General features: G+C 40.6%; 1 protein-coding gene across 1 annotated transcript; it reads right to left on the bottom strand.

Moving 5' to 3' along the window:
- Positions 1–2,527: 2,527 nt before the first annotated feature.
- Positions 2,528–46,229, bottom strand: LOC113170263 (polypeptide N-acetylgalactosaminyltransferase 10-like). Its single transcript, XM_026372287.1, has 12 exons — positions 46,026–46,229; positions 33,855–33,957; positions 31,587–31,725; positions 28,529–28,695; positions 15,960–16,145; positions 14,868–15,051; positions 12,479–12,596; positions 8,252–8,359; positions 7,300–7,521; positions 5,244–5,360; positions 4,517–4,666; positions 2,528–2,692 (listed from the first exon to the last, which is right to left on the bottom strand). The coding sequence occupies exons 1-12, from the start codon at positions 46,182–46,184 to the stop codon at positions 2,528–2,530; spliced, it is 1,818 nt and encodes a 605-aa protein (XP_026228072.1). The 5' UTR covers positions 46,185–46,229.
- Between the last annotated feature and the right edge of the window lie 25,860 nt (positions 46,230–72,089).

The raw sequence follows: 72,089 nt of genomic DNA on the forward strand, positions 1-72,089 counted from the left end.
GGCTCACTGTTGTAGATTTCAGTGATCATTAAACATGTCGAGGCGTTCAAATTCATAACGCAAGACAAGACAAAGAACTGCAGAAAATCGTGGTCGTCCTAGATGTTTGCTTTTTAGAGTGTAACCAACACTATCTCTGATACATACCTTAACTTTCTAGCTAATTATTTCAGTGTGTAAGGATGGGGTTCAAATCTTAACATTAATATTTAGGACATGTGCCATCTTTTTCATTTTACAATGTGAATTGATAAATAGATGATCTGTAATCTGTAATTTTACACTGAGTTTTTAAATCAGACTAAACTTAATTTAATTAATGTTTAGTCATCAGTGTACACCTGTGTAAGCTGTTGTGGGGCGTTCGTCTACAGCAGCATAAACTGTTGGATCACAGCTTTGGATACAGATACGTTATTACTTTCTGTGTTATGTCTGTGTTCCAGAGAAAAAACAAGAAGACAATCTGGGTATTTTACCAACTTGGAGGAGCTGATATAGCTAAAATAATTTCCTACCTGAAGACAAAATATTAAATGCAACAAGAATCCATATGAATGTGAAAGGTCTGGCACATGGAATTGTGTTTTTATTATTCTCCAGTACTGTTGTGCCTTTTGTTGTGCAGAAAGTCCAAGGTTAGAGCTCAGTCTGCATTGATGCTGGTAGCATTAGATGGCCAGTAACATCCCCGGGCTCATACATGGGTATTGGATTTGCCACTCAGGTTGATGACTCATTCTGTCAATAAAAAAGTGGAAGTGGGAAATTAACTTTGGGCCTCAGCCGCTGCTGTCCTTTGTGGGAAGTGTTAGCTTGGTGTGCAGGATTCATCTCTAGACTCTGCAGAGATGATGAGTTTGTGTGGTCTCAGATTTTATCAGATTTCCAATAAGATGTCTGCTTCGTATGGTGCAGAACAAAGACCCGAGTGGTCAAACACCCAGAGCAGGCACAGCGTAGGTGAACCTCCTACCACAGTATATGATCATTTATACAGCATTATCAGTCTTTGTTTCATTATCATATAAATGGATTAGCTGTGGGTCAAATCCTTAGATGACCACTTCGATTCTGCCAGATTTTTTTTTTTGTCTTTTGCAGATGTCCGTCGTGCATCTTAGCCTTGAAGTTATCTTACTGAATGTTTTAATATGACAAATCAAATATTTCCTGTAGCACTGTGGCCCTTTCACATTTGTGGTTGACTGCCTTATACTGAAATATATTGAGGTGTGTGTGTGTGTGTGTGTGTGTGTGTGTATAAGGTAAATCACCTGTTCAGACACATTAACCAATCATCAAGGAGGTAGTAGAGTGCATGTATACTTACACTGTCCAAACTCCTGACCGAGATGAGTGATCACATGTTAAGTCTTAAATCATAATGTTGGAAAAATGTTGGTGCAGAAACAAAATGAGGAAACTGCCACCACAGGGAGGAGACTTCAGGCACCAGCAGCAAGTGATTCCCAGTGTTTTGCGGGTTGGTTCTCGTCCTTTTGCTGCATCCTGAGTGGAACATGAGAACGTTCACTCATAAATTCCACTTGGAGACATAAACTATGTGTCAACCACAAGGGTGGAAACTATTGACCTGCAACTTCAGCCTTCAGTCTGAGCAATGTGTCTGTCAGCACAAATTATTCTAAGCATTTAAGAAAATTAAAATGGACACCATGTCTTTAATTTTGTTGTTTTATTATGCAGTAAAAAATATTTGCTCTTTAAGATGCGTATGCACAAGATGTTCCGTCTTTGAAACAAGACATTAGCAGTTCTTCCCAGGTATGAAAACAAAACTTGGGCAAATCCTGTTGTTGGTATTTTTAAGGCACAAATAGGGAAAAAAGGGATAAAAACACAATCAAAAAGATCCATTAAATCCAGCAGAGGATGTGTTCGATGGACTTATACCAGTAGTGAAAGAAAGGAGCAAATTCCCGAGGTCCAAACAGCAGTTCGTGTGTTGTGGGTTTCCACTGCGGCTCTTCCTATCTGGGAAAGGACATAAAATAAAAAGTCAGTCAAAGTGTTTTTTTGTTTTGCTGTTGTGAATTTCAGGTGAATGTGTTGCACTGGTGTGAAGACGGGTAAGTGTCTTCCTTTTACCTCCTTCCTCAGCACAACCTCATGCAGTATGATTCGATTCTTGATGTCGTGTGAGTGTGGTCCAACTGTGGTCCATCCTGAGTTCTCAGCTAGTGCACAAGATCCCTGCTGTACCACGGGGAATGTTTCCGAAACAGGTTCTTTAGCTTCCGTTCAAATCTAGGAAAAATCAACATAGATAAATGCATAAACTAACACTGAATATGTTTTATTGTCACCTAACGACACATTACTGAGTCCCACTGAAGGCAACTATATTCTGCGGCATCAAGGAATAAGATATGTCAGCCTCTGGATATATGAATTTGCTTACAAGGGGGCAAGGGGACATTGGGTCTACTCACCTGATCAAAGATGATAATTGTTTAGTGATCTTTTTTCTTTGGAAGACGCCTCATCTCACTATCCAGTGCCCTCAGTTGGTGCCCTGGTTGAAGTGCTCCAGCACGGTGGCGTTGGTTCTCTCAAACAGCCACTGCTGGCTGGGAGAGGAGGGGTCGCATGTGTTCATGAAGACTCGCCGCTCACTCGGGCTGCTGTCGATGCAGCTGTTACTGACGGGGTGATACAGACTCTTATCCTGGAGGATAGAGAGATAATAAATGAACAGGATTATTCAGACCCACACACACGACCACAGGTCATTTAATTCATTCTTGATATGTCTTTGGAGGCGCTGACACACATTCTTACTAATAAATACCATTTGTATCATTGAGATTTGTTATGTTACAGGATTATGTACCACCCATCCTACAATTCTTTCTAAAACAGTTTTCTACCCTTTGTTCTGCACAGTAGTTGTTTATTTTTGCAGATTTTAAATGACTGGAAATTTTCATTTGACCACAGTAAATAGGTTCATGTGCAACTTTCTACATATGGACAAACATTTTTATGATGAGGACTTAATGACACTAAAGTACAGAGGCGACTGTGGCTTGTCTACATGTGTAATTCAAGATGTGGACGAATAATTCGGCTAATCGGTCAAAATCCAGAACAACCAGAGCCATTAAAATACAAAAAACAAGAGATGAATTCTCAGAAACTCCTTAGAGAATTTCTAGAATTTGGACTTTAGGATGAACACATCAACAGTGAAATTCCTCAGGAGGACTGCAGATAATTTTATAATGATTTTAGATTTATAAATGCATATATGTGCAATTTAACTGGCTGGCAGAGACATACAATGGTGAGGTGGCAATTCTAGTCTTGTTTGGAACAGTTAAATATTTGCTTCTTAAAAATGACTGTTGTTCAGTAAAATGTTGTTGCGTTATTCCTTAAAACTTCACTGTGCGCTGAGTGCCTTGTTTTATTTTACTGTTCTTTGAACAAACTGTGTGGGGCATCGAGACATAACATAAGAAAGGGACTTTTATTATTATATAGTTGTACAGTCTAAGGGCAGTGGGGAGAAACGACCTGCGGTAGCGCTCCTTCTTGCACTGCGAGTGCAACAGTGTTGTGGTAAAGAAGCTACTCAGAACCTCCACAGTGTGATGCAGGGGGCAGGATGGATGTCAGACATCCGCTGGAAACTAGTCAGTTTCTAAAGGCCGTCTGTGGTTGTAAATAGTTTTTATTGAAACCAAAAAAAAAAGGGGAAAAATCCATATTGGATTGTTTTTAATGAGTCAAACTCACTGCAGCACAAAAATACAAGACTTTGGAGAAAGTGACAGAGGGACACATGTTTTGATGAAGTGTCATTTATTATCATACTCTGTCCTTCATATTTAGTTTTAAAATATTCCTCCTGAAAAGGAAATTTAACAGGGTCTTAGCTGACAAATAAAGAACCTCACATATGAACTCGAGCTCATTCTCTACTGTAGTAGACTTCAAGGTTCCAGATGAGAGGGCGTTTTGAGCTTGAATGAACACGCTTTGGATGTTTCCTTTTATTTATTATGATGCCAAAGCTTCGCCATGCTTGGACATTATGACATCAAACGATTATCAGTTAAGTGGTTCTGTGTTTCAACATCGAACCATTTATACTGGTTGAGAACTTGCACTTTATGCACCATTGTGCAGTCTAAAGAGCTGTTTGTTTTTATTTAGGTGCTTTGATTCTAGTTTCTTGCATTTCATTCTTTCTGTCTTTAGCCCCCCACCCAGTAGTAACACACACACACACACACAAAATAACACTTCAGAAAATTACATGAAAATCTTGATGCCTCCTTCTTGTGCATCTCTTGACTTTCTTTCACATTTATTTAATTAGATGTGAACAAATGGCCGCAGATTTCTTTGGCTGGATTTCTTGGATTTCACTAGATGATGCTTAACAAACCAAAGAAATCACAACAGCAGTACAGCTGGAAAGCTGAAAGGAGGCTAGAGCAGGAAGCAGTGAACTCAGACTATTCTCCACATTCCTCTCCGGTACCTTTCTGTAGCGCCACAGCTGGTTCCCCTTCATGCCGTGACAGTCATACAGGGTGACAGGGCTGTTGTGGGAAACAGCGTCGAAGCAAACCTTCCTTGTGTGCATGGGGTCGCCCACCCGAATATCCTCCCTCCAACCAAATGTCAACACCTGCAGGGAACACATCTCAGCTTTAAGCAACATTGCACATTTGTTTTCCTGCTCTGCTTCCACCAGTTATTTAGGGAATATTTGTTTTTCTTAGTTCAGTGGAGGGTACATAGATAGTCCACTGTATTGTATGGTATGTGTAGAATGTGTTGTATCAAACATTTATCAGACCATTTTTTATTAGGTTTGTACATTATTGCTAATTTGTCTTCAGCACTTCAAATTGCTAAAGGGAAATAATGTTGAGGCATGGCACACAGGGCAATAATCACAGTTTCAATGAAACTTTAACCACTGCAAACCTAAATAAGGTTTTACTACTACTACTACTACTACTACTACTACTACTACTACTACTACTACTACTTTGTCAAGCATCTTTGCTGATCTTAAAGCAACGTCACTGGAAGGAAACTAATGGAACAAACTGCCCAATGATCAGTTCAGGTCCTTTCACCATTTGTAGTGTAGAATTGTGACCAAACAACATGAACCTAATGCTCTGTATACCCTCACAGCAGGAAATGGAAACACAATTAGACTATTTAATAGATATAATATGAGAAATGACCCTCACCTGGCCGTGACTCCAGCCTACCTCCCCCCGCCCTTTCACACAGTTCTCCATGCGGATAGGACTCCCTGACACAAAGTGTTTGATCTCCATACACATGTTGCTGCCTACGTTTCGTATCTAGAAAACAGATGCACAGTAGAAACAGAGTTAATGTTGTGTGGAGAGCTTTATACAAAATAATCCTTATATTATATATTGGTTATCAAAACCATACAGCTCTTTATTTCATTCACATACACACATTATTTAATGTTGTCCTGAACAAATGAACATACATACATATTTTTTGTTTGTTTCGTGTGGTGCACTTCACTTACAAGGGCCCAGATGGATGTTTGGGTAGAGAAGTCAAAAAGTATATTGTTGCAGACATATTTCATCACCATTTCTTGTCTGTTGTTACTGATGGGAGTGTTGCTGTTGCTATCTTAAGCTCACCTCACACCTCTCTGTGTTCAACTTTTTAAAAAGTCCTGTGAACATTATACAAGCCTCAGGATGGTCAGGATGGTGATTTGTATCCTGTGAGACCTATAGCACCATGTGCATAAACCCACGCTGCTAAGACAGTAAAGACCTCCAAAGTCCACTGAGTCACTGAGCTGCTTTCTGTTAACTGAACAGATTGTGACTATATCATAAATGGGAATTCTAACATTCACATTAGTAATCCCAAAGATGAAACTACAAAAGAATTGTGTGGTCTATTTAAACCACGAAAGGAACCACACACAATCTGTCAAGGCTGGTGATATTTCTAGTAACGTCACAAACGTAGGCTTTTCCAAACATCTGTTTTCTTTGATACATCCAGCTCCATTATATACTGTAAATTAACCTACTATTCTTCAGGAGCGCAGCAGAAGCACAAACAGAGACTCCCTACAAACTCTTTAAAGGAAGCTTTACATTAACAAATGTGAAATAAGTAAGACTAGACAGAGGCTTGTTCTCACCACTTACCACTGAAGCTAACTAGTCACCCAACACACGCAGCGTCCTAACTTGTAAGTGTAATGGATAAAGACTGGCCATAAATTCCTCTATGCTAAACTATAAATCCAAACCATTCCTCCTGCTGCACAGGGCCGATGTGGTTATAATGTCAACATCCAAAGCTAATTTGCTGATAAAATCTAGATGATGCAGTTAAGATTCTAGTTTCATTCACCTGCGGCTCTGACACTCTGTCAACCAGACCTTCTCAAATATGTTATTTGAAACTAGACGTGCTGAAAAGCATGGCATTATTAAATAAAATCACAGCACAGCACACATACAACATCACAGCACTGAAACTGCATTGACAAAGGTGCCACTTGACCATTTTAAACATCAAAAGCAGCAGCTACTGTTCGTTGTCCATTGGTGATGTTCAATTTGAGCAGATCACCAAAACCCCAAGAGTTTGATCCTTATGCTGCGATTATTCAACAGTACATGCTCTTACTAGGTCTGATTATACATGACAATAACCAGCGGTTAAAGCTGCTTTTAGCTACTAGGCTGCACACACGGTACACTGAACCAACTTCCTGATTATCTCAAACGTGCTGAAACCACTTTCAAAGCTCAAGGTTTCCCTGTTCCTGTTTGGTTTCTCTGCTGCACTTTTATTACCTTTGTTGGGTTACGGCTGCCAAGTATGTTATAATAGTATAATAATACATTTTAAAAACTTAGCTTTTAGCCAAGGGACAGACTTCATTTATTTTACACTCCAATTCCATTTTCCAGGTGATTTGCCTTTTACTATCGTATCTTCCATTTTATTTCTGAAATAATAATAAGTTAGAGGCTTTTTTTCAGACATCAATAAACTTTAAATAAACAGTAAGTGTAAAGTCATTATATCATAATCAGATGACTGTTCTCCCACGCACCTGTCAGTCATGTCTGAAATTATGAATTTGCTGTGCAAATACTTTTTTATTGACCAATGTTATGAAACCAGAAACATTTTAAATAAAAAATGAAGCACAGCTTTATACGTTTTGAACTCAGTTCATCCTCGTATACACAAGTACTTGTAATAAATGAACTGTTCTCACAGTACCTCTCCCCATGCAGCAGCAGGAGGCTCCACTGGTGGGTAGTGTTTGGGCAGATCCCAGGCCACCTCGCTCATGAACCACTTGAAGCTTTTGCAGTTGAGTCGGTTTCTGAGTTCCTTCTGTGCAGTCATGTCTCCTGCTGACAGGTGGCGGTACTCAGGCCGTCGCTGGTAGACATATTCAGCATACTCATCCATCCACACCTCTGCCACACGTTTTAGGTTCTGAAATAAATAAATAAATAGAGAGAGTGTATGTCTCATAGTCTCATAACCTCCTGGCCCTGTTGTGACGATGATCTTATGCAGCCACATTGGACCGTTTTGTGTGTGGGTTAGGGTGTGTGTGGATTCACGCTTCAAATCAACTCATGTCACACTTTGTGTATATGTTGGTCTCCATAATTCCAGTTTTACTTGGAGTAATGTAGCATTTCAGTAAAAAAGAAAAAGGATGACACAAGAAAAACGATTTTAACCCTGATAATGAAACAGCAACTTCAATTGTGTACAGATAAAAAGGCTGTTTCTTTTAGTATCTTCACATAAATGTGCTTTATCTGCAGAGTAAAACTGATTCACCATCCTGAAAATGATGTGATGATGCGAATGTACTTTGAATTCACTATAGCACCTGCAATAACTAAGTTGTGGATAGTGAATAAACTGCATTCTACTTCTTATCTGGACGTGGTTTGTTAGTGGATGTTGAGCTGGCTGTAAAGTGCTTCATGTGGAAAAGATAGAGGAGAGTCCTTAGTATTATTATAGTATTATTCAGCCCAGCAGTTGTGTAACGTCACCTATGGATCTGACTCTGATTGAAAAGGGCTGATGTGATAGGACACTAAACTCCTAAATCCTAAATTTGGTTGTTGGATTCACAAAATCTGTGACTGATCTGCTGTATTCTATTTTGTCACTAACCGTGGAGGCACACAGTGTGAAGAATTACCTTTGCCAAACTGATTCCACCAGGGACCTTGTAGGGGACATACTTCCTGTAGATGTGTCCTACCCTGGAGCAAGGGATGTCCTCCATCCGACCGCCACACATCCACACCTTAGAGATACACACAGAGTAAACACACAGCTGGATCTCTCTTTTCCATCTTAACATTCAAAGACAGAAAGTTGTGGAAAGGTAAAGGAAGGGCACTGTCAGGGAGATGGGCAGAAAACTGATAGCTCAGAAGACAAAGGCATGAAGTACAGTGGTTCTAACAGACCCTCAAATCCAGGGAGACAAAGAAGAGAAGGGAGAGAATTCAGTGGAAGATGCAATAAACATGAGATGGGATGATTGTTGAGGAAAACACAGAAACCAAATTGTGGTGAAAGAGAGAGAGAGAGAAAGAAAGACAGAGATATGAAGACGGTTAAGTAATCGAACGATCATGCTCCCCAGAGGATCATCCTGAATGTGGATAACCTTGTAAGCTTTTATGGATTCATTTTAAATGATTATTGGAACTATTTTATTGTATTAAAAACATGACACTGACAAACAAGTGGTCAAGAAAAAGTAAATATTTCACAGTTTGAATTGTAATTAGCATAAAATTGATAATATCCAGGAAGTCATTGTGGAGTTCAGGAGGGAGAACGGAGACACGCTTGATGCCATTCACATCAACGGGACAACTGCTAAACACGTCTCCAGCTTCAAGTTCCTGGGAACCCACACCTCAGAGGACCTATCCTGGACCACCAACACATCCAGCCTGGTCAAGAAGCTTTAACAGCTCCTCTTCTTGTTGAGGACATTGAAGAAGAACGACCTGTCTTCATCCATCCTGGTGAATATCTACTCCTGTGTGATATAAAACATCCTCACCAGCATTATCACAGTTGCTGAGAACAAAGGACTGCAGCGGATGGTAAAAACCTCCCAACGCATGACGGGGTCTCCACTTCCAACCACTGAGGACATCCAGGGGACACGTTGCCTACGCCGAGCTTGCAGCATTTTCAAGGAGCATTCTCTCACCCTGTTCACACTATTTAATCTCCTGCCACCCGGGGCAGAAACTTCTCGTGAGTACAAGTACTAGAAAGTACTTAGTACTAGTACAAGTAAACGTTAGCGTAAATCAGAGTATTACATAGGACTCGTACCTTCTTATGTTTATTAAACATCTGATCCATTTAACCACTTTCTACCACGACGACCAGCAAGAAAAGCTGTAATTCTACTATAATTAAATCCAAGCTATGAAACTCAACTCCAGACCTGGTCTGGAGAGCACTAGAAACTTTTTTTTTTAGCCAGTGTCCCTTTAGGAGCTCTGTATGTTCTCATGGAAACAAGCATCAGAAAGCTACTGCACTACCATGGTAGCGATATCATTATACTACTCACCACAGTGGAAGGCTCATGTCCGTATCCTGGCCGTGGTGTCATTTATTTATCAATGAAGGTTTTTATAAGGTTTTCATTCAAAGCCTTTTCATTCAACTTAATTATTTCTGCCTTCAGAGTTACTGTCTTCAAGAAATGTTTGCACAACCTGCATTATCATCTTGCTTTACTTGTGAGGTCATATTGTCTCTGTGCTCTGTGGAGCTGAATGTGCTGACATTATCTCACTGTATGAGCAGGAAATGCAGGGTGTACCGAGACCAGTGTCACCAGGATGGAGCTTTAGATTAAGTGTGCCAGCGAATAAAGTGATTCTGTTTCACATGCAAGTAGGGCCTGGCTGTCTGTGGGAGCAGCAGTTTGGTTGTAAGGATTAGTATGAGAGCCTGTTAATCTTCTCACCTCAGGAGACTGGCTGTCTGCACAGTATCAGCTAATGGGGATCTTAATAAAAAGGAAACCAAATTGAATATCTGAGAGCATAAAGTAGACTTAAGAGGCACAGCTAGGCATGCGCTGATAGCAAAAATTAATGGTATGATAATCTTGGCCAAAATAATAACCTTGGTATGGGATATTATCTCATTAATTACTTAAACAAGATGAAAAGCTTCAAAACAGTATTGAAACACAAGAGCTTTCGCACTCGGCTCAGCCCTGGGTTTTAGCCAAGGCAACTCTTTTCACTCTCAGCTTTAAATGGGACAGATCGTCACCTTTTAGGCCTAAACTCTCAAATGTTAGGTTATTATTTAGGTTGAAGTTGAGGTGGTGATTAGGTGATTATACTTCCAGCTGACAGTAGTGTACAATATTGCAGTCAAGATTTCCTTTTGTATAGGAACTCATTTATAATTAAGCATCTAATACAGCACTAGACAGATGTGTCATTATCAGCCAGTGTAGTGTTTCATTTATATACCCTAAAGACATTTTGTGGAAAACTGGGAATTTGAGGAGGCTGTGAGATCTCTACAACTGTTCAAAACATACCTACAGTATGCTGCATTTCAACATGAGCATGATCTGGTGATACTATAACCTGGCCATCACATGTCTTGTCAGTGTATTTAAATACCTCATAGTTCCATATCCTCCAAGCAGAACTCTCCGTTCTCAGACTGCAGGTTTACTTGTGGTTTCTAGAGTTTCCAAATGTACAACGGGAGGCAGAGCCTTTAGCTATCAAGCCCCTCTCCTGTGGAACCAGCTCCCAGTTCAGGTTCGGGAGGCAGACACCCTCTCTACATTTAAGACTAGACTTAAAACTTTCCTTTTTTACAAATCTTATAGTTAGAGATGGATCAGGTGACTCTGAACCATCTCTTAGTTCTGCTGCTATAGGTTAGTCTGCTGGGGGACCTCTACTGATACACTGAGCTCCTCTCCTCTCTCCTTTCTCCTCTATCCATTCTAATTCTACCATTTCATGTCATTAACTTTGTGTCTTCTCTCTCCTGTAGTTGTGTTTCCTCCTCTCTGTCTCTCTGTACTTTTCTGCACTTATCCTCAGCCTCGGAGCTGTAAATCTCCAAAGTGCAGTTACTGGCCCTCCCGGTCTTCCCAGTGTTTCATCTCCTTCTTTTTTTTTTTTTTGTTGTATTTTTGTTGCTGTTCTTTTCTCTCTCCTCTTTTCATTCACCCCAATGGGTCGAGGCAGTTTGCCGCCCACCCTGATCCTGGTTCTGCTGGAGGTTTCTTCCTCTAAAGGGAGTTTTTCCTCTCCACTGTCTTCTGGTGCTGCTCAAGTGGGTTTTCTATATAATTCTGTATACAGTTATATTTAAGGTAAAGGTATAAGGTTGAACACTGTAAAGTGCCCCTGAGATGACTTCTGTTGTTTTGGCACTATATAAATAAAATGTAATTAAATTAAACTACTATTAGGATACAGCATGAGTCATGTGGATGTCTTTCTACTGCTATTTAGACATAAATACCACTGAGAATCTTTGCTGACAAAAACTACTCAAGGTTACGGGAAAAAATGTGAATAAAAGAAAACAAGTCTGACTTTTGGAAATAGCAAACAAGATTCATCACCCTGTCATTGGAAGGAAAACATAAAACTAAAAATAAGAGAGCTAAGTAAGCTGTTTTGATTGACAATGGAAATCATATTTCTCTCATGCCAACAAAAACATTGAGGCCAGAGGTCAGCTACACAACAGACTCCAAGGAGCTGGTTTAAAGTTGTTGTGGGATGGGAACAATGCCAATCTCACAACACCATGGGAACATAAAATAGATATGTTCCATGTATTTCAAACAGTTTGTCTTGGGTGTGCATGTGTCTGTGTGTATGTATGCATATAAATGATAGTCCTCCACCTATGTGCTTGGTGTCAGCTGGTAAGAATGTGATCTCTGAAATGTTCTGTTGAATAACAAGCAAAACTGAATCCCATGATGCCATTTGTGACACAAATGTACAGTTAATAACCATACGTAGCCTGATGTCTTGGCTAGTTAAGATGTGAAGGAAGAGCAGCCAGAGGGAAATTCTGATAAATTTTAAGAACAGCATTAGAAATAAAGTAGGACTCACAATAAACACCCTTATTCTTTTACAATGAAGCCTTGATAAACAAGTTTTCAATGTGCCAAAAGGCACAAAATAAGAGGATTACCTCATTGTTTTGGGGACAACATTAATTTCCTGAAGAATATGTTTTGTTATAATCATGGTTTTGACCCTGACACATGGATTAAAGGATAACACACTGACTTTTCAAAGGAGGCAAATGATTATAAGAAAACACAAATAATCTTAATTGCCTCTAAACACTTAAATCACCCTTAAATAATGTATATTGTTACCTTAAACGAGATCTCGTATTGTTCTCCTCCCCAGATCTCTAGACCTCTGTCATATCCTCCCAGCTCCCAGAACCACTTCCTGTCCACAGCAAACAGCCCACCTGCCATCACAGGTGACCTGCAGGATCCACAAGATACACACACATACATAATGCACTGTATCTGCATGATTAAATATGAAAGGTTATCATGGAAGCATCCTTAGCTTCTATAATGTGAGATATTCTTTAATAAATATACAAGCAGATTATAGTTCAGAGGAAACGTTTAGGTAACTCGAGAGTGGGTGTGGTTTAATTCACATGGAGCAGTATGAGACACAGAGGACTCTCATCCTTCATACGTTGTAGGATGCCACCGTATACTATCAATTATAGAAACTGTTTAAAGTCATGATCAACACGTTCTTTGTATATACCTGCATCCTATGGGTCACACTTAATTTTCTTTTCTGATTATCAGTGGCACCATCTTCTAAGAACAATAAAAACAATAGAGGACGAGCAGGCAGTATGTATTTGTGGTGTTACTACTTTTCTCCAGAAAACAAAAAGGGTCTGAACAGTGCAGAACCAATTAACCCTTAACAAAGCACAGTCTGCTGCTGCTGGGTGCAGGGCTTGTTAGCTGTTGTACACGACTGTCAGTGACAACGCTAGGCAGAAAAGTTGAGGCAAAAGAAACAGCAGATAAAAATAAGTGTAAGATTCTATGAGGAACTTCATTCACTGTTCGATCCTTGACCCCAACTCTGTCCTTTAATTCAACCCAATAATAAAACACTGCTCTGTCAACAATCAGTCAAAACCTAAGTGGATCATTTTCACATTTTCCTCCCCAGAAGTCATGATCCTCACCAGCGCAGAAATATCACAACACACACACCGTGTTGTCATAGTTACAAGCTTTTCATCAGGTGGAAATCGGAGGCAGGCAGCCAGCAGGTATTCTGTTCTCGCCAAAGTCATCCCTGAGGAGGATCAATTAAAGGGAAACAGGGCAGCTCCTCCACTGTCAGTGGTGAGAAACACTCCGGGGCTTCCCATGCCTCATGAGCAGTGAGCAAAGACACGAGTCCCGTGGTGATATGTCGGCCAGGTTTCTGCTGTTTTACCTTCTCCAGGGGTGAAAAGGATGAAGTGAATATTAAAACTGTTACTGAACCTTGATGTTGATGTTTTAAACTATCTCTGAGTAAACTGTACTGTTCTTGTTCATTTCTAAGTCAAGCAGCTTTGTTATTGATTAATCCTTTTTTAAATTACAGTAAATAACATGATGCACATTAATCTGAGACGACGGCCTTCACTTCACTGCTCAAGAAAACATGGGTCTAAATCTACATTAATATAAAGATGAGCACAAAAAATCGACTTGAAACTGATGCAGGGGAATCGACTTAATTACCACAAAGACAAAGTGAATTAAGAGAGAACAAGGAGCTTTTTAGATTTCAGCTTTTGTGTGTTGGGTATATTACCAACACACACACACACTTTGCATTGACCTAACTGAAAACTGGATTATTGTCTTATGTGCTAATGTGCATTTTCCGGAATATCCATACACAAAACCTCCTTTCCTTCCCACACAGTTAAGCTCAACTGGTGAAAATGAGGTGGAGGCCACTCGGGACTTTTGCCTGCTGCTCCCAAGTCAAGTTCAGCACAAACAATGCACATAAAACAAAAAGAACCACAAGTGGGGGTTTGGCACCAGTTTCAGTTGTTCCATATAAAAGCACTGTCATACAACAGAATAGCAGCGAGAACCACTGAGCACAATGATTAGTTCATGTGTTGACGTGTCCTCTACAGTTACAGTGGAGCTCCGCTGTGAAGCAGTGAAGTGGCTGCTTCTCCTACAAGTGTCTGACCACAGAAGTCAAAAAGTAATGAATCACTGGCTTTCACTCTGTCCCCACCTCCTACACAATACTGAAACATCAACCTGAGTGTGTGTGAAGGGTTGTTCAGGGGTTGTTCTTTGCTCGACAAGTTCTGGAGCCTCCACCTGCTAAGTAGGGATTCATACCAAAAATACCTGGGTTCAAACAGCACAGGGGATCAGTGTTGGTGATGAACTAGGATTCAGGACGTTTGGTTTCAGTGAACAGATTAAAGGTGTGTCAGACACCAAAATACTGCACAAGTTGTCTGTACTCATCACACCAATAACCCACAAAGATATCATGACAAAGACTGTTTTATCTTTTTCAGTTGCATTTCAATGGGATGGCAGGGAGGTGTGCTTTTTAGCAATACAAGGAAAATAGAAACCTAAATAAGAAGCAGGAGCGCAGGTGATTTGGTGAGCATCATTGATGATCACCTTAATTACTATTTGTACACATTTGTACAACATCTACATCCGATAGGTTGTCACTCACTCAAAAGGTTCACTGGGGTCATCCCTCTGCAGCTCCGGAGGGATGGGGATTCGTTTGTAGTACATTTCCCAGTCAAATGCCCCTCGCATCGCGTCCCCTGCCTGGGTGTCATAGCCAAAGTTGTCGTGGTCAATGACATCGATCATTGGACACACAATGGTCTTTCTGTTGTGAGCAATTCGATCTGTAAGACACAGGGAGGCACATGGTCGATGCTTAGTTAAAAATAAGTCATTCAAACACAGAGTGTATTTCTGGTAGTAAATGAGGAAGTCTGGGTGTCCACAAAGAAATACCATACTGTCTGTCTGTGTGTTTATATTTTCCACTAAGTCCTTTTCACATGTCAGATGCACTTAGACCATCACAAAAAAAGGTTTCTAGTCCGTTTGGCGGGTCACTCCCTGAAAAAGGCTGATGAGTGACGAGTGACTGACATTATGACACAACACCTCTGGCTGCCGTCTCTACTGCTCATCATCAAAAATGCTTCCACTGAGGTTTTTCACCAGGGTTTGGGAATATTATTCAAAAGAAAGAGTCAAGATGTTTAGGACACACAGTAGTGGAAAGGGTCTATATGGGGTGACACCATGCTGGGAAACAGAGCTGAACATGAGTTCTTAATAGGAAAAGAGGTAATGGTGTGTGTGTGTGTGTGTGTGTGTGTGTGTGTGTGTGTGTGTGTGTGTGTGTGTGTGTGTGTGTGTGTGTGAGAACATTATTTCTCAGTTTGAGAGAGAAATTTAAAGTTCTGCTCTGTACTGGACATTTTGGAAATCGAGGGTGCTTTTTGGACGGAAATGAAAACAGCTTTAAGACTTTTCCTGAAAACTAAAGAGAAGTTTGAGAAAACAAGTTTGTAAGTTTTTGTTTTTTTTTCTTTGAAACTAAGATATTTCTGAAAATGTTTGGAAAATAAGGATCATTTTGAGAAACAAGGTGAAATTTAGAAAATGTACAAGTTGGTTAGTTTTTATCGTAGAAGGATTTAATCATCCTTAAAATCTCTCCTCTGTCATTATGTTATATGTTATATACGTTATGTTATGGACAGAGGCTACAGGAAACATGGTCGTGTGTGATCCTCACCCAGCAGTGGAGGGAGCCAGTTGACGTTGGCCTCACAGTGAGAGTCCAGGAAGGTGATGACCTCTCCTTTAGCAGCGGCGGCTCCCAGCAGCCGAGTCCTGATCAGCCCCTCTCTCTTCTTCGTCCTCAGGATGCGGACCTTCGGCATCCGCTTCATGTACTCCTCTAGCGCCACCTTTAGGTGCTCTGTACAAATGGGAGGAGCGGGGTTGGAACAAGAAGATGCAGGAATAGGATGAGCTCGTTGGTCACATCTACTTTAACAACAGAGAAAGAGCCACAAGGAACTAGAAGCTCATCGATCGCTAGGAGTCAGAATCAGAATGAGAATTTATAACTATTAAACTGATGTAAACAGTGTGAGTGAGAAAGTGTTGGTATTGTAGGCAGCTGGATAGTGCAGTGGTAGATCACTGGCCACTGTGTGGTACACTGGGGTTTTAATCCCAGCTGTGTTCTACCTCCAGTAGGGTTCCTCCTTACTCTTACCCTGCCTTTACCTTGTACCCTTGTTAAGATGCTTTGAATAAAAGCCAAGTGTCTGTCGAGTTACATTTATGGCAAAGTCTTTGCATGGCAGTGGTCACTGCAGTGCCCTGGAACAGACTGGCAAGCTGTCCAGAGTGTATCGTGCCTCTTTCCAAATGCATGCTGGGAAACAGGATAGGTCTCAGCTACCTAAAACATAAGCAGTTAAGAAAATGGATGGATGGTTCCTGCAGTAAAAATGATAGACAGATTCCAGATGAGGAACTTTTTTAACAATAGAAGTTGCACAAGTGCCTCAATGTCTCTCTGTCACAAATCTCTTTCATGCAAAGGTTGATGTTTTCTGCCTGTGGGATTTTTGTATTTTCAGCACAGACAGAACAGAACATTAATTCACACAGTGGATCAGACTGAGAAACTGTAAGAAAGTGTTTGTTTCACTGAAGAATGACAAATGAGACCATGTAGTGACCAGTGTAGAAGAAGAAAACACCCATAATATACATGACGCCCTGCAGAATAATTCTCTTAATATTCACAGTGAAGCTGCCAGGAACAACGAATGTTGCAGCCTTCTACTCAAACTGTAACTGTCACACAACAGAAGGTGTAACTCATTGTCAGGCAAAGGTCTGTTGAAATCTATCAGCAGCATCAGGTGGATACACTGGACGCCATATTACCAATCCCTATCCTTCTATTTGTGTAGGTGTAAACCTGCAGGAGCTGTGGCTGTTGGGTTATAAGAACAATTCTCCACAGAGATAGGCCTCCTTGTTTCCATGCTTCCCACTCCCTCACATCTGTTCTGCTTTTTTCTTTGTATCACAGTCCGTTAGGATTAAACTGTAATATTGCAGAGAAACAAAAAGGAAGAAAGAATAATCACATATTGAAGAGCAACAGGGAGGATGTGGCAGGACTCATTCACTCTGACCTCAATATTTCTATCTGTCATTCTATGGAAGTCCTTCTTTCGTTATTTATGCTTTTTCCTGTTCTCTGGTTGTTCTGCGTCTACAACCTTTTCATTTCTACAGTTTAGGGACCAGGATCAGAGAAGTAGCTTCACTTAGTTCTTCTGTACTATTGTACAAACACCCTGCACCACGTCCTGTTTGCTGTCCCAGTGAACTGTGCATGATGCATGAAGATGCATAATGATGCAGGTTTAGTGTCGGACGCTAAAACAAGGCCTTTATACAGCCATGAGTTCTGTAACTATCCACAGGCCCTCAGCCTAATCCCTCCAAAATGTTTGTGATGCATTTTCAGCCATCAGCCGACTTTTTATCTCTTACTGTCTCTCTACATCACTGCATCAACAACTAATCCCAAATCTAGATTCTCCATCACCTCAGCGCTGTGTTTCAGACATATGTGCTCGAGTCCAGATTATCTCTGATTGCAGTGAAGGTCAGCCATATTTATTGGCTGTTACTATGTTTATACATACTGTGTTTTGCACACACGACCTACACGTCGTAAAGTGTAACTTTGCATCAAGGTCGGAAGGTCTGTGTGAGGTCGGTATCAAACTGCGAGGAAAAGGCAAGTTGTCCTCTCTGTGTGCTCCTGTAATAAATCAGCCCATTAAAAACTGACCATTACGAGGCCGATCTGACTCTTTATGAACGCTCACCCTACACAAAGCAACTCTTACATCATCCCACTAATGTCAGGAAGCAAGACAAAATTAATCACTGAACATTTGCCCTGTGTGTGAAGACAGCTTGTATAGATAGAGGTGAGTGAGGGAAAGATCAGCGCATTTAATTTTGATTGGTTAATTTTCCCTGAGTAAATTGGAATACAGCTCATACTGTTTACCGACAGCAAGGAGGCAATTAATCATGCTAATGAGAGCAAGCTGATGTCGGCAAACACATTACTCTTTATTAGAATGTGAAGCAGAGGAGATTGGAGGTCCGAGGTGTCGCGGATGTCGGGGTCATTTCACAGCATGGAACAGAGGGATGAACCGCTCATCGCCCAGCGCGCTGCTAAGAGAAGTCCAGGCCATTTATTCCCAACAAACTAGACTCCACCTGAACTCCCACCATAGCGTCCATCTCTTCCTGTGTGTCTCCCTTCCTGCAGTCAGTCGCTCACTTATTTCTCCTGTGAGCAGTGCTGCCCAGCCTCCTTTCATCTGCTCACATGCAGCCGTACTCAAACATGAATTAGTGGTTCGCAGCTGAAAGACAGAGCAGTTGGCCTTGGGCTCTTGTCAAAGTGTCTGTGCGCATTTGAAATGTCACTGGTAAAACACAGTACATGTGTTTGTAGCTTCTGCTTGTCTCACTTTGACTCGTGTCCAATGAAGTGAAATCGTATCCGCTGACTTTAAAGGAGCAGTTCGTCAATCCATGTCGTTAACAGTTCCTCTAAGTACTATCTTTAGATATTTCTACTTGAGTATTTCTTTGACTTCACTACATTCCTGGGGAAAATACTGTACTTTTACTGCACTTACTATTTATTTGATAACTATGATTAAAGACATAGATTAATAATACAAAAAACAGAAAACTATAATCTTTCGACTTTATTGATCCTGGGTGAGAAATTCACAAGCTGCTCATGAGTAGATACAATAACTCAAAAGCATCAGAACAGTGCAAGTGTGAGCACACCAACACATTTCCACCAGAAATATCAACAGCAACATCCCCCAGTGCTTTTTTTATAATTCAATTAGGGTTCATCCACAGCAAATCCAACACAGCAAGCTGTTTCCAGGGCGGTGGATTAATCCCCCGACCACACCACAAACTGGAGCCGGAGCTGCTTATTTATTCCTTCAGCCTTTTTTTTATTTTAATTTATATTTTCCTGTGAATATTTGCTGCTTTTGTTTAAAACTGGTTCTTGAGGGAGTGACTGAGCGTGTTGTAGGTCAGTTCTTTGCTAAGGGAAGTCGGGGAGATGCATGACAAACCAAACTAACAGTCCGGTAACATTACTGCCAGTGCTACACACACATTTTACCCCGTGTCACAAACAAAACCCCAAGATACTTAAGGCGTTTTCACATCTATAGTTCAAAGAAACTTGTTTTTAGTTACCTAGAAAATTCCAAGCAAACCAAACTGCATCACCACATGTCACTTAAGAGTAATTCTGTTCGCTCACTGGTCCCTTTCTGCAACACTGAATATTCCTGTGAGAGAAAAGTAGAAAACATAGAACAGCTTCACAAGTGGATTTAGCTCATAATTATCTAGACAATACAGAAGGCAGCAGAATTCTGAATGCACTCCAAACATCTCGAAAACACAACGCTGCTTCACACTCTGTAAAGAAGTTGCTGTCAGCGCACAGTTTGTTTGGGACCTCATGTCTGCAGTGGTCTTGGTCTGCACCCGAGTGCGAACCACAGTTTGATTCAACTGGACTAAACATCGTAGCTGTGATGACACCATGAGACTCATGAGATTCAAGTAAGGCAGCAACGAATAAAAACAAAGTAGGAAATCCATGGTTTACCTTCACAGGTCTGTGAAAACCATTACCATTCTGTATCCCATTAAAAGGACAGATGTCACACTGCCTTACACTCCTTGAGTCAAGTAGAAGTCTCGCTTCATTCTTAGCTACAGAATCCCTCCGTGTCCGAAACACATCACCTACTAGAGCCGAGATTAATTCTGAGCCAACTGAATTGGATGCCCTTCCCTCCCTGGCTGCTATTATAGATTCTGTTCATGAAAATCAAAAACAGAATGGGTGACAAACAAATCCTTGGCATAGTCCAGGGTGGGCGGAAAATGTATTCTATATTCTATGGTAGAATTTACTCAATAAAATGTGATGTTGTTCTCCAATAAATAAATTGAGCTGAAATGTCAGTGTACTCGGTGAGAAGTATCATCTATTGTCAGGGCTAGAAGACATTAAATCAGGAAAGAATCTGAAAAATCTGTGCACGCACAGACAGCAATCTGGTATCTTACTTGCAAAAAGTGAGCTAATATTCATCTGACACTGTGAGATAATACAATACTAATGTTTTAAATTCGGACCCCAGAGAGCTAGTGATACAAGGTCTTTGGCTGAGTGTTACCTGTGCTCAGGACAGAGTGGACTCAGAGACACCTGTACAGTAAAGGTAATACAGGGAAAACAGAGCTGGAAAAGGAGAGACAGAATCAGGGTTTAATGAGACTAGAAGATATTTTAAAATCATAGTTCATGTGAGGTTATTTGTTTTTATCAAATAAACCGAGAGTGTCGAAGGAACCGAAGCCTTAATGAGAAAAGAGATTCCTTAATTAAGAATGATTGTGAGACTGTTAAGAAGAAGAACAAGGTGAGGAAATGAAATAAATCCTGGAAACATTAATGGATCCTGGACGTAAACAATGTGAAGAACTAAACTGAGCAACTCGTACTGAAGGTGAGAATAAAAAAAAGAAAGAGGATAAAATGTCTCATCTCAAATGTCTACATCTGAAGTGATCCCCTAACCTTTCATTTACCACTGCCATCAGTTTAAAAATTTACATCTGGTTTTATGCTGGAGGTTTCAGCTGTTGCTGCAAGAGTCCTACATATTATATCAGACTGAAGAAGCTACTTGGATGAGTAGCGAAACGTTTCAACTAACTAAAGGAAGTCCAGTTTCCATGATTCCTACATATTCTACTTCTGCACTATAAAAATATCCACATCACAAAGGCGAGCTGTGACGTCAACAATATGCAACTTAAACTAGAGTTAATATATACATACGTGTATGTATGTATATATATATATATATATATATATATATATATATATATATATACATGTCCTTAAGCTAGGGGGCTCTACAAATAAAGAAAGAAAACAACAATAAAATACAAGACTGAATATAATCTGTACAGACGAAAACACTGACGACAGTCACACTGAATAACATGATTGTGATGTATATATATATATATATATATATGCGTCTTCAGAGCTACAGTAGAGGCCATTTACATTGTCCTCACACTTCTTATTTGAATCGATCTGCTAACACTGATGGCTCTACATCTCTAAACCACAACACTCAATTAGCTTCTTTTGTCCTCTGTCCTCTGCCTCTCCCTCAACCTCCCTCTTCACATCACTCTCTCCCCTGTGTCTCTGTCACACTTCACTGAGCACCATTACCCCATTATCTCCCCACGCCTTCATACCCAAACACACAGAGACTGATGCAAATGAATAAACATGTCTCGCCTCCATCCCTGCCTGTCCCACAAACTGTCTCTCTATCACCCTTCCTTCCTCTCCCCACCTCTCCATCATGCAGATGGTGAAGCTGCTGGTGTTGATAAGACTGTTCAAAGCAGCTCTACACTGCTGGCAGCCAAAACAATGAAATCATTAATAAAAGTGTCCTGAAATGTAATCACTTCATTAAGTACTGTGTATTCAGTAAGGTGTGCAGGTTTATTTCCATGCAGGCCTTTAGCAGACACAGGTTTGTGTACTGTTGGATTTGGTCAAAGGCCAAAGACACTGATGTACATCAGTCATAAATGCTTTACTCCAGAGCCAGATTCTCTAAGTTGGCAACTACAGAAACAATTCCTTTGCAGCTGACTGCATAACTTTCATGGTCCACAGATGATGATTCCACATGAAGTGAACCCCCTAACCTTTCATTTATCACCGTCATCAGTTTAAAATGTAATCATCATAGCAAAAATAAAATCTACCGCACAGATGGCCATCAAATAAACTAAGCATGTTTGTGCTCCCCAGAGGATCGACTATTTGATCGTAATGAAGCCAGGATCTCTCCTCACCACTCTTAAAATGCGAGTAAGTGATCTCCTCTAATGTGAGGCTGCTCCAGCCATCATCGAGTTGCTGATAGTGCAGTGTGCCACTCTGGTCTCACTGAGTAAATACAATCTGTGATTTCAAGACACAACTGGTTTAAAATCTGAATAAGAATCAATATTAATGACAAATGGTAGGGAAATATTTTCATGGCACAGAAAACCCATTTTGAAGCCTCTCATATCTTAAAAGACAGATAAATACAGATGCTCACAGGACAAGTGGTGTGGGGCATGGCAGGAATCTGACAAACACAGCTCAGCACTCAGGCTCCATTTGTGTCATTCTGCTCTTATGTTGGATCCACAGAGTGGTGTGAAAAACAGCACAGCAGTAAACAGCAACAGCCTCTGTCTTCTTGAAGTCATGGTCATTCTGACAAAATGTATTTTCAATATTTCATGCTGAAAGTGCCTGTTTACTATTTTATCCTCACCTTAAAAGCAAATAGCAGCAGGTGCAACAGAGTCTGTGGCTTTATTCTCCAAGCAGCTGTGGTTTGCAGCACTGTGCACCCACACAGGCAAAGGGCACCTTTTTGTTTTGTTTTTGTCTTGCTGAACACAATGAAAATCACTTTGTCACAAACATGTGAGACATATTTCTGCACAATTAGCAGCAGAGCTCTTGCTGTCAGATCTGTGGAGGCTCCAGGATGGAGACCGTGCTGACGCCTGCTGGGAGCTGTGCTCTCTGCCAAACTCCCTTTACATCCAACTGTAAATACATCAAAAGACACTCCGCACAGGAGCAGCACACAGGCTGCTCCTTATTTCAAATGAAGTATTGCAGCCATTTGCTCAACTGATCCCATCAGAGAGAAGAAAAGGGGGGGAATAATTGGATGATCAATCTGCCAATGGCAGGTTTCCATCATCGAGTTGCTGATAGTGCAGTGTGCCACTTTGGTCCCACTGAGTAAATACAGGCTGTGATTTCAAGACACGACTGTGTTTAATTCTGAATAAGAATCAATGTTATTGACATATGTTAGAGAAGTATTTTCATGGCCCTGAATAAAACACAAGTGGAGGAGCTGTGTTTACAGGCAGCAGTGGACAAACATAAAGACAGTATTACTGTGATTAATATTTATTCTGACTCAGTTAGTGTTCTTATTCTGGTATTTTACTGTTATTCTGAGAAAAACAGTTATAAAGACACAAACACACAACAACATGAGGTTACATAAGGTTTAGGTTAAGGAGAGAAAAGTTAGAGATTTCCACAGGCCATGAACACACCACAGACCACATCCAACTGTCAGCTATGCAAACACACACATCTGCAGTAGATTGTATAAATATAAATTATAGAAATATATGTATGACTGTAATGTGTAATTCTGACGAGGAATATTGTTTTATTGTTGTCATGAATAGATTTAACACAGTTAATGATTGAACTTGCCGAGATAAGTAAGTTAATACAACCTTTCCCTGCACAAATTCATAATGCTGGATATCAGTCATGTAAATATCATAACCAGACAAGTCAGAGGCGCTTAGCAGGTGCCATGGACTGGTCTTAACCACTGTCAGACTCCTGAACAAAGCTCTCAAACCCAAACTACTGGTTCTGCCTGTGCATTGACAGAACCAGTGCATTGAAGCTGTGGTCGTATTTGTTGGTTAGCAGCTGAGAAAGTATGAATGTTGACAACTCCCTTACACAGTCATTATTAAATTACTGTTATTCTTTCAACGTGCTTTCATTAATTGAAAATCTCAACATGAGTGTTGATGTGGTACCAAAATCCTAAGTGTGGTGGTGGTGGTGGTGAGATTTCTGAAATAAAGTATAACTCATAGTGTAGAAATGCAGATCTCATTTATCTCCTAGAACATTGATTTATTGCCTTTTTCTTCTTTCTTTATTGGTTTAGGTGGTAAAACATTAATAATGCTTTAATTGTGTTGAAAGGAAAACTACAGCGTTGCTTCGTTGGGTTCACAGGCACCTGCTGTACATTTTAATAGCCAGAGTTACAGCCAGCTGCGTTCAATTAAAACTAATTGGTGAGACCAGTGAAAAGTGAGCTGCACATCTTCCCTTTATTGTTCAAATTCTTTGTGTATGAGGCTAAGTTGTACTGAGATATAACTACAAGTTCTCTTTGTTACTTTACTTTAAGGTCATAAGGATGTTGAGGTGTGATTCAGAATGATGTAGTTTCTGTTAAATATGAAACTAAGAGACTAGAAAATCTAAATGTTAACAGTGGAATCTTTGCAGATCGGAAAACATTAAAGCAAACACATAAAAAACACAAAGGCAGCCGTTAACAACCACACACAAGAGTGTAACATTTTGGAAAATGTGCTTCAAATCCAGAAAACCGGGTTTCTAATGTAATACATGTAGCGTCTCATTCATTCAAAATGTGCTGCATCAAAACACAATTTATCCAGTGAAAACAGTTCCCACAAAATGTATTTCTAGTTGTTATGAATTCAACTTTACTTTCACACAAACTGGCAGCAGCAAATATTTTAATTCTGAGAGCAAATGTTATCTTATAAGAAGAACTGAAGATATTTCAAAATGGATAACAGAGCCTGAAACAGTTCTGTCGGTACAGGAGTCAATGTAAACAGCAGGAAACATAGAAGGATATGAACACAAGGAGCAAACACACAATTATGAAATCAGTGGCAAACGTGCATCATTAAACCATATGTAAACCAAACAGCACGTGAGGTCAGATCTCTCTCCCACTTTGAACGTCAGTTTACCTTTTGCAAAGCGATACTTTATCTGAGAACAGTGTATTCAGTGTATTTCATAAAAGGCTCAACACACTGCATGCAGCAATAAATTCACATATGTCACAGTCTCTAGGGTCCATACAAGAAACTGGGGAACAGTCAAATGAGGGGATACAACAGATCCTTTGTCAGCTGTGATAGCAACACTGGTTCAATCTGTAGCTAAGTGTCACACTTCACTGCTGGCCGTAAATCAGAACCGCCTGCTGGTCACGTGTGAGAGATAAACAGAGAGGCAGAGGCCCAGTGGTGGGAATCTGGACCCCCACGACACGATGAGCTGCTCTCAACTGAAAGTTACAATTAAATTAAAGGAAATAAGTGAAAACATAAAAACATGGTGAAGAAAGTAGTGAATAAAGATTTTCTTTGACAGCGGGGAGTAAAAATGGTCCAATTTCTGGAAAACATTTCAGTTTTTGTAATTTAAAATCAGCATTTCAGTCTTAACTGCACTGGTCAAGTACTGAAAGAAAGAAACAAACAAAGTCACACTCTGAAATGTCCGTGGACAAGACACTGAATCTGAAGTAGTGTAAGAAGACAAACCTCCTTTAGCATGATCCCAGTTAGAGGTTGTAAAATACCAAAGGTACGCCTTGGTAACACCAGTGTTAATCTAAGAACATCAATAGATGCCTTGAGCAATGACGCAGTATATTAAACCATAAGTCCTCTTAGGGAGGACGATGGATGGGACACATCAACACAAAGGTTTTTCTACTCCAGTGAGACACATTTATTATTGTAAGGAATTAGTTTTAACTTTATATATTTGACACACAGCCTGCGTCATTCCCATGGGGTCAAACGCTGATAGTGTCTGTATGAGCCATAGGACTCACACAGCAAGAGTGTGTTGACATCAGAGCTAATTAACACTTTCATATTATAGTATGTTGAACAAGCAGTACCGCTACATCGGACATTAACGATTACAAATTAAATTAGTGAGGTAATCATGTGGTAACTAAATTGATTACGATGACATATGGAACAACGAGGTGGCAACAGAGACAGATGCCCTGTCACTCTTTATCTCTTATATGGACTCAACCCAATGTGATATACTGAGAATAAACCAAAGTGAACTTCCACTGTTGTCAGACCATCGGAGCCACAGGTGTGAACAGACAGATGGATGGTTCAATGGCTGAAAGGACAAGAGGTTACTCCCACCGTACTCTGGGGCTCTTGTTGCCATGGTTCCTCTCCAACATCACTGGTGCCTGACAAATAGCATTTGTCATCTGCAGCTTGCTGTGAAACAGACGGCAGCTAAACCTGGAGTTAGGACATGTCTCCTGAGAGCTGCTTGGACATTTGAATTTATTCAGCATACAGAGATCCGACCACAGGCTGCATTATGTTAAAAATGTGATAACAGTAAAATCCGCTTGCAAGAGAACCTGGAACAACAACGTTAGCACACCAGACAAATCTGGGCTGTGAGCTAAATCGGAGGCTTCGATATGAAGTCGTCATGAGAAGCAGCTCTTTTAATTGTAACTACTGGATATTCAAACACCAGCTGACATGAATAGAAATGAGTCTAACGTTCACCAGAACCGGAGTTCCTGTGTAATCTTACTCACATAACAGGAAAACTTCACAATATTAGGAAAAATAATAATTAATTTGCCTCAAGAAAAGTGTTACAAGCAGTTCTGGTGCATAATGAAGTGTTAAAAATAGAACAGGGCATTAATGTGACCGTAGGCTGTAGAGCTGCCGTTAAGCACAGCGAGGTTAGGCAGCGTCAGCAGAACTGACTGGGCGGGCTTCTTAACACTGGTTGGTGTGTGTGTGATGAAACGAGTTGGACCTTTGTTGGGGCAGGCTGAGTCAGTAATGACCCACACAGACTGATTCTGTTTCTTGAATGAGAATCAGATAATGAGCTGCTTTTAGAGGAATCATCTGTCTGTGCAGGACTCCGTGTCATGCTTGTGGTTAGGCTTTAACAATTAGCCCAAATTTTCCTTGTTAGTCTTAATAAATTAGATAAAAGTGCTTGGACAAATTCATCAGAGCTGTTAGTTTGTTGTAGGTTTAAGGTTAGATGCATGTTTCTGTTAATATGTTATTCAGGTTTCTTGTTGACCCGATATCTCAAGAATGATTTGAAGAAACTTGGTACAAATGTCCAGGATGAGCTGATCACATTCTGTTGGTCAAAGGTCAAGGTCACTGCGACCTCATGAATGTCCTGTTCTCATCAACACTATGTCTGAGGGACAACTGGAGGGATTTTCATTACATCTGGCACAAATACTTCCACTTGCACTCCATTCAGTCCATTGCTGTGTCCCACTCAGTAAATAATAAGTACATTTAATGGACAAATACTTAAAATATCTGTTGCCGTTATAAAACCGACATGATTACATCGCTATTTTTGTTATTTTTTTGTTTCCATGCTCATGAAGTAAGAGGGTTTTGCCTCTGAGTTCTAGTGGCTAACCTCTAAATGAGTGTCAGGCAGCAGAACATCTCATTAGACGAGACGAGAGGTAAACACATCTCTCAACGAGGGACCGCAACAAAGACCAATAATTAACAAGGAATTAAACACTTTCTTAAGACAGCTGGTGAAGCGAGAAAGAAGATATTCACACACACAAACCTATGAAATAATGGAAAAGAGATTATCTACTGCCGAAGAGCCAAAGATACAAAATCAAAGCCAAACCAGCCTATGTTGGACAAAGCGGACCAGATCGGTACATGTACCAGTCGAAAAGACTTTTGTGGAAACTGCATCATTAAAAAAACAATGACTTCTAATAAGAGACCTGCCTACATAAAAGAAATGTAATGATCTACTACAGCAACATTAGGATTGTGGCTAAGGTGGCGTTGCAGTAAAGCACCCACAGGATTTTCAGAAGGATAAGTAGCTCCTATATATATATATATATATATATAATATTCGTGTAAAACCCTTCTGGACAACGAGTGTTTACTTCCAAAGTGTTCTGTAACCATATTCTCAGCTCCCGCCCCAGTTGCCACCATGTCTTTGGTGATGGTGACTTTATTTTAATAGTATTTGAAGGTTTAAATCTTCCAACAGTCAGCAACGTCTGGAATTCATTTCAGTTCCTCTGTTCCAGATAATAACTAGAAAAAGAACTAATAATAGCTTGTTGGGAGCTTGTCTACTCACTTTAGAATAAGGATTCAAACAGTTTTTTCCTGTCTCAGCGTTCTAAGGTTTTATAATACACAGCACTGTGAACAGGAGTCCTGGAGGGAAAGCTGCTTTTTGGATGTTTGTCAGTAATTGTAATTGGTCTGACTTAGAACACTACATTTGATTTTAAAAAGGCATAAAAAGTAAAAACATACAAACTTGATCTCAGACAACCAGTGAAGTGTAGATAAACACTTCAAAGCTCCATTGTACTGAAATATAATGAAGTCACACAAACGAAACAATGGTTTGATCGTTGAGGATGTGTAGGATCTGTATCGGGTGTGTGTCTGTACCTTTGTCGCTGAAGTCGTCGACCAGGATGACCTCTGCGATGAGCTGCGGAGGAGAGCGGTTGAGCACGCTGTGAACCGTCCTCAGCAGTGACGACCAGCCTTCGTTGTGGAACGGGATGATGATGCTGGTGTTGGGCAGCTTCTCTGCATACAGCCTCTGTTTACAGCTGCACACAAACCAAAAACAGAAATACAGAAGTAATTTCTGCACAGACAGACTCTCATTCACATCCCTTCACAACACGCTCGCCTCCTCATGTCAATGAGGTGACACATGGATTCAGTGGATGTGTTTGAGCCGCCTGAGGACATCTGTTCATGTGTGCAGTTGTTCTTATCAGCTTGCTGAAATGCAGATGGAGTCTTTCTTGAAACCATTGCTGCAGTTTCAGTTGCAGCAGAGTACTCTCCATTTCATTCATACGTGTACACAAACAATCTGGTGCACATTGTTTCCTCTGTGATTTTATTCACATGATTGAATAAGCAGACACAACAACATTATATCTCTGTTGTCCAATGGTTAGAAGACTTCCGGTGGTAAACGTTAATCATCCAACAGCTTCACTGTTGACATGATTGTTATATGTCCATACAGTAGAAGGTTATATTGTATTGTCACTTCCTTTAAATTAATCTTATTAGTTAATAAATTAAGTGTAATTAGATTGTCTGGTAGATGATGTGATATTCAGGTATTGTCAGGTTCTCCCAGCTGTACTGAGGACTTCTAAAGCTCTTAGAATGACTAACGCCATGTCCAAAACCGCTTCTTGTTGCTTTCAGACTCCTTCATTCTTAGTTAAACAATGTCCAATCAATTTATATGATTGGACATTGTTTGATCAACATGATCAATTTATATTATACTGTGTATATATATATATATATATATATATATATATATATATATATATATATATATATATATATATATATATATATATATATATATATATATATAATACATAATACATATATAATATAATATATATATAATACATAAGTATAATTTGGAGCTGAACTGAATTCTTTCATATTTATTAATCTTAAAAAATCCATTCTCAGAATTTTCTAAATGTCTTTTTGGATTTTTTTCTCTCTATCATTATAACACACTCATGGTCATTTTTGATGGTAGTAAGTCATCAGAAAAAAGATCAAATGTCTGAAATGATTTAATTGGCGCTGTAACAACAGTTTGACCTTTTTAAATGCAATGACCTTCAGCCGGGAAGCTTCTCAGTAGCTCTGAAGACAGCTCAGCACGGCAGGTTCTACAGTGATGCCGCTGACGGGCTCCTTGTGTATCGGAGACAGCTCTAAGTTTATTATTTGCAGCACATAAAGCTGTTATCAGTCACCAACATGTGTTCTGATGAAGGGTTATGGCGATGACCTCGTACATGATCATCACAGCAAGTGGCAGCCCCCCTGCAGAGAAACTAATCATGGTAAAAGAGTTATGTCCCTTCACTGATGGAGAGGGAGGGAAAGTGTGTAGGGAACTGTGTCAGTCGATCAATGTCTGTGTTGAACATCAGCCTGCGTGTTATTCATTCAAATATGAGCGCAGGGAGACAGGCGGGCGGAGTGATCGACAGGCGGCCAACCGGTGAATCTTAACAAACCCTGTCCAATTCCACAGAGGACGGGGTTGTGTATATGTGTGTGCAAGTGAGTGTGTGCTTCAATTAAATCTTGTCAGCGTGCAGAAATCGAATGTGTCAGTCGCAGGTCTGGACTGGCTGCCGGAGGCACCAACAACACGCTAGTCACCAAATGGCAGGCGCTGCCTACAGGGCAGACGGGGGGCAGAAGGGGTAGTAACTACTTGATGTGGAGAGCAGGTGCGTCTGTCGGACTGGTCACAGGAAAGTGATGAGTGTCTGGAAGCCAGCAGGCACCATCAGTCCTCAACGGCATATTCACTTAACACATTCACATGCTAATAATTCAATTACAGCCACATTAAAGCTGAAGTCTGATCACAGCAGCTGTGAACGCCTGATGTTTACCAGCAGCGGCTTCTCTGCTGTTCTAAACCTCACCAACCCTTCAACACAGCAGCACATAGTCAAACAATGATTGAATCATCATACACATTTCAGAAGTCCTTGACTGAAAATGTTAACAACAGCAGCACCATGAGAACATGTGCTAATACTCTGAAAATGGATTTTGTCAATAAGTTTGGTTTAGTTTGGAGGACCTGTTGCAACGCACAGCAGCACCCTCTCATACTAGGCATCTGACACAGAGGAGCTGAGATGACGGGGCTGGAAACACAAGCTTACTATTTAAATAACTGTGGGGGGGCCACTCCGTTTAGGTACAGCTGTACAATCATCACTGTGTTTATGTCCAGTCCAAATCCTATGTTTGAAGTTGAGCTGCAGTTAGACTGAGTGTCTGAGTGTTTTAAATGATTAGGAGTGGATGCCACCACTCCTACCATGACTATCCAGAAACTAGAATTCACTTTTCCCATGCATCTACACCGATGAAATTAAGAACTACTTTCCAGTTCTGTATTTAGTTCATCTGTGGTTAAATGCTCGGAGAAGTTGCATTCACCTGTACCTGCACCTGTCAGCACAGAGGGCTCATGGCAGGAGATGTGTAAGGTCAAGGAAGGCCTTCTTTTTATAAACACAGATAAAAAGAGCCAGTCCTTCTGGGGAAAGCGGGGTAGGAAAGTGTTCAAAGCTGCTTTCCACATGAAAGGGGAAGAAAGGTCAAGTGTCAGGCACAAAGTCTTGTCAGGCAAAAGAAAAGCTGTGATTAAAGGCCTTTCACAATGCCATTCTGGGATTGAAAGGGAGTACACAGTTCAGAGGAGTGTGGTCAGGGGCTGGTTTCTACCACAATTCTACAACTTTTAAGGAGTCCCCCCACCCCCCCCCCCACCACACTATTTCTTGAAGCAGTCATCTTTGACCGACACTGCACCAAACACATTTCAGGACTCGCTGTTCCCATGGGGATGCAGGTGGATCTGCAAAAGAACTTGCAGTGTTTACATATGATTACAGCTTGAGGCACAAACAGGACTCACTTCGGGTGCCGGATATCAGGGAGAGAGCGGTTGAGGGAGATTCGGTCGCTGACATAAATGTTGAAGCCGTTCTCCCTGTAGGCCTGGTCGACCCGGTCGGTTTCTGTCAGGGGGAACGGCTTCCCCTGTTCACCATTCCCTACATCAGACACAGATACACACATACATGTATGTCAGAATTACATTATTCATCAATACCCACTCAGTGAAATGACGACATGCAGTAAACAGTAATGTCTCCAGATGTAGCAGAACAGTGCCACTAGAATTATAAATGTTCCAGGTGGAGGTTTAAAAATAGAAAATGATGAGATGTGATTCTCCCGTCCATCTGAGAATTTTTGATGTATTCGATTTTTCACTCCGAGACCTGATTCTCCTACAGTCAGAAAACAACCACCTGAGTGATGAGTGTGTCTGTGTCTTTGAATCACCTGAGAGTTCATTTGCTCTTTGAACAACAGTTGAATCTACTGAATGAAAATGCAAAGAAATTTTAAAAAGCTGGAACCAGTTAGATAAACGATTTAACAGCTAATTGTTTAACTTCTACATGAAAAAGATATTCATCCTGGAATCGTATAGCTCACTAGATATATTTAGCACTTAGCAGAGATGTATGTGCACACAAATAGCTATTAACTCTAACAATATTTTTCCACAAACAAATTTCAGGAGTGCACCACATTACACTGTGCCGCATGTCTCATTAGCCACTCATCAGTGCACTGCACACAAGCACACACACAGACACATGCGTTGAGGCTGATCTATAGTCAGGGGGAGCATCAAATTAAAGTGAGCCTCCTTGTTCCATTAGGCAGAAATGATCTGTCTATATTCCTGAAGGTAATAACTGTGGAAAATAACTCCACACTCTAATGGCTCATTTCAGAGATAAACTGTTCTACTTAACATTGTATTTTTTCTGCACACACCAGTTAAATAAAATGATGGTTTCCAGCTGTCCACAGGCCAATGTGAAATATTTCTAAAAAAGAACTTTAGGATTATTTCTACTGATTTTATTCTGTGATTTTCACCAATGATTTTCATGTTGTGTCACATTCAGTGTTATTCATCTGTCTTCCAGCACACGAATAATTCCACAGCTTTGCACCATATTTTCATACAGTATTTAACACATTTAACACATTATTCGGATTCAGTGCAGACGTGTTCAACTCTGCTCCTCTCTGTGTTAACTTGTATTATAAATGACATTTTTTAGTTAAATGTTAAACTTACTCTAGATTTTCAGGCATGAGAAGTGACTTTTGACCTTCCATTTTGTTTATGTATGACATCTAAAATTTAAAAAGAGTGAGTCTCATAATTTAGCATCATAATGTGTCATACATTTTAATAAGCACCTACATGCAGCTCTGACGCCCACTGAAAAATAGTGAGGATACACGTACTGGCTCCTTTTTCAGACATGGATACACTTGCTTGTTTGATGGTGGTATAGGAAAATACAGATTTATTCTGTGTGCATTCACACAAGATGTGGCAGAAATGCACTCTAAAGTCGAACTAACCATGTTTGTTTTGTACCTGAATCAACCCAAACTGCTGGTTGCATGGTTGTAACTCAGAGTTTTGGACTTTGGCAAAAGGTTGCAATTCATAGGCACAGTTGTCGTGGGGGCTTTCAACAAATGGGTCATATGAGAGGATGGAGGCAAATGAAACACAATCATTTAGGTTGGAGGACTAGCAGTAGGAGAAGTAGAAGTAGAACGGCACGACGAGAGATGATGTTGATTCCCACTTTAAATTCTCTTCTCTGCTTTCTTTTAATATTTTCAGTATCACACAACATGAGCATCATTACTTAAACTTCATTTCCAAAAAAAAAACACGTTGTTCAGTCTTCATGGTCTGATCTACCATAAGATAAATGGGTGTCTTAAACTATTTACTACAATCTCACAAATCCAGCACATTTGGCGCATGAGTATTTCCTAATACTACATAAAAGCCGGTTAAGTCTCTTACATTTGTAATGAAAAGTCAAAGGTATGTTTTCCACTCAAGGCCCGAGGCTGAATCAATGCTTATTGTAGAAGATTAACTGTGTTTAATTATGTACTCAGAACTGTACTCGCAGCATTGATTCGCACTGCTTCAGAGAGACGAAGAGGGAATTAAGAAAAGGAAAAAAGAGAGTTCAACTCTAGAGCTGAAATGAAGTGTGTGTGTGTGTGTGTGTGGTCTCGTGCCTCCACAAACCAGAAACAGCAGCGTCTGACAGTTTGAACATACCAATGCGAGCAGCATCTCTCCTCATCACTTCGTAGTCATGCCAGTCTGTGCGCCACACACCATCAGGTCCCACCTGAGCAACCTTCTTTATCTCGTTCAACCTCTGCAGGAACACAGAAAAAAACAGAAGCTGTTAATTCCACCATCACGTCTTTTTGGCTGCAACCCCTTTATCTTGTTACCTGGAAATTAATTGAGTTCATTCCATGAAGCGTTTTATTACTGACATTAGAATAAAAAGTGAATTCATTTAAAAAGGGTTTTAACTGTATTTTGGAGTTTTAAGATGGTTCCTTGAAATCCTTGAATCTGTGTCACATGTATTGATTTCAGGTGGTGGTAAAAGGGGAAAAAAAGTATTGTCTGACAAAGAGAAACACACACACCCTCATCACCATAAGCTATTACTCTCTACTCTACATTAAAACGCACAAGCAGCCATTTATGAAATTCTCTCTGCTTCAGAAATGACTTTCAGTGACTCAAGATGTTATAGGATTACAGCACAATGGTAAATTAATTACTTCCATGGAAGGATGCAATTAGTGAAATGTTGTTAATACAAATGACATTAACCAGGCTATTAACTGATACCACAGCACAGTCAAACAAACCACCACAGTGAGCGATGGGAGCGTGTCTTCATGGGCAGCAGCTGTTCGACTCTTTCTCTTTGTTTCCAGTCTGCTTGACATTTCAGAGACAGCCAAGCTAATCAGCCAGTGTGGGAGGTGACAACTGGAAAACTTTTTAAAACTAAAAAATACAACAGGATCCACACACGGTTCACAGCCTCCTCCTATTTTATACTAAGATGTAATTTGCAGACAACACATTTATGCATTTGTTCACTTCTGAATGATTTTATCTTAGTGTGGTCTTTCTGAAATTGTGTTTTCATTCTGTATGTATAGGTAATAAGATTCTGTCACTTTTCCAGTGTAAACAGTTTAGTTGTGCAACAGTCGTGTATCTTCACACCTCTGATGAATTTGATCTTTACATGGCATTGTTCAACGGTTCCTGCACCTTTAAGAAATAGCTAACAATAAATAGTGAACATCCATCTATAAATATATATATATCTCACATTAGTATTTAAAAGCAGGTTCAGAAGACCTTATAAGAAATAAAGATAACTTTATTTATAATATTTACATGTTTTCAAGATACAAAACAACATGAATTAAAACAGCAGCAGTCGCTGCGAGTGGACAGAACGGCTGAACTTCATGCTCCAATCAACATCCACAAAGCTTCAATAGAAGTTTAATTAATTGTGGAAAATCAGCACCTCGATTGTTCAGTGCCACTGCTTTCAGAATTAATTAGCACCTAATTATTCTGATTGGTGGTGTGAGTGATGTGGTCAATTATGAACGATTTGTATGAGGTTGTCACTGGACCAGAGAAGCAGCATCCTGTCAACTAAAAGATGGAGAGTGAGATTTATTCAGTGTTGATTTTTTTTTATCTTCAACTCTAACTTTCCTCATAAGATTCAGCCAGACTTCTGCTGTTAGACTCCACTGGCTTTACTCTAAATCTAAATAAACCCACTGTTTTAAACACACCCTTTGTGTTGAAATTAATCATCTAATAGTTTTTCCCCAAAACCCTCTTTTATCTATTTATATTTTAAAGAACATTTGAATTTACTGAACTAAACTTTACTTCACATAATAATAATTCCATTCCAGACATGGATCAGTTGACTCTGAACCATCTCTTAGTTCTGCTGCTATAGGTTAGTCTGCTGGGGGATAAACTGAGCTCCTCTCCCCTCACCCCAACCGGTCGAGGCAGATGGCCGCCCACCCTGAGCCTGGTTCTGCTGGAGGTTTCTCCCTCTCCCTCTCCTCTACACTTACACTGTATTTTGCCTTGAGATGACTTCTGTTGTGATTTTTTTTCAGTGACTCTGTTACTGAATGAAATACCAGTATAATTATCTCCTAACTTCACCCTTGTATCTTCTTTTTGTGTGTCACACCAGGACTCTGTCCATGCAGTGAGAGTCCATCTGTGAGCTTCTAAATAAAAGGATACGATACTGTGATACTGTGCTGCCCCATTTCCATTTGATTAAAGTTTCAGGGCATGTCACCATAATAGTCCACCAGCAATTTCTGTTCCGCTAGGACCTTGATAAACGAGAAAACCAAAAGATAAAAGCTTTTGTGCTTTTTCAGTCCCTGTGAATGTTTTGCTGTGACTTTGCTTAGGTGTGATTTTGTGTGTTTGTGTTTGTGTGGGCACGGGCTGCGAAAAGAAGAGCAGCAAAAGAGAAAAGAGGTGGGTGATAAACAGATGGAGATAAGCAAAATGTAGGGGATGTGAGGAAAAGAAAAACAGACAAGACAATTGTTTCTCTCGCTGAAAAGCACAACACTCACTGGCACACAGAGCAGATGCAGAGGACCTTTCAGAGAGCAAACAGCCAGGGGAATTTAACTCCCAGAAAAGCTGTCGTAATCACTCAACACTAATGTGCAGGAAATGGAACTGGACACCACATTAACCCAGTGCTGTAGTGCAACATCCATTTCCTCCCCATCATAGAAGCCCATTCATTTTCATTTAAATCATTTAGGTTCTGTTGAATTCAGCTGAGTATGAATTTACTCAATCTGCATCACACTGGTGTAATGCAGTCGACTACAGTGGAGTTTTTCTCTTACAGTTGAATCCTAACTAGAGCCAGTGAGCAACAGTAAATCTCATTTGCTGCTTCTCTGCTCTCTGTCTCCAGTGCTGACGACCTGAGAGTAATCACCTGAACGGGTTACACATGGGCTGCTGTGTGTCTGAGGCAGTGTGTCTGTTTGATCCAAGGTTCAACATTCACAGAATCCAGTGAGACAACGTGTAACATGTAAGTAACAGGAAAAGTTGTAAACTTCATGTCAGTATTAAACAGTAAAATACAAGAAATGAGAGTGAGAGTGGAGTGAAGAGCTCGGCTGTACTCGAATCAGTGTTTCTTTAAAGGTACTGCCTAAACCTTTAGACTACTAACAGCTGCTAACACAGAAGCCATAGGACCTCCAGTCTGCAGATCCGCAGAGACTTTTAGACATTTAATGTTGGTTCAGTCAGTGCTCTCAACAGTTCGATCACAGCCGCAGAAAACAACTGTAAATTCCTCTAATCTAAAGAAATGTCCTTTCATCTAACGTCCATTTATCTAACGTCCATTCAAACCAAGTTGGGATGAACTTCTGATGAAGTGTTGATCAAATTATATCAAACACCAACATCTCTATTTTAATCTCAATGAGGTAACAATTACAACAAAACAGCTAACGTTTACGTCCAAGCAGACATACGTACATAAGGTAGCCAGCCAGTCTATTGTTCAGCAGGTAGAGGTAAATCAACCGTCCTATCTGTTCTGACCCACAGAGATTCACCTGCTGCTGCCTCGCTAAATAAAACCCCGAGAGTTACCGACCTCATCTCATTCACTCCAACACAAAAAGATCAAATTCAACATGACAGGTGGTGCAGCAGAGTGATTCTACACTGCTGTGCATCTGCATTGTGTAATATCAAACACATCTCCAATACTCATTTCATAAAAGCTGCTCTAAGTGGCATCGACAACACAAAAAAGTAAATGCAGCCATTATTATTCTGCTCTTTGAGTTGCTTTCTCTGCCTCCCTGCTGCGTGTTCTGCTGCTACCTTCCTAATGGCCATCATCACAGGGAAGAGACGTCAAGCTGCCCAAAATGAATTTCTGCTCTGGGCACTTTTCTACTTCATCAATATTCAAGGTGCAGCATCAACTTGCTAATAGGGCATCACAGGAAGTGCACCAGCAGCCATGCAGTCCATGTTTTATCTCTATTAACAGCTAAATCATCAGCCTGCAATTGTAATTAATATTTTCAAAACATACAGCTCAAAGAGAGAGAAAAAGTGAGAAGATGGAGAAATGGTCGTGGCCAATTCACCTGCATGAGTGATCATTAATTAACCTTAATGTGTCCTAATGGACCATTCATCTGTTTGCTGCTCACAAAGGATCTGTCCCTATGAATAGAGGAGCCAAGATGCAACTTCAGAGCTTAGGGTACCATTAGCAGATCGGTACTGCTTAGATGTGAGGATTTCTAGCCTGCCAAAACCTGCTAACATTAGCACGCTCATCAGTTTGATGCCTTCTATACAAACAATTAACTGGTGAGAATCAAATATTTTTTTTATTTTTGTGGCCCAATATCACAAATCTCAAAGGGGTTTTCCACAGTGTCCTGTCTCCTTAGAGCCTTGATTGAAATTAGGCAAAACTCCCAAACAATGAGGAAAAAAGAGAAGAAACATTAATAGGAGCACGGTGAACTTATGTAGGAGCTTTAGCCTCTTTTTTTTTACACTCTTTACAGGGTATAAAATGGTTTGTAGTCACTATTTCAGCTGATTACTAGGATTTGTGAAATGTGAATCGTCTGTTTGATTGTGACTAAACTGCAAACGTGTGTCAGCAATATAAGAAAACTCTTTCACATTACATGTGATTGGAATTACACACTATAAAAACAAACTAAACAGTCTACTGACCCTTCACCTCTTCTACAAAGACTGGTCACATCACATTTTGACAGTAGCTCTATTCATCTCTGGATGTGATATTGAACAAACGTATCTCCTGAGAAATATGTGACAGCGACATCATCACAGACTCCCAGAGATGCTCAGGTCTCACTTGCAGCATCTAAACTTTCTATTACAGCTCAGTGAAAAACTTTGTGGAGACAGGATATTTGCTGGCACCCAGCCACCAAATGCGTTGTGTCATCTCTGTTTGAAAGCAGTCTGGTCGGATGAATGAATCCCTCGGGGCACTATGTTATGTACCACATTGCTATGCACTGTATTTCAGGCTTTATACTTTAGACAGCAGAGAGGAGTTTTCCCAGGTGTATAACCTGCCAAGTCCACAGTTTACAATACTTAAACTAATGATGCGACTGGTTCTTGGCAGAAATGAGCGTGAAATCACAACACTGTATACAGTTTGTGTTTTCATCTGTAAAACAGGCGAAGCATAATGTCTGCTGGTCGTCTCCAGAGAAGTGTATAGAAAATGAAATGCAAACAGAAAAAGATTTCCCTCCTTCTCCTCAGCCCACTTCATTCTGATTGGCCAGATCGTCTAAGTCTTCCTGTGGGCTAAACTATGCCCATTTGCTGACCAGCCTGCTGCGAACTGAGGCAGGTTGTGAAAACAGACGCTGGTCTGTTACTGTATCTATCGGCAGAACCAGTTTGAATGGTAACTGGTGGTTAAAACATCAGATCAGCGCCACACGTTGGTGCACGTTCTCTTGTGATCAGACAGCGTTTGGCTTGTTTTTGGCTGTTTTCACATCTGTTGTCCTGAACAAAAAGGCAGAGTGAACAAAGAGAGATATTGGACTGCTTTGTTGGGTGTGGAAGACAAGCTGGTGTTTCCAGCAGCGCAGTAAGACTGATAAGGAAGAGCTGCCTATTCATTCTCTGAGGAGAAGGAGGAGTAATCAGACCACCTCAGGTCAATATTTTCCTTTTCAGTTTCCTCTCCTCCTGCTGAGAGTTGATGGTAGCTCAGTGTGAGAAGAGGAAGCTTTCTGTTCTTCTGTCAGATCACACACAATTCCACCTCGACCCCCAGAGATACAATTACCTGTCTTTCCTGTTCCACTTCACCTTCTGCTCCCCCTCCTCCACCTTCAGCCACTTTACACAGACAAGTCAATCTGTGCTGCATGTTCACGGAGCCCCTGCTCCCTCTTCTACCAACACAAAAGTTCTGCTGCACAAACTGACCTACTCCTGCCTCAGTTCAGTGGGTAGCCGGGTCAAGGAGAGATAAATAAGTCCTATAGTCTTCTATTCACAAGTGCCAAAAGAAGCTAAATGTGCTGTATTACTGTACAGGAAGTATGTTCAAGCTGCACACATTGTTTCAAGGGGGCACAGACACAGATAATCCCACAGAGGACAATGAAATGAAACGGAGAGAGACACAGACCTTTCTATTACTTGGGAAAAGCTGTAAGACCTCTAATAGTCTGAGCAGCCCAGTTGTGATCTACATGTAAATCCCTGTAGATATTCACTCTCTGTCCTTTCTGAGCCGGACAGGAGCTTGAGGCAGAGGACCTCCAGGCGAGGGCCCCTGCAGCAAGGCACTCTATATGCCCCTCAAAGGGGAGCTCAGCAAGGCCACTGTACAGTCCATTATCTCCCAAAAGGAGTCATTATCCAGCGCCCCGCTGAGATGGAAAGAGCAGCCAGACCAGAGAGAGGCCATGAATCATGGAGACCTCAGCCTCCTGCAGTCTCAGACTTTCTGCTGTAATATTCATGGATTGTGATACGAGCATCTTACAAAATGTTTAGGCCACCTGCTGTTTCCATGAAACTGCCAGAAGAGATGAATCCAGATGAAGTCTCTCACACCATTTCTTTTATTTAAACTATGAAATGCAGGCGGATGGGGACATGAGAAGACTGTGGTATGGTTTCCCCTAAATTAGTGTTAGACTATTTTTAAATGCACAAAGAGCAATGAACGCAGTCACAAGCCTCACAAAGTGCAGCTGCTGTTTTAAAAGTCAGAGCACCCAGTGAAAGGCACTTACACAGGAAGGTTTAACAACCCACAAAATGTCACTTCAAGTAGTTTTTACTCAACCTGTCAACTTGTCTAAGGAGAAGCTGATTCACTCTCCCAAAAAATATAAACAAGGTAAATAGAGAAGTTGGTCACTGTTAAAGAATAAACCTTCACTTTATATATATTATATATTAAATATTTACTGGAAAAACACATTAAAATAATGAACACAATCATCAATGATAAACTATTATTAATAATAATTAAGAATTAACATCCCAACTCTAGATGGGTGTTTCAATAATAAACCCTATAGGAACTGTAAGAACAGGCCCCACCTATCACCAGTGAGAGGTCCTTTTCACATTCACTGATGTTTTGGAAAACAGAAAGCTGTTTGAAAAGACCCTGTCCCATTTGGAAAGGACAGTACACCTGTGTACACAGCCATGTCAAAAAGACATGTTCGTAGTTTCCTTAGAATGAACCACATCCAACATCTATATGAGGAACTAGAGGAACTCCTTGAAACACATTATATCACGCAGCATCAGAGCAAATTCCTGCAGTGAGGTCCTCAAATCTTGTACAGACTGAAGGAGTGGAGGCTTTTACAGCAGCTGACAGCAGTTTGGAAATGATAAACATATGGTCACACCAGCATGTCCACATATATTTAACAGTAAACCAAGTGTCACTGTCTTTAGCTCACAGGTTTGTATCTGTTCGTATGTACATATGCAAACATACAGAAGCAGAGCACACACTCGGAGGTGCAGGATCCAGTTATAAACTGTATGTGTACAAGTCAAAGAAAGCATCTCACCAGCACAAACTGAGGAGGGCAAACTGCACTGTACACAAACCCACCTCCAGCTAAAATCCTGCTATCACCTGGTAACAGCTGACTGCATAGTTTCCCAAACAGCTTTAAGGGTATTAATAAAAGTGTTGGCGGGTACAGCTGGGAAACATGCAGATATCGAAATTTAAACTCATATTACTGCTGCTCAACACTTTGATCTCTATATGCATGTACTGCTAACAGACTTGGTTTGTTCTCCAAAGCCTGTAGATACAGTAAAGCTGACCTGAATGCTTCAAAGCTTCCTTCCTTCCCATTGTAATCTCCATGAAACAGTGATCAAACTCAGGGCTGCAGGGACGGTTTGTGTGTTTTTTATTAAAGCATTTTAGGTGCAGCTCCAGAAAACTTGCTCACTTTTTAATTTGCAGAAGCGCTGTGATCCTCCTGCAGTTAGCCAAGCCCGCCTTAACATAAAAACATAACACGCACCAAAATGTCCTTCCACAGTGTACATGTGTATTACTGGACTTACCTTCTACCAAACTAATGGACCCTGAATGGAAACTGTGAGGTGGGCATTTACAAAACGAGCTCATCCAACTCTATTATTTGGAGATCTTACTGAATAGACTCTAAAAGAAGAAGAGAAAAATAAAATTTTAGCATCTTTACACAGCATTTCAACTTGCCAACAAAGGAACACACAACAACACATTGTGCGCTAAGACCGTGGTGTGATGAACCTGCTGGGGGCTTCAGTGGTAATTTACAGCTATGTTGGCACTGCTGGGATCACAGCCTCCCCTGGCGCCAGTCCAAACCCATCGGAGCTGTTCAAATAAGCTCCTTATTATCATGTGTGAGGGAGAGAAGGCACAGAAATATTATATGGTGGCCATAAAATGCTCAGCTGTGGTGCCACCAGCACAAAGAGCAGCGACATCGCACCCCAGCTAAAGGGAAAACTGACAGACAGGCGCCGCTATCAGCCCCCGACTCACTGCTCTGCACAGACCTCTGCCAGAGCCTCGGAGGTACAGTACCCTGAGCTTCCAGATGATGATAACAAACTGTGAGCAGTTCTACATCCATCTGAGGAAAACTGCATGTTCACCTCTCAATGTATAAAGAGCAGGTCGAGTGTTACTGAGATTTTAATGAAACTAAGAAAAGCTTGAAACTACTTCTCACAAGAACAAAACGTGATGGCTAACTGCTGTTGAGTGTTAGTCTTGCATGACTCACGCATGTAGCAGTATGACACATGACCTCTCGCAGAAGTGAATGCTTTCTAGTCTCTAGAAGTAACAAGATCAAATATCTAAAAGCCGTCTAAGAGTTAATGAAGCACATGATCAAAGAAAGCAGACGAGATTCATATGTTGTCTGTTGATTCCTTCTAACAATAATGTTGTTATGAGGTATAAGGTTTAAAAGGCACTGACAAGCGACCTGCTTTGTGTTTTGAGCCTAGAAGCAGAGCCTGGTTGCAGAGATGCTACAGATGAAGCTCTACACTCTGATGGAGGCGTCTACACTGAGCAGCCCTGCAGCTTTCACTCTCCTCGGTGTGACTGTCTCTCTGTGAGCAGAACTCAGACGACGACGTTGATTCTCGGCTTGGCTCCATTCAGCATGATGCTACCACACATATGGCTTTTAAAGGTTGCTCCATCCTTCTGCGACAGCAATCAATTCTCAGTATGGGTAAAAGAAGCACTTCCATTGGTTTAATACAAAGTCCTGTTGATGTGCTGCAGCTGTGTGTACAGTCATTTCATTTTTAAAACTGTTATTTGCTTCTTCGCTTTTTGTCCAGTTTCACAGCAAAATTGGAGAAAATCAAACATATACAGTTTAAAATAGGAGGAAACAGAACCTCAGCCCTGAAGCTGTTAAATCAGCTGCCAGAGTCCGTCACACACAGAACATCTGGTTTCATATCGCTGATCGAAGTTCAACATGCAGCTAATTATTATTTTTCTTCTTTGTAAGACAGTTAAGACTTTGTGCATCAGTAGTAAATCTTCTTTAAAGGCGCTGGAGTGAATGAGGATGTCCAGTCTGTAATATGATGGTACATTGTCCTTATTATAGTCTACTCTTATCTTGTTTTCTGTCACATCCTCATTGGAGGATGAAGAAATCAGCAACATCAGCAGCCGTTTGAAAAAAGTGGAGAAACAGCAACGCAGCATTTTCTGTGTAAATCAGCGTGAACTTAAACCAACGCTCCAACATTTTGTTTTGGTGGTTTTCTGTACTGTAGCTGAGATGAGTGTTGCTACCGTTGTACGATATAGGAGAACATTTGGACTGTGGGTAGAGGGGAATCCTCAAAATATGAAAAATCCACCTGCAGCTTCCAGAGGTATTTTCCTCTTACTGTGGATAAGACACAGAGCACATTTCCTGTGAAAACTCTTCACAGTAAGGTGCAACTACGGTTTCCATCTCTGTAGAAGGACGTTGACATTGTCATGTTGTCTCCAAAACTGTATTTGTGTAAATACTAAAAAGGTCTGGAGCTTGAAACTTTGCCACTCTACATGTGTCTACTCGCCAACAGATTTGTGAATACTTGAGGAGTGAACTCTGGATTTACAGATCCTCCTAGAGAGCCACAGCCCTGCTTCATTTCCAACTCTCTCCCTGTCCCACTGTTGATCATCTGGATCAGGGGTTTTAAGGCAGAAGCTGCAGGTCTAGTTAGAAAACTGTGACCCTGTGGCTCTCTAGGACCACGGTCGCCTTTCCCTGGGCAAGAGGGTGACAGGTCTGAGGTTAAATCTGTGGTCTGAGGCCGCTGGACCCATCGGTCACATGTTACATCGCACTTTAACAAGCGACGAGTCCCCACGAGGACGTCAGGAAGTGTAGAGGAGGAAGCTGCTTCATGTCATCCTCTCTGAGTTAATACATCTTTAAATAAACAATACGTGTGAATGTTATTCATCACATTCATTTTATCTAAAGCATCTGAGGGAGAGACTGCGTCTGAATGAAAGTGCAGCTCATTCTGCTCGTATTTAATCTGCTCTGGTCTTGTTTTGATGGTTTAAACACGGCGTCTTCTACAATTGAGGCCGACAGACACCAACAAGGGAAAGAAAATATCATCTACAAACGTCTCTAACAAGACTTATGTGGGAAGCGGCTGAATGGGATTAGGGTATTGATTTTTATCTACTTCAACGAAGTCATAACAGCCCACAGGGAGCACTCAGACACAAGACACACACATGTATTATTACTTCCTTTATGCTCATTTGTCCTTTATTCATTTATCTCTCCAGCGTCAAATGTTTACTAGGAAGCAAGAAAATAAACACTCACAGCCTGTTGTGGCAAAGATGTTCCTTACAGCCCCCATAACTACAACTTTACTCAACAGAATTCACAGGAGCCATGCAACAGTCAAGTGCTGCTGCTAATTTAACTTTTCCAACACAACATTCAACAACACAGTCGCTCGACTGTTTGTCTTCCTCCCACTGTGCAGGACGGGGATCCATCATATACATCATTTGACTGTTCACCGTGGTTCTTTGAATCACTCTTTAAGAAACTCGGGTTATTTACCGTGAATAAAGATAAAGGGTGTAATTCATCTCTTAAAGCTTTGACGGACACACGACGACAACACGAGTCACTTTACACAACCATCAATTCAAATCTGCCACAGAGGAATTTGTGGCCCCCACATTAGGGACGAACACCTGCGACCTCTCATTTCTGACATTGATCATTTTCATAATATTATTTGAAATATTTTCCTCACAACAAACAAGAAGACTGAGAAACAGATAAACGCAGGAGGAGGACACTGATGACGAGGGAGACCTGAACCTGAACGCTGCGATAAGACCACAGACAGCGGTGCTGGCAGCTCCTGTGTGACTCATACAGGACGACTCGTCTTCACCAGTGGTCGTTCTGCCTCAGGCCGGTGAATCTGTCTTTAATCCCTCAGACAAACCTCAACATTTAGCACTAGCTGGAGACTTGTTAGTTTGCTTCTTGCTTTTACTGTGACTCAGATTTGGAGTTTCTTCCCACACATACAGTAAAAAGAAGATTTGACACCAGTCAACATGTTTAGGACTCACGCTTCATTTTACTGCTGAGTGGGCAGAGACTGAAACACTAAGTGCTGCACTTCATGACCGCTCTGTGGACACAGGTTAGTTATTCATAGAAGCCTTTATAATTCTTCATTTGTTACTTCACTCAGTTTCATTCTAAACTCTGTTTCAGACGTCACTTCATGTCTTGTACCAACTGTTTCATTTACTTAAATTAATCAGTGAGTCAATGACGAGATGGAGAATCAGCATCAGCATCAGCAGCCTCAACTGTTTCCCATGGCGACAGCTGGAATCCAGATGTTGAAGGACTGAAACATCAGTCACAGATCTGATCTCTGTCTTCACAGACAAACAATCGAAACAACTCAAAGTTTCATTCACAGTTCCTGCCGCCGGCCTCGGAGCTGTCCACGGTGCTGGACCTGTCCACGGTCCTGGACCTGGACCTGGACCGGGGCAGCGCGCAAAGCACAAAGACGCTCTCCATGGTCCTGACTCCGCACCCCGACATCAGATCCAGACCTCCAGTTGAAAATGAGAGATACAGACATTGGGCTGAATCCTGAAGAAGTCTCCTGCAGGGCTGTGCTCTGTGTTTCAGACTCTCCAGTCCTGAACTACATCTATCAAACACAGGATCCTCTCTGTTCAGTACGAGCTGCTCTTACCTGCATCAGGTGAATCCCGCCCGGACCGTCCGCTGTGTCGGGGGAGCTGTCGAAGACTCGGTCCCGGTACAAAGACCACAGCCCCACGTTGGGGAGGAAGAGAAGAGCCGCTATGAGCAGCCCGGCGAGCTGCAGCAGCCTCTTCTCCTTCCGCCTCATCTCTCCGGGAGAAAAGCGAGCGAAGCACCGGCGGCGGAAACGAGCGAGTCCGGACTTCAGACAACGCTCACTGTGACTGGGGGACGGACTGAAATCCAAGCTGGTTGGGGTCTCCTGACATCCACCACGTCCGGCTGGGACTTTCAAAATAAGACCTCAACGCTCAAAAGGTGATTTGAGCTTTTCTACAATAATAATAATAATAATAATAATAATAATAATAATAATAAAGAAAATTCATCTGTAAATGCTAAAAATGAAGCTACACGTTCACATTTCGTAGACATTATAATAATATATAATAAATCATAGTGTTTGCATTCTCAATGTGGTAATTCAAGTACTACAATCAAATGAATCACTGGGTCGGTGTTTCTAATGTCCTTCTATGAATAAATAAATGAGAAAGAGGTTGATCAGGATGTGGACAGACCGTCTGTATAACCGAACTGACATAAGCATGAGAAAATAAAGCTGGAAAACTAAACAATTAAATGATTTATTCAAACTGATCAATGGAAGAATCAAACATCCCTGAACGTCGGGTCAAAGGTCATAGCAGGACAGAACACTTTAATATTTCTAGTGTCTGTATGAACTCTTTACTTAAACACATGCTGTAAAATGACAGATTCACCAGACGAAGACTTTCTCTTTGTGCTCCGTGTTAAAACCACGATGTCTCCAGTTTATCGATTTCTCACTTCTTGGCTCCGCTGTGGGACTTTGTGTTTTCTATTTTAATACATTTTTACATATCTAATTTTATGGCCCATCTGTATTTACTGGCTGCAGTGTTAAAATACTGTATGATGATTTTGCTGGAAGTACATGGTTCTCTTATTTTGAAGGGTGGATCACCTATCCTCATGTGGTTTTCTAATGCTCTTTACAGCAGCTTGACACAGTTTTAAAAGAAGACTTGGCGGCTTAAAGTGGTGGATCACACTGACAGTTTAACACACTTTGCTCTCTGAAGTCTTCATTCATCCTGCTGATGGAAAAATCAGGAACATGTTAGGACACCTATTCAATGATCCAGCACAAAACAAACCAGTTGGATGCTACATGCATTTAACTTTAATCTGAGAACCTGTTCCTGGTCCACACCGAGACTCTGGTGGAGGTGGAGGGGCAGAAAGCAGCCTGAGCTGTCAGAGTAGCATGGAGGCTTGTGGTGTAGGGCAGGGTTCAAGATGAAATCAAGAGGTGCAGCTGGTGTGATCCCATCTCGTCTGAGTGATCTCAGATCAGCCACAACAGAGGGCAGTAAAACACCGCTTTTCAGCCTAGTGCCAAGTTTCCATTTAGTCCTTTATCAGAAGCTTTTATCCAAAGTGACTTACACAGCAAAGGCAGGGTCAGTGTGAGGAGGTCTTACCTAAGGACCCCGACTGGAGGTAGCACACAGACCGGATTCGGACTCTGGTCTCCTGCATGGAGGGCGGTGAACTTACCGGTACACTAGCGACTCTCTCAAGTGAAGCTTACTCTCAGACACCAGATCCTGCTCCCATCACCGTAGATCCACAGCTCCTCTCCACTGCCTCCCGCCCACATGCTACACTTGCAGACACAGTGAATATTATACCTGGAGTATAAAATGCGTATTTTGATCTTCTACACACTGTTTGTCCTGAGTTACACATTTGATAACATTCATTAACATTTTATATGACTGGATGATGTATTGACTGATGCTGTGAATGAAAAACAACAGAACATGAAGTTTGTTGTTGTCACAAATGAACAAATTGTTGTTGAAGTAGTTCATTATGTGACTTTCTACAGTATTTAACATGATGCTTCCAGCTTTGTCCCTCATCACAGACCAACATGACATTTCCAGATTTCCTTTATGCTTTCTATATTTTCATGATTTAATCATCAATCTAGTGTTTTTATTCCATAAAAACTGTGTCTCACCATTTCCCAGAAACACGTTTTCATATTTACCTTCAACGTGTTCATATTTTGGTTGTTCCTCGAATGCATCTGTTTCTGTTTATTTGACCGTAGCTGCAGATTTTCCAGCTGCCTTCACTGCGACTGTATGACGTTCCAGTAATTGCTTATCAGGGATGTCACGGCCCGGCCCTTTCTGAATGAGCTCTGCTAATGGCTTTCAGCACAGAAGAGTCAATCGGCACCATCAGAGGATAATAATACTACCATTTACTCTGCTTTGAGGCTCTGCAAATTACCTTAATTCCTTTTTTTCAAGCTCTTTCCATTCCACACGGATCCTGTGACACAAGCAGGACGAGTTATAAAAAAAAATCCACAATTAGAGGTTGCAGGGTTTATCCATAATTCATGTGGGAGGACGCCGAACAGATTGAATTGTCACAACTCAGGCGGGTACAGAGAGAGAGAGAGAGAGGGAGAGAGAGCTAAAGAGGAAAGAGCTCCTCTCGCTCTCTCCGAGTGTCCAGAGCAGGAATAGAAAGAGAAGGATTAGAGACAACTCTCTCAAACAACGTGGCTAATTCTAATCAATCTCTCAGATCTAAGGGTTCAAAGATATTAGAATGATTCTTGACTGGTTTTAAAAGTTAGTTTGAGGTCACAAAGAGTTTTCAGTCATTCAGATGAAAACCAAAAAAGTGGTGCATGAACTCTCACCTTTCTGTCACTCAGCTGATAATGTCGGCAGTGCAGTAATAATCCTGCAAACATCTGTGTTTCCCTGAAATTATTATTTTCTAATACTGTCATCCTCAAATCAGTTTATGTTCCTTTAAAGATGCTTAATTTGTCTTATTCAACTCAAAACAGTTCATTAAAGTTCTGCCACGAAGACAAGTGTGAAAACAATCAGAATAAACTCGACTGGTTGGTGCTCAGGTCCAACTAGAGGACCGTTGCACAAAGTTTCCTAAAATGGCAGCGTTGGCTGAGTTGTACAGTAGCAGTGTTGGCTGCAGCTTTAAAATCATTGGCCCCCTGTTGTGTATCCAGAATTTGAGTTTGTATGTGTAAATGTGGGAGTTTCAGTTTTAAATGTGGTTATTAACCATCTTCCTGAAAACAAATGCTGAAAGTATTGATATGGGTGAAATCACGAGTCTGAGATTTCATCATATTCATTCCCAGGTGCTGTTAGTCTGCTATCCCTCTTTGTTCCTTTGTCTCATGTATTGTATTTGTGGAAATCTGTCTGAGCTTGGTCTCATGTCTGGAACACAACGATGTTTTAGACCATGGATCATTTCTGGATTGTGCTTTACCCTCTGTTCTCATTAGGCTTCAGGATCTTCGACTTGTCTGATGAACTTTAAAATACATTAAAAAGTATTTACTTACTTATTATCAGAACTAACTGTGGTCAATTCATGAAGATTGCTCCATAGACCTGCGTCCTGTAACTATTTCTGCCTCTGGTTAATGTGAAAATTCAGGTTTTTAATTGAGCCAAATTATGATGAGCTGAGCATGACTGCTGGCAACTGTTCTTCTGGAGACAAAACAGATCAATGTGAGCAATTATTTCTGCAGCTGCAGCTTGCCAAACTTGCACTTCACTTTTCTGGAGGTGACAAAGTGGAATTACCCTTGCAGACAATCTGCCTGACATAATTTAAAATGACCATAATATAAGAAATATCTATGCAAGCAGCTTATTACAACCCATAGTTACATTTTACAGTGGCCAGAAGAATTATGCTGAGAGCAAAGGAGAACGTAGGTGACACAGTGTGTAGAATGATAAAGTCCCTTTATAAGACCGGATCGATGGATCATCAGGTCCACTCAGGTCCACTCAGCTCTGCAGCATGGCAAGAAGAAAGATCCGTGTGTGGCTCAAATCATTTCCCTTTAGAAAACACGTCAAACAGTTGACAGCTACATAAACTAAACAGGTTCAGGTTTTAATGTATTAGGTTGGAATACATGGATATTTTATGTTTTCAGCACAGAGAATACTACTAATACTACACTAATACCTGTAATGTACCTCTGTAGACTACAGGTATTAGTGGAAAGTCCTGAACTTACGTCCTGTGTGGAAGATTTCTCTCTCACTCTTTGATGCAATCAGTCAAATTGGTTTCACCTGTTCACCCCTGTATGAGGACTCCTGGTGATTTGGATCTGTAAGTTGGATTTTGTTGTCTCTGGGTCTGAACCTGGTTCTGGTCTTGACCCTGTTTTTGTGGCGCTTGTTTGACTGCTACCTGTTTGTTCCTCCTCCTCCTCTGAGCCTTACACCTCAGGACACAGTAAGGACGCCGCCGTCTTCTCTCAGCACACCTGCCCTGTTTCCTGAACTCTTCTCTTTTGTTGTATGAACAGATCCTGATGTACCAGAATCATTATGGGTCCAGATCGTCTGTTTGATACTTTTTATTGATATGTTCAGTTCTGACATCGTTTAACTTGAATACAGCTCTTCATTAGTGAACACTGGATGTTTCTACAGTTATGTTTGGTGCAAACGTCTAAAACTAACTGTGGTGCTCTGGTTCTTACCATTACAGCTTTTGAGTCACGTGATGTACTACGGGCTGATATTTAGATGAAGGCAGAGGTTTGTGTACGTCGTTCACTGCATACTATTATATTTTAATGACAATGACACTATTATTCAAATGTTGCTTTACTATTTGAGGGAAGCACATTTAAGACGGAGAGGAAAATGCATTGAATCACTATTATAGCCTATATGGTACTTTCCTTCTGTGGTGATAAAGAGGTTTGCACAATACTCCACAGACAATTTAAATGTGAAAGTGCCCTTTCTTAATGCCATGAAAGGTCAAGAAGTGATAATTCACCAGAGAAATTACCACCACACACCGAAAGACGGAGAGAAATGATATCAGGGATGACTGGTATCCTGAGTGGGAGGGTGCTACTGAAGCAGCAGTGTTTTATAGTTCCCCTTTACGATTCTCATCTGATGCTTTCTATATAATTACTCAGCTTTCCTGGCTAAATATGTGGCACAGCAATGTATCACAGCAGCGTCTGAGGAGGACACTTATTCACATAGGAAGCTGTAAAGCCTCTACATGCTATAAACGGGCTACTCGGTGTGAAGCTGCCTGTCCATTCATTCTGACCGAGGTCAGGAGCTGCCTCAGGTAATGTGGGTCGACCCTGCTACAGCTAAACTGATGCTGAACAGATCAATGAAAAGTTCCATGAGACCAAAAGTTTCTACGCAAATGAAAAGCTTGATGCTATGGTCTGTTAGGTGTAGTCACCTTGCTCAGAATGGAGGAACAGGGACCCCTGATGGTGCCGGAGGTGGGAGGAGTCGTTCTCTCTCTCATCATGAGGTGTTGTGATAAATGAAGCAAATTACTGAACAAAGCTGCTTGAGGGACACTTCACCAATTACAGCATTACGTTATGTAACCACTCCTGGAACGTACCGAGAATCACAGATTAAAAAACTTCATTTATTCATTTTATGCTCAAACGTCTTCCAGCTGGACTTTGCTGTGAAAACACCGTCACTCCATTTGGCTGCGTACGGGCCAAATCAAACATTTAGTGAGCAGGGATCCTTTTGTGTTGACACTAATGGAGGCTGCTCTCTTTGTGTAGAAATTAATTATGCACCATCAGTATTCCCTCAGACTCATGGTGTAACTGGCAGAGAAAGGAATATTAGGCAGTTCTGTTCCCAGAGCTGCTTCTGGGCCTGGACTCCATGCGAATCTGTTTTTTATCCCCACAGTACAGTTTCAGCATCCATTGTTCTGTACTAACTCTCTCCTTGTTTGCTCAGCCTGAGAGCTTTCTTAGAAATACCTCAGACACTGCCAGGTGGTCACGTACCAGTGTTTCCCAGAGTAACCTTTGTTGCCTAAAAGCCTTTATAACACAAAATCCCAGCTGTGGGACAATAGTCAAGTCTCATCTTCCCAGTTTAAGATCTGCTGTGCCCAGACTTCTGTTGCCTCTTGTTGCTTTTTGTTGCTCAGTTCATGATGTACGTTGGTACTTTCTCACCACAGTGATGTAAAATTGCCAACTAGTTTTTTTTCATCTTGTTTGTTTCCTCTGCTCCAATAATTCACAATCTTTCCAGTTCACATTCACATTTCTGAAAATATCACGCAATTATACAACTGGTTGTTAGTTCTGTACAAATTTAATGTAATATTTTTCTCATGACCTCTCCAGTGTGTGTTCATTTTTAAAACCAAGCAGTTCAGCAGCTGTAGTAAAAAGTTGAAACTATCAAGCAAACAGCTTTTGCATCCTGTGGAAAATTGCTCTTATTTTTCCACAGGATGATGATTCCCGACTGACTTCTTTCCTTCCCAGTATGTACATGTGTACCTGCAGTTTGTCTGTGTTGGAAATCATCTTTGTTTTCGTTCCCTTCACTGTCTCTAAAATTACAACATACCCTTTAAATAAAATCTTCAACAACACAACAAAAGGCAAATACGTCTTTGGTTTCTTGGTTTGTCTGCATCTATGTGCGAGTGGGTAGAGGTGTCTGTATTGAACCTGTCCTTTAGTCTGAATGTCTTATCCACTGCATTATACTTGCTGAACTGTCCAGGTTTAAATTTCCTCACAGATCTAATTTTTTTACAATAACATCTTTGAACTGACAGTTTTCGTACAAAGTTGTCGTACATCTGATCTGTTTGTGAAGACTGAGCCTTTAGTAGCTGCTCCTGTTATCATCCCCTCACCTGTTACTAATTAACCTGTTAAACAGTGTTACTGGAATGTTTGATCCATTTTTCACTCTTATTTCTCCACTGTCCCATTTGACTATGTTGCAGCACAGATATACAAAACACAACTAAACTTATCAGTTAAAACACTGAATGTCTTTTGTCAGATAAATGCAAATTAACAAATCAGACTTTAAGGTGAAAACCCTTCTGGAAATGGGGTTTGTAGTAGCAAGAAAAGAACATGAATAGAGGTAATAGTTGCCCATTTCAAGGATTATGCAGTTAATTGTTGAATCTGTAAAAGACTGTATGTTGAGACATAACAAAGATTTTTAGAAGATAAAATGTATTAATCATCAAACAGTTCCTTCGTGTTTTGTAGTGTCTTGGATGTTCTCCCCTAAACAGGAGTTCTATGTTCTGGGGTATACTGTGAGGTTTCTGCTTTTAGCTCACTACCACAGGCCCCCTTAAGGGTCTGAGTGTCACCTCTGACAATAACGCATCTTGAGTTTGAAGTGAATCAAAGTATCTGCACCCAACAACATGTTTCTTCAGTCACTCTGCAGCTCGGCTTCTCTTTGCTGTTTATTTCCTCCATCTTGATCCACCCCAGCCACTCAACCATGTTTTTTAAATTATAACCACACAGTATCTTCTACTCTGCTAACACTGCTAATGTGGTGACACTTTGATCTTTCTCTTTTTGTTCGTCTCTTGGCTGCTGTGTCTGTACTTTAACTACCTACGCATAAAGACTGCAACTGCAACCTCTGAGCGATCGACTGTATTACTTTGCAAACTTAGTCTTAGTGAAGGATGTAAGAAGTAAGACCTGATTGTTCCTTATGCTGCCTTCTGACTGGATCAGTACTTGAAGTTAGTTCTCACTGGGAAACTTGAGCCATCTTGAACATCCACAGAAAAAATAAAGTCAGTCAGTGACGGTATCTCCCACTAACATGTTTTACTTAGGCTGTGTTCATAAATTGTATTTAACATGGCTCAAAGTCTAAATCTGACTAAACCAATGTAAATAATTGTGTGTGTCACAGTATTCTCATATTTTACTGATTATATGACCTCTGATCCAAAGTGACACCTAGTTCACTGTTTCATGGAACAAACATACAGTTCAACAGGAAGTTATGAACCCTGTACATGATGTGAACGCTCGCTGGGCAGATGAAACTGACAGCAGTGAGCCCACAAACATAAACAGCTTAAAGGTTTAGAAAGTAAAATAAATGATGAGATTACTGCATCAGCTGTAGTCCAGCTGTTTGATTTCATTTTAGATTCAAACAATTGTTCCATGTGTTATTCCACTAATGCACGTCTATGTATTTATTTACATTCTGACATTTTTATTGGCTTTTCAAATAGATTTCATGATCCATGATTGAAATAATAATGTGCAAAGAATAAGGATGAAAATGTGCTGACTCCATTGTTTCCCTTTTGACTCCCACAGGCAGCTTTGAATTTACCAACTACAGAGGTTAAACAGAGAAATGAACGACTCTGACACATGGAGATACGGCAAAGCCAGAAGGACTCGATGAATAACTTAAAACTTCTTTTATTTTTATCTCTTTTCTGTCTTAATGAAAACTAAACAATGATTTACTTATTGACTGACAAACATTTAGCTGCTACCACACACTGTATTCCAGTGGTTTCATATTCATGACACAACCAACCATGGTACAGTACCATGTACATAAAGATGGTACAGTACCATGTACATAAAGATGGTACAGTACCATGTACATAAAGATGGTACAGTACCTTAAAGATGGTACAGTACCATGTACATAAAGATGGTACAGTACCATGTACATAAAGATGGTACAGTACCTTAAAGATGGTACAGTACCTTAAAGATGGTACAGTACCATGTACATAAAGATGGTACAGTACCATGTACATAAAGATGGTACAGTACCATGTACATAAAGATGGTACAGTACCTTAAAGATGGTACAGTACCATGTACATAAAGATGGCACAGTACCTTAAAGATGGTACAGTACCATGTACATAAAGATGGTACAGTACCTTAAAGATGGTATAGTACCTTAAAGATGGTACTGTACCATGTACATAAAGATGGTACAGTACCTTAAAGATGGTACAGTACCATGTACATAAAGATGGTACAGTACCTTAAAGATGGTACAGTACCATGTACATAAAGATGGTACAGTACCATGTACATAAAGATGGTACAGTACCTTAAAGATGGTACAGTACCATGTACATAAAGATGGTACAGTACCTTAAAGATGGTACAGTACCTTAAAGATGGTATGTCCATGGTACTGTACATATTTCTATGTGCAAATATAGCACATGAGTGTAAACAGAGTAGAGAGGGACAAGAGAGAACAACGAGCATGTGGTTGGAGAGATGCAGTGATTCTCAGTTCACAGTAGCAGCACAGACTCTATTGTTTGGTGTGTACCAGGTTCAACAGAGACTGAGACTCATGTTACACAGTTATTAGTCAAAAACTCACTGATGTATCAACGGATTTGGCTCAGACCAGCCACCAATCAACATATTGATGAAACAGTAGATTACAGGGTCTGATTAATGAGCTGCCCTTACAGAGTGAGTCTTTAGACCTAATTCAGCACATGCGTTACATATTGGATCGTCAGTCCGTTGGTCTTCTAGCTGAGCTGTATTGACAGCTGACAGTGAAGTTTCATTCTTAACCCAGACTGTATGCATCTGATGGAGAGCAGGCAGAAATCAAGTAATTGATAATACATTAGACTGCTGCATGATTCAGTTTCTGTCTCATCCATTATCTAGTGCAGTCAGTGTGACAAGACTGGACTTCAATTGTGAATATGAGTCTGTGTCTTTAAAAAAATATGACTGTTATCCTTTTCCTATTAAGGAGAGTGTGGATTTGAAGACAGTTCAGCTCCGATGTCTTTTGCCTGTTGCCATTCACATTCTAATAGGGGCGTTGTCACTACAGTTACACCTTCTTAACAAAAAGCTAAATGAAGCCACTGATGGTGAAGAGTGAAGGAGCTGTGAGAGAATGTGAAGGTAGATTTTGAATTGACTGTGCATCAAACAATGTGATTCTCTCTCTGTGTGCAGCTTCATACTAATGTCTCTGGATTGTATTTGGATCCACTTTGTGTCCACAGACTTGTCAAAGATCGGTCTTTATTACCAGTCTAACATGTACTGTGTACACGTGTCTACCTTCCCCAGTGGGTGTTTGTGTCACAGCTTTACAATCTGTGTGTGCACTGTTTTCACGTGCGCTGCACAACCTGTGTTTTTGATCCGGTTCATGTTGTCTCCGTGTGTTTTACATACATTTTACTGTATCCTGTGTTATCTGGCCGGGACACGTTATAGTGCAGCTGCTGCTCCGTGTGCCTTGCACTGCATGTTTGTGTTTCTCCTGGTGTGTGTCAGGGTGTAATCTGGCCAGGTTCTGTGCTGTGATAAAGGGCTAGCTGCCACCTTAGCTCCCTGCCATATGGAGCCAGACCAAGGCTGCTCCTGGACAGAGAGATTAGAGAATAAATGACTGATAACTGGGAGCCAGAGAGCTGTGAGAGCAGAGGGATGAATCACAAGCTACAGTCACTGAAGACAGAAATAAGTAAAAGTGGAGAGGTAATTGAAAGGCAGCGATTGGGTCGGTGTTGCATCAGCAAAACTGCATTGTGTGTAATTATGCTTCTATATGGAGGCTGTAAATAGCACGCCCCCCTCCAAATGGTTATTTGACACATTTAAGACTGCAACATGTAGCGCAATACAAAATAGTCTAGTTAATGTTGATGGAACAGTACACAGACAGAAGAAATCGAACAGGGGTTTTTCCCTGAATCAGCCTGTGGAGGGTGGAAGTCCAGTGTCACTTCACTGTGAATAAACAGTTTGCTGCTGTTTAAGTGAAAGAGTTAAAGCCTATGTTCTGAAACGTTGCTAATCGACATATATACCTTTTTATAAACCTTTGCACACGTCTGGGACAGGTCCAAAGTTATGTAACATCTAACAATGAACACAAACTGATTCAGGACCAGTCCAGGAATCAGGTGTGACAGACACATCCAGACTAAAAGCTAGAAAAGCTCTTTGATTTTAGTTTTCTATTCACATTAACACGTTGAGGAAGACTCTGAGAAAGAGCTCTGTCTTTTTACCAAATAGTCCCAGTGACTCAGACTGTACCTAATTAGCAGATTGTGTTTTAGCACATTGATCAACCTGTTGTGAGAGATTTGTAATGATGTGTCACACTGAGCTCTTTCTCTTTTACTGTATACCAGAGAGAAGGGCTTCGTCCAAAATCTCTCTCTATTTACTATTCAGCTCAAACACAGCGTGTTCCTCATTGTGTTGCAGTGAATGTAAGTCTGTCCACTATATAGTGCACTAATACACAAATATACATGTGTGATATGTTCATTCATACCAGCTGACGTGATGAAGCTTGCTGTTCTGACACTCTTCACTGCTCCAAACCCATTTTCTTGATCCCAGGAGTGAGTGGCACAGGTCGTACTGCAAAAAGGAACCAGCCAGGTATCCAGCCGCAGTGATATTACTTATCTAAATATCTGCTGTATGTTGAATCACGAGAGGATCAGTAGCTGTGAGCTGTAATTCTTGTTCTCTTTTTATTTCAGTTCCTTTACATTAGTAGTTAATATAGTAGTATTTCTTCTTATTATAATACATGGCAGCAACAGAAATGCTGTAACACCTATTTTTCTGTTACTGCATGCAGGACTGAGCAGGTTCTGGACATAGTGATGCACTCACACACAGCATATGTCCAGTTTGTCTTAGTTCGTTGTCTTTCCATCATGTGTTAGTCTGTATAATTTATTTTCTGTGTTTAGGTTGCTTGAATTTGGAGATCTGTTAACTTATCTCCAACAGGGCCAGTCTTGACCTTCCCAATCGCCTTAAGAAACAGTTCAGCTGTATTTCAAATGCAAGCTTTCAGTACAGATGTGAGACTTTGGCAGGGCAAAGGCTATTTCTGTCCAACCACTTATTAATCTTTTGTATTAGGACTCGGGGTACTGGCCCGTAAATGTTCCAATCCAGTGGGTTCTGTGTTTCAGGTTTTATGTTTATGTTGGCCTTCAAGCTACAGATTTGCTGGCAGTCAAACACATATTTGGCTGAGTGGTAACAGTTTACAGCCAAGCAAAAGATTTGTTTGTCTGAGACAAAATAAACATTATTCTTGTTTTATTGTTTCATTTTCTAATATAGCAAAGGCAGCACATTAGGCCAGAAGCATTACTTTAATTGGATCATCATAGAAAGTTGTATGAGTGAGTGGGTGTGTGTGTCTTTCGGTGATTTCTGTAATGGAATGGACATCAGATTGCAGTGTTTAAGTGCTTGCTATTTTCTGGCTGATGTTAGTTGCCATGTAAAAAGGTTAATTTAACTGATGGACATTAAAGCAACGTACTGCTGAGCATTCAGTTTCCTGAATGGGTGCCTCAAGTCTAGCACCTTTGATTGGTTAAAACACAAAAACAGAACGAGCAGGTTCTGTGTTTCACCCAGCTGGAACCCGACTTTCAGATATCAGAAGATGATTTCTAAAACTGTGTACAGCAGCGTGGGACTCTTACAACATTACATTAGACCCATTTGGCATTTTATTTTAACACCCTAATGGGACCACCAGTACAGACCAATGAAAATAAATAAATATAATATAGTTATAGAGACAAACATGTACATTTGAAACAACAAAATGTGTTTTCTTTCGTTTTTTGTTTTGTGAAATATAAATTATTACTATTGATATTCGCTCCCATTAAATCATGATGGTCTAACTCAGACTGGCCGTGTTGCACAAAATGTAGACTGTAGAGTTTGTCACTCGCATGACATGAAAACAATGTTTTAATGTAAAGGTAAATCTACAATAGACAACAATAGAATTGTCATTTGTTGAACCTTGTTGAAAAAAGCTGGACTGAATTCTGATGAGATGAAATAATAAATATGCAATGAAATATAATTTCATTGCATATTTATTATTTGAATTTTTATTATTGAAATTCAAACTCGGCTCTTTAATTCAGCCGGCTCTGCTTGATAGTTTCATCTGCATGGTAATGGTCTTATACTTTCTTAAATCAAAGGTTCACAGGAGGAAAACTGAAGCAAACAGAGGCTTTGATTTAGTGCCCTTATTTTAATAATCAGACTGACGAGTTCCGTATATGATTCATTTTTCTAAACTGGAAAGCTCTTCATGTGAATTCAGTTTTCTTTCTGACAGCTGCTGATATTAGCATAATAACACACTGTATATGGGCATCAAAATATTTTACATATCTTCACAGATTTAGACATTTTCAGTGGAATGGTTTCAGTCCAACTGTCAAAGCGATTCGGGTGCCTGGGAAAACCATTCAATATTACAGCACATTATTATGAACCCAGAGGGTGACCTTAATTCCACAGTCATTCCCATTTACAATTCAAAAAAATTCATAAACCTCTGTGCCTTTTCACAGAGAAGATACAGAATGACCTTCATTACTCAGCAAACCTATATAGAAACCACAAAATAACCTTCCCTTTACACTAAAACCCATCAGAGCTCTGCTGATATAGCTCAGCTCTTTTTAAAACTGTACAAGGCTCCACTGTGGATGGACGGGAACAGGACGCCCTTTACTTCACATTGAAACTCTGCAGCCTCGCTCAGAGAAACCTACTAGTTTTCAAAAAGAACAATGATCCAGTCAGAACAAAGTCGTTCCCACATGGGTTGTAACCTCAATGCAAAATGTCGTGCATGCATCTTTCATGCCGTGTTACACCCAACAGCATGTAGCAGAGATTAGGTCTGCTGCCTCTATACCAGGTCTGCAGGTGGTGAATATGTATGAGTGAATGCCAGGCTGAGCATGTGTGTCTGTCACAGCAGGGAATGGAGGTTTTTTTGAGAAAAAATCTTTACCTTGTTGTTTGGCTTTGACTTTCTGGTTTTGTTTTTCAGAATAATTCAATGGAACGTTTTATTGAGCAGTGTGAGTAAGCACACACAGTTTTTGCTGATGCAGTGATGCAGTGATTGGGAGTTAGGTGTTTTTCTGTGTTGAAGATTTCAACAGTTTCTTCCAGTGGAGAATCAATAAAATGTAACATTAACTGCAAACAAGATTTATGTCACTCTGCCACTACGAACCCAGGTGTATGTAGTTCCCTATCTAACTATTAATTTTAAATTTAATTTACTATTAATTTAAATAATAATTGTTTTAAAAAGGAAGACGTTAATTTAAGGTTAGGGTTTGGTGGAGTCTCCTGATCCATCCACTGACACGGCTTCCACACCACCAAAAGGTGCGAGGACTCTACATCGATGCCAGGTTGACAAACCTGATCAGAACCTTCAATGGACACTTTAATACTTGTGTTAACATAAAGTGATTCACCACTGGAATCCAGTGTAACTGCTGAGTGTGTCCACACTCGCTTCTAATGTGAAGACAAAAACCCACAAACACTGAAGTGTTTTATGCTGCAAATATTTTTTGGAAGAAAAATGTTTTAAAGCTGTTCTAAAGAAGCCGAATGGGTAAATTCCTTGTTGATATCAGGGTAAAACAATGTAGAAAACAGAGGTTGAGAAAAGCAAACAAGCAAGTTCCCTGTACTGCAGAATAATACAAAAACATCCAGAAGTGAATCTACAAGGAGACATTTCATTTTCCTGTCTGTGGTTTAGGCTCGAGAGAAAACCTAAAATAAAAAAGGTAAATGAATGGTGTATTTCTTATCTTTACATAGTCACTGTTGCTGGTATTAATGTAGTCGTGTTCAGAAATTGTAGATTTGTTCTGATTAAGAGCCTTGATAAGAACTCTGTCTGGTGTGTGACCCATATGTAATAAAAACTCACTCGTTGTTTGTTTGTTTTTCTCTCAGTAAAAAGCTGAAGTTTAATTATAAGATAAAAACGTCTACACAGGACATTTTGAGACATATTGTTGGCTTAATTCCAGTTGGAAGGTGAAGAAGGGGCCATTTTAGTGGACCAGGCCTATTTTGGGTGCTGGAAAATTGTGACCGATGTTTCTTTAATTTTTCATCTGCCTGACAGATGGAGAAGGAAGATGTGGGGGGGAAAGACAAAGAGGAGAACTGGGTGTGGAAAGGAGAAAAATAGAGGGTACTGGAGCTCATCCAGCATGTATCACACTCAGCAGCAAAGAGCTGTTTCAGAGTGGGAGGGAAGGAGGCTTTGGGTTCACAGACTCAGGCTCCTGCTCGGTGCAGTGAGGATGTATGTTCACTGACAGGAAAATACAATCAGCAGAGTCGACAAGCGAAAGAGACAGCTTAGAGCACATCCTCAGTATGCTTCCCCTTCCTTATACTGTACATCTCTTATAGACAGGAAAAGAAAAGAAGCAACTTGTCTCAGCTGTGTCATAGAGCGACCTTCACAGTCACCTTCAAATCTGCATATATTGAAAATAGCTCCAGGAGAACGAGCTTCAGCGCGATGGAGACAAGAAAAGCCGAGTCTTCACAATCATCTGTAAAATGAGTTTAAACAGAGCAGCGATGGAAAAATATGTTCAGCTGTCAAACTTTTCAAAGTCAGACACTTAGAAAGAGTTTGATGGCCCCAGCCGTGCTCTGTAGAACTTTAAATGTCAGTGCTTCAGCCTTTTGTGCTTTTCAAATGTTAAGTTGGAATTACATTTTTTTTAAACACAGAATTACGTGCAATGAAAAGTGATTGAACTGATGAACAGAGGGTTGTCCCTGATGATCTTACAGCTTCTGGTTGTAACTCCACAGCTTCTGGTTTCACTTTCATTCACTCTTTTTATTTCACCTGCTCATCACATGCTGAAAAACAAGCAGCAACTTTTTCTTAACAGCCATCAGATCTTTAGCTTTAGCTGATAATGGATCACAATCAGCTGCTTTTTATGTCCAGAACATGGTAAAAATCTTCTTCTCTTCAGAAAATATCTTCTTCCTCCTTTCATTTAAAATATATTTTGGAGAGAAAAGACTCACCATGCTCAGCTTGGTGCAGCAACACAATGCCAAAGACCACAGTATTTATTACATTGGGAAACACAGTATGTGGCCATCAACTCATTTGTGATCATTCAAATACATAAATTATAAGAATGTTTGCACATTACATTGACAGCAAACAGCCTGTTACGGTTCATGCAATACATTATCTTCAGATGTTTCATTTGCCAGAATCAGTGGTATGAAGTTGACTGTTTGTGTTTAGTAAAGTACCAAGTACTAAAACAGCTTTTTGTCCATTTGATATTTAAAAAAAATCCTGTCATCATGATGATGATGATGATGATGATGATGATATTCTAAGTGATCCGTCTGAAGTACCGCCGCTCTGCACGTCCCATGATATGTTTCATCTTCTTATAGAAAATGTCAGGTTTAAATAAATGTATACTCAGCAGAAGGTCATTATTAAAACAACTAGTTACTCTGAGGGGACGAAGTAAATGTAGTTAGTAGGAAGACAGTAAGACAGGAAAACAGGCAGGGCAAGAATGAGACAGAGAAGTAGGTGCAACAGAGGAGAAAAGGAAGATTTCTAAAAGTAACGTGTGCTTAGCAGCAGCAGAGAACATCTCATTTTGATCATTTCAGATTCTTGGCTCCTTTGTGGTGAAGGTTACAGCTTGTCTTACTCTACACATATGTGCGTCAGTCATGTTCCATTTTTAGCTCTGATGCTGATTTGAATTCAACTCTTGTCTTTTCACAGTTAGAAAGAAAATCTGAGGATAATGAATTGCTTTCAGTCTGTGTTTGAAGGCAGTGTGGTGTTATTTTCCTGATCGATGTCAGATCTTGTTACAGATGCAATCTGTCAATTATTTCTTTGAAGATAAGCAGCACATAGTTCAACAGGTATTTTTTTTTTTTTTTTTTTTTTTTTGCCTGATGAAGACTGATGAAGGCCTGATTCTGGTTTATCTGCCTGGTTCCACTTTAGCCTTGGGTCATGGTAACATATTTTATATTATTAGAAGCACAGAGTCCTGTATGTGGACTTCATCTCCACATTCAATACAACAACACCTTCATTTTTGGACCTAACTCACCCAGCTCACTGTACCTGCCCCCACCTGTCACTGGATAATAGAGTTCCTGACTGTCAGGAAGCAGCAGGTGAGACTGGGAAAATCACATTCAGAACACTGACAGTCAGCATCAGCGGCCCTCAGAGACATGTGCTCCCCCCCCCCAGGCTCCCCTACACAAACGACTGTATCTGTATTTGACCCATCTGTCAAACTTCTAAAGTTTTGCAGATGACACAACCACCATCAGTCTCATCGGAGACAGTGGAAAGTTTGTATCCAGACAGGATGTTGGCGGCTGGGCGGAGACGGCCATAACTTCATCTGGGCTAAAGGGAAGATGAAGGTATTTAACTTTCTAACTAAATACCTTTTATAAATTATATTTTATATATAAAATATCAACAAATGGAATACATGAATGCCACCACAGAAATGTAAAAAAGGCTGCAGCCAGTTCTGTGATAACATGTAACATGTAAACAGTGAGGTTAGGTGCTGATGTGATTCTCCTTGTTAAGATGGAGGGAAACCATTCAAGTGTGATTCAGATTTGCTGCATCGACAATTGACATTGATTAACAGGTGAATTTTTCCCTCACCTGATGAGAAAGGTGAGACAACCCAAAACTGTCCGGGGTTTAAGTCTGGCACAGAAATTCTAATTGGTCCTGTCTATCCCTTTCTCTTTTCCTCTATTAATGCATGAGGGATGATAAAGAGCTCCATCACAATGCATTTGGAAGAAGGCAGAGCTTGTGATGATGATGCTTTCAGGGACACAGACAGACAGTTTGTGTGAGGGAGAAAAGTAAAAGGAGCAGAAGTGAAATTTGGCTGATGTGAGCTGTAACTGTAATGAAGTAGGACTCTGTATGAATGCAGGTGCTAAAAATGGGTCTAATGTGATTTTCAAAGGGAAGTAAAGCAGCACACACACAATGTAGGTAACAATACACAAGTGACTATTATGTCAGATTACGTTTTGGTGTTAGGACCATTACTGCCATGAATGGGGAATCTTAGATTAGCAATCTGTAAATGTGTGTCGCACCTCTTTCCCAGTGTCACTCACCAGAAAAGTGGGAAAGGTAGATCCTTTTTGGTTTCAATTTAATAATGCCACCATGCACAAAGCCGGGTCCATAGAGTCCTGGCCTTAACCCATCCAGCACCTTTGGGATGAACTGAAACATTACCTGCGAGTCAAGTCAGTAAGTGGCAGCTGACCTGCTGAATTCTCCTGTGACAAGATGACAGCAAATCCCTGCAGCCAGGTTCCTCAAAGCTTAGAGAAAGTCTCCTTCACATGGGTGGAAGACATTAAAGCAGCAAACTAAAACATGTGGGTTTGAAATGAGGTGGTCAAGAATGACAGCAGAAGTAATATTTCTTTGCACAGAAGCTCCTGACAAAGACCTGAAGGCAGAAGAACGATTTCTAGGCCTCAGTGTAGCTCTTTGGTCATTTATATTCTCAGATATTACAGTTTCACAATCCTTGTATAGATTAAAGAGCAAATACTGTGTAGTGTACAAGGTTTAAATGTTCAATGTCACTTTGAAGGTTGGTTCTGGTTCTTGTTGTGAGACCATCAACATGTGTGAAGGTTGTTAGTTTGGTTTTTCAGAAGGACCTGTGCAGGTATTAAAACCTGCCACTGGCTTCCAGCTGCACATTACATTATTACAATAGCTTCTTTTTGAAATGCTGCTCTGTGTGATTGTGACTTCCTCAGATTAAAGCACATCTCCGTGTATTTGACTGAGTGATGATCCAGCTCAGGGCGGTGAGTCCCCAGGCAACTGACAGTAACATGCTGCAAAGCAAATCCAATCAGATTCCACATGTCTGGACACCATGAAAACAGCTGCTTTCTATTCTACACGGCACGGCAACGTGTTGATGTAACTTTCTCTTCATCTTTTACAAATTGCAATCAAAGAAGTTTCATGCAGCCTAATAGAACACAGATGGTGAACCCGGCTGATAATTTAGGTAAAAAAGCAACAAAATTAGCTTACGTCTCAAAAGTTATTGATTCTGTGCAAATGTAAAACTGGGGCCATTTGTCATCAGAAAGGACTTTAATCTTGGAGAATTGTCCACATGTGAGAAATGGTACTGTTGATTCAGGCTGTGAGTTATTACATTAGCCACGCGTAAGCAAATTGTGTAAACAGTCTCTGCAGCCGCACACGCTTCGATGGTCCATTTATTTTCAAGATGTGGTTCTAAAGCAAACCTTTGTCTCTGTGATAAGGACATTTTCAGTCCATCCCCTTCTTCCTATCTCACTCACTCTTCTCTTCTCTATGTGTTTGTTTTCTGCTTCTTGTTATTGTTCTGGAGGACTCGGTGCTGTTTTGCCCCATCGTTGCATTTACTACTCCAGAGGCCGTGATCTTTCCTACTGGTTTCTCTTCATGTCTGTATTTTTCTTTGGTTCCTCCTCATTCATTTATTAATCATTTAATCATTATTATTAAATTATGATGTGAACCACTTCATATGCTGATATAACCTCCAAATGCTCTGGATAACACACAACCTTTGCATGTTCTTGCCAAATTAATTAATTGTTAAATTACAACAATACATTTACCTCATAACTAGCAGGTGAAGATGGACACAGAGCAGGCGAAGGATAGAAATTAGATCTACTGTAATGCATTAGGACAGGTCCTGGAAATGTCAGGATTGACTTGGGACAACTCCAAAAACCTTGAATACCAGAAAAACAGTGACCCGAAATCGAGTGAGAAGCGCTGGGAAAGCAGAAAAGGAAAGCGTGCAATACAAAGTGAATGGAAATCTACTTAATACCTGGAATTGTCCTGAAGAAAAATGATCATTAAGAAAAAGTAGAAAGATTATCGCACATACACCAGGCACAATTCAGCAGCATTACAAATTCCTGTCCAATATAAAACCACATTATGTTCAGGTGTTGATCATTCAGATTGTCCAGTGCCTGACTGTGCGATCAACCCGTGATCCAGAAATGTGAAAATGGTGCATTTGATTACACCTGCCAGGCCGCATGTAACAGATTTCAATAGAGACGTTATTTTAACCAGATCGCTGAGCCAAGAAGTTATTTTATAACACCATGTTAAGCTCTTACCAGCTCTGCCAGATACTCATCAGAATATGTGCTGCAAGGCTTTTATCCATCTGCCTGTGCAGGAGACGGAGAAAATAGGCCACATTCTTCGCTGTTTATGCTTGAAGGAATGATGCGTTTTGATACAAATAATAATGTTGACAGGCCACACAACACAATGTCCTCTATGATGGTTTAACTACGAAGTGAACAACTGCTGCCGAAATATCAGAAAATTTATGTGATGGTACCCTGAGGGTTTCATGGTTCATCCTGCATCACATTTGTCAGAAGAGATTATAGAAATCTCCTTCAAGCATATAGCCATTTAACCCACGAATACCTTACATGAAGGGATACTTTATTAAATCTATTCCACAGCATACATCAAATCTCCACGTGTTAGAAACTGCATAAGGAGTTTTAATTTTTGAATGTGAGTAGGAGCTCAAACATGAGGCAAACACAAAAAGTCTGGAGTATTAAAGTTCAAACAATTCTTTAAACACCTCAGCACTAATTCTCCTATGAAACTGTGCTCATGTGACATTCAACATTCTTTTACCTCGATCAGACCAGAACAATACAGGTGTTGTGTTGTTTACAGAATGAGCTGATTGCCAAGTGCCTACTCCAGAGAACGGTAAATCACAGCACCATTCATCACTAATGCATAGCCGAGCTGGTTGAGATGTTCAGAATCAATCATCTAAATGGGACCATGAAGGCACAGAGTGTGCTATTTAATGAGTTGTATCAGCATCTAGGTTCAGTTCTCACCTCCGAGAGTAATCAGCACCACTGCTGCGGGAGAGAAAAACACTTTAACATACAACAGCCTTTCAACCGCTCAACTTTAAACTACACTGAACCCTGTCCTGCCTTCTTAGCCTGGCTATAATGACTAATGGCAAATAAAACCACACAAAATAAATGCTAATTAAAAAGGTAATTAATAAATTAAACAACAGCTCCTTTGTTGGAACCCCAGTATGTTTGGTCATATTCAGATATGCTAGTGTATACAGACCACTGTCTGTTTACACTATTCATTTACCAAAAACTCAGCCAAAAAGAAAATCACATACACACGGCCAATACCGAGTTCATCTTTACTGCTTCCATACGATTTAAGAGGGTTAGTTCCAGCCAGGTGCTGCTAATCATCAGCCCTTCAGTAACTGATCGTCAGCAGGTGTGCAGACCTCTAAACAGCACAAGTTATCTGGAGCAATCAGGTGTGTGTTAGCACGATGTTTAAAGGGAAAGACAGAAGTGATGATCTTAAAGCAGCAAAAGTAAAACCATTGTCAAAAAATATCCAGTTCAAAGTTCCACAGTGAGAACAAGAGTGGACATCCCAGCACACTCAGCCCCAGGTCCGACCTGCTCAGGGAAACATGAAAACCTCCAGAGATAAATCTCAGCATGTTAAATGTTAAAGTCCAGGTTTGCAGGAGAAGCTTGTTCCTCCTAAAGAGAACATCGGAGCATGACTGAGGTTCACAGAACTGCACCTGAACAGACCACAAATGTCCAGTTGATACATGAGAACCAGTTCAGAAACACCTCACACCCACTGTCGAGCACAGAAGTGAGCGGTGATGATCTGGGCACCCAGCAGTCGCTGAACTGACCTCTTTAAACAAGCTCAGGTCAAATCCACCTGGCTCCTCAGCTGAAGATTGGCTCTGTGAATAAATGTCTCTATTTGCCAGATGCCATACTCAGTTCTTTTTAAACACTGTGAGTGCCTGTACTCCATCAGTTATGCCGCCCACTGCCTCATTAAGTGAAACTCAAAAGGGGATATTGTTGCCAAATCTCCTCTGATCTTGCTAATTTCTACCATCCATTCAGTAAATGTGAGAAAAGATGAACTTGTTGAACAAATGAAAGATGGCACACATGCTGCTCTATAAATGGAGCCAATGCTACGTGATAAATGAAATAAAAGGTTTTTTCCATTTGGCACCTACTTACCTGTGCACAACCATAACCAAACTATCATGGTTTCATAATCAGAACCAGGTGTTTATGGACATGTAAACACCTGTTTGTGAATGGTAGTAACAGTAAAACCTGAGAGAAGGTAGTGACAAACAGCCCTTTGTGGGCATTTAGGTTGAAGGACTTGTTCCTCGTGAAGTCAGTGTACCTCACCGCTGCTGCCCTCTGGTACAGCTACAGTACAGTAGGACAAGCTACACAGCAGAAGCACAAGCAGCAGTGTTCATTCAACAGCTCAATACAAGAGGCTTAGCTAAAATCTGTGGTGTCTGAGAAATGACTTCTTTTTAATTGGGCATAAAAATCACCTTCTTAAATGTCTCGCACTTTTCTCTGTGAGGTTTTTATTGTATGAGTGCTCCAACTTAAATCCCTTCATCAGACTGATCAGATTTTTTAGTGTGTTAAAATTCTTTTTAAAAGTCATTTTAAAACATTTTTTATTGATTGGATTCCAGCTTCCTGACTCTTGTTGGTCTGTGGGTTCAAATATTTGTCCGTCCTATGCTCTGAATGTTTGATGATGTGTTCAATACGAAGAATAAGAGTAAAAATATTTCTGAATTGCTGCAAACAGGCATCTTGGATGGTGAATTGGACAAAAAAGTTCAGCTGACAAACTTGTTGACTCTATCATTTTTGAATGTCTTCAGCTCTGTAGGAAATGCATAATGAACCGCTCTGTCGTGTACTTTTTACATTTCACAGCTGCACCTGGTTCATTTTCTTTCTCTGAGTGACAGTATGGCTCTGTGGCACATGACAAACGCTGGCATCTGTCATTTTAACATCAGGAGCCAACATAGTTAATGTTTAATTAATGATGAAAGGCATCTTTGCAAAAGGCAGAGGTTGCCTGTCACGCAGCATCTGGAGAAAAACAAACAGTGAGGGAAAAACCTGCAGCCTTGTCAGTTTGATCTCTCAAGTCTCTTTGCCTCCATCTTGCGCTCCACTCTCTGCCATCCATCACTGCTCATCTATATTTATTCATGTGTTTATTCTCAGGAGAAGGTGACCGTGCACATCCACACATACGCATATGTGTGTAGATATGCTTAGAGCTGCATGTACTTCTCAGCACATATGGCGCTGAAGTAAACAAAAGCTAGCCGGCCATATGTCTTTCTGCAGGTGCTGCTCAAATGCCTGAAATCCTCCAGATGTCATTTCAGCTCTACTGATATTTATTCTCTTTGATTGTTTTTAAGTTTAACTTCTGAGATAAAGTGACGGCACCTCAAATGTGTTCGTTAGGTTTAAGGCCAAAACGCACAACTCTACTTTAAGAGTTCATGAGCCGTCCCCGACACATGATTTTGCCTCTTTCCAATCATAACTCATATTTAAACACTAAACACACTGAGACACTTGGTGTTGAACGGCAGCTTATCAAAGTCTGTAAAATCTGCATTGGGCCGGTCATTACTAAGCTTTCAAACATATGTAATGGAGTAAAAAGTACAACATTTGCCTCTGAATTGAAAACGAATGCTAAATTTCCGTTCTGTATTCATGTAGTGTGAGGTTTTTAGTTTTTAAATGACTTGCAAATGATGCCATTCAATAATAATCTATAGAAGAAAAACTGTGATGATTAACAATCCCTCTTCACCAAAAAGCAGGAAACTAAATACTTGTAAAGCTTTTGATATTTGCCTTCAAGCTGTTTTCATCTACATGCCGCTGGGCTTTTGTACAACACAGCATTCCCTGTTTCTCAGTGAAGACGCGTTCTTTAACTGAGGAACATACTGTGTATACTAACATTTACAATGCACATATCCAGCAGATGTTCTCATGCAGTGAGTCATGATGAGTGAGCAGACAGGGCACCAGCGTCTTGTCTGTGGACATGTGCATGTAACGAGCAGTTAAACACTAAACCTGGGAATTTCATGATACGTTTTTGAGCAACAGATGTCAACACATGAGGAGGTAAAAGTAAACACCAACAAACCGTAGTCCTCTTCCAATTGAGCTCTCATGGAACTTTAACATGCTCATTGAGGCCTGTAGGGTCTGAGATTTAGCTCTGGAGCATTGGAAGGTCCGACCTGGGGCTGAATGTGCTAAAATGTTTCACCTATCCACTAATAATTTTAGAACAACATTTTCCTTGCTGCTTTTCCTAACGTCAGATCTGTTATTTGCAGTCGAGCATTTTGAGTCAGTCCTACTGACTCTGAGAGAGGTGAGAGAAGTGTAGTGGTGGCCACAGTAGACTAAAACAGCTTGTAGAGAGTCAGGTGGATGGTATCATTCTCAGCAGCTGTGCTCCAGAAATAAGAAACAAAGCACATTTAGCCAAAAACAAGATCTTCCTTTAAAATCTATTCAAGCAAGCAAATGTTTTCTACCTTACAGGACTCTCACTGGGTTTTGACAAGTGCTCTGCAGCTGGGTTCACTTTTTAGTGCACTGACACAAACAAGTGGCACAAAGTACCTCGGAAACTCACCAGCAGCTTCAGGATGGTCTGACCAGCATTTCAGTCCAACTACTGCGGCTAAAACACAAGATAAAGTGATAAAAACAAAACATCTGAACATCACATCAGCATTCTGAGCAACAGCCTCCCTCTGGCCACGTTCATCAATATGTTATGAGCAGGCCCTGCTGCTGCTGCTGCTATACAGTCTGGCAGTGATGGATATTCATGGTGAAAGGGTTCTTGTGAGAGCAGCATGTAAAGGATGACTGGGCTGGAGTTAGTAATGCACCATTAACTGACTCCTCAGGATGCGTACGGACCAGGAGGAAAAAGGAACCTGGCTGGTCAGGAAATCAATATCAAGTACATCAGCAATCAGTGTTTCCCATATCAGGATCACTTCAAACACAGAGTGCAATGAACACGGCAGAGGTCTGACTGTAGTGGAACACACTGTGTTGTCTGTGTCGGGGGGGTAGTTTACTGTTGTCCAGCGCTTCCTGCCCTCCTCACTGCTGATTACCTGGATCAGGTGTGTTCAGCCAATCAGAAGCTGGAGGATACAACTTCCCCCTGTTTTCCTGTTCTTAACTCTCGTCTAAGGTGAAGTTTAGCAACTAGTAACTTATAATGATCAGTATCTCTTCTTTGAACCACTTTGTGTACAGACAGGTGATTCACTCCCAATAATGTCAACACCGTTTTGTTAATTAGATGTGTTTATTAAGGTTGTACATCTACAAAGTGACTAAACCTGTCAGATAAATGTTAAACCTGTCATAATAAGGATAAATGTAACATAAAAAAAAAAGAAATACTCTGGTAAAGTAGAAATACTCTAATCAAGTACTGGAGTTAGGTAGTTATTGTAATAACAATTTCCCCAAGGGGATCAGTAAAACCTCATTATCATAGTTAAAGCTAGAAGATTTTTCAAAGTAGAAAAATGTTGTAAAACTCCTTATTGGGGAGAACATACTTTCCCAGTTTATCCTGTTACAGTCTGGCAACGTGCTGTACATGCACGATCTGCACGACTTCAGTCTGAATGAACTATGAAGCTTTAACGTGTGACTGAAAGCGTGAATTCAACGTCAAATGAATTCAAATGTTTACTCTTTTCCCTGAGTCATGTTTTGTGAAGAACCCGTTAACTTGTGGTAATATTACACAGGGTATTTAACAAGATACACACTGGGGGCAGGATTTTTACCCCAAGACGAGCACAGAAATTAAAACACACAATTTAATATGCTGGTACACATTACAATCTTCAGAAATCACCAGCCAGGCCTCTTCATTACAGTTTGCTGTTCAGACTCCTGATTACTTTTACTTTCTCAGCAGCTCAGTAGTCTGGTAGTGAGATCCAAACCTGAGGTGTGAGGACTCCAGAGAGCTCCAAGCATATGAGCGTTTTATGACAAAACATATTTATCTTGTGAAGTGCTGTAGGTGGTGGAGGGCACAGAAAATGCATTTTTGCGTGTGTGTGTGTGTGTGTGTGTGTGTGTGTGTGTGTGTGTGTGTGTGTGTGTGTGTGTGTGTGAGCACAAGGTCTGTTGTTTATGTGTGGGTGGTTT

This window comes from Anabas testudineus, chromosome 14 (assembly GCF_900324465.2).
Source record: "Anabas testudineus chromosome 14, fAnaTes1.2, whole genome shotgun sequence".
NCBI classification, from domain to species: Eukaryota; Metazoa; Chordata; class Actinopteri; order Anabantiformes; family Anabantidae; genus Anabas; species Anabas testudineus.

What these genes read in the sequence shown, in the direction of transcription:
- LOC113170263 (XM_026372287.1), bottom strand. Translation starts at nt 46,184, where the DNA reads ATGAGGCGGAAGGAGAAGAGGCTGCTGCAGCTCGCCGGGCTGCTCATA. An exon ending in GCGGGATTCACCTGATGCAG is followed by an intron (nt 33,958 to 46,025) that starts GTAAGAGCAGCT and finishes GTGTTCCTGCAG; the next exon opens with AGGTTGAACGAGATAAAGAA. An exon ending in TAGGCTGGAGTCACGGCCAG is followed by an intron (nt 4,667 to 5,243) that starts GTGAGGGTCATT and finishes TGTTCCCTGCAG; the next exon opens with GTGTTGACATTTGGTTGGAG.